The 72,089-nt window shown below is 36.5% G+C and overlaps 7 protein-coding genes across 7 annotated transcripts; 5 read left to right on the top strand and 2 right to left on the bottom strand.

Annotated features, from left to right (window-relative positions):
- Positions 1–1,152: 1,152 nt before the first annotated feature.
- Positions 1,153–7,737, bottom strand: LOC308641578 (olfactory receptor 10S1-like; the record flags this gene model as incomplete). Its single annotated transcript, XM_081280253.1, has 2 exons — positions 1,153–2,149; positions 6,812–7,737. The coding sequence occupies 2 exons, from the start codon at positions 7,735–7,737 to the stop codon at positions 1,153–1,155; spliced, it is 1,923 nt and encodes a 640-aa protein (XP_081136379.1).
- Positions 7,738–20,793: 13,056 nt separating this feature from the next.
- Positions 20,794–21,729, top strand: LOC308631729 (olfactory receptor 10G9-like; the record flags this gene model as incomplete). Its single annotated transcript, XM_081263191.1, has 1 exon — positions 20,794–21,729. One exon carries the CDS (start codon positions 20,794–20,796, stop codon positions 21,727–21,729), a length of 936 nt encoding a protein of 311 aa, XP_081119317.1.
- A 5,308-nt stretch (positions 21,730–27,037) lies between these two features.
- Positions 27,038–27,970, top strand: LOC308631732 (olfactory receptor 10G9-like; the record flags this gene model as incomplete). Its single annotated transcript, XM_081263201.1, has 1 exon — positions 27,038–27,970. The coding sequence occupies one exon, from the start codon at positions 27,038–27,040 to the stop codon at positions 27,968–27,970; it is 933 nt and encodes a 310-aa protein (XP_081119327.1).
- A 7,903-nt stretch (positions 27,971–35,873) lies between these two features.
- On the bottom strand, positions 35,874–36,809 carry LOC308641577 (olfactory receptor 10G7; the record flags this gene model as incomplete). The annotated part of the gene is made up of 1 exon (XM_081280252.1): positions 35,874–36,809. The coding sequence occupies one exon, from the start codon at positions 36,807–36,809 to the stop codon at positions 35,874–35,876; it is 936 nt and encodes a 311-aa protein (XP_081136378.1).
- Positions 36,810–48,598: 11,789 nt separating this feature from the next.
- Positions 48,599–49,531, top strand: LOC308641576 (olfactory receptor 10D3-like; the record flags this gene model as incomplete). Its single annotated transcript, XM_081280251.1, has 1 exon — positions 48,599–49,531. The coding sequence occupies one exon, from the start codon at positions 48,599–48,601 to the stop codon at positions 49,529–49,531; it is 933 nt and encodes a 310-aa protein (XP_081136377.1).
- Positions 49,532–56,935: 7,404 nt separating this feature from the next.
- Positions 56,936–57,868, top strand: LOC308641575 (olfactory receptor 10D3-like; the record flags this gene model as incomplete). The annotated part of the gene is made up of 1 exon (XM_081280250.1): positions 56,936–57,868. The coding sequence occupies one exon, from the start codon at positions 56,936–56,938 to the stop codon at positions 57,866–57,868; it is 933 nt and encodes a 310-aa protein (XP_081136376.1).
- Positions 57,869–65,272: 7,404 nt separating this feature from the next.
- LOC308641574 (olfactory receptor 10D3-like) lies at positions 65,273–66,205 on the top strand (the record flags this gene model as incomplete). The annotated part of the gene is made up of 1 exon (XM_081280249.1): positions 65,273–66,205. One exon carries the CDS (start codon positions 65,273–65,275, stop codon positions 66,203–66,205), a length of 933 nt encoding a protein of 310 aa, XP_081136375.1.
- Positions 66,206–72,089: the final 5,884 nt, after the last annotated feature.

Genomic DNA, 72,089 nt, shown 5'->3' with positions numbered 1-72,089 from the left:
ACTGGGCAAACAATAGGTGCAGGATTTACCTCTAAGGTCCTATCTTATAACTGAAATATGTGGTCTTTGCAGTCATATGGATTTGAATTGAAACTCTGGCTTCAAATACTATCATTTGCATGACCTTGTAAAAGATATTTAACCATTCTAGGTCTTGATGGCCACATCTGGAAAATGTAAATAAAAGCAAAAAGGTTATGCATGTCAAGGATGATTGTAGTTTCTATTTCCATTCCTGTAGTTCTGTATTTCTTCCTTAGACACCATCCATTTGAAATGGATGCCTGTCCATCTCCAGTGTCATCACTGAATGTAACCATGATTTTTTTCTTAAGTCTAGGATATTATCATAGCTTATACTAGTTGTTCTATAGAATGGCCTCTCCTTTCCCCCATCTTCTTTCATTTTCCCCATGATTTAGCATTTAAAAAGTGGCTTTTCAGGATAAGAACATTTCTACAGATAAAGAAGAAATGCATTAAAAAAAAAAAAGGCATGCTGCCTGGTGAATAATAAATTCTTCAGGTTGGCAGTCAAGGTTCCTTTTATCCCAGAGTAATTGAAGGACTCATTTTCAGAAAACAGCTTCTGTTACTTATATGGCAAATTGCTTTAATTAGAACTTTGCATTAAACTTGTCATCTCCAAGTCCATAGTATTTCTACTAATCAGTATGATCTTAGTTATCTTAATACCTGGAGTAGGAGAAATAAGATAATGGCACTTTCTAAGTGACCTTGGGCAAGTCATTTTTCTCTTTGCAGTTATATATATTTTTTTTCATTCTAAAACAATGTGGTCTCTTAAGCTGCATGGTATTTTATTTTCAGAATTCTTTAATGTGTATTCTACATCAAACAAAATAATTTTCAAAAACGTATAAAAAATTCTAAAATAGGATTTGAACAGCATATTCACGTACCTTTGAGTCATGGAGCTTAGATTTCTGGAAGAGTCTAAACACCAACTAATTCAGTTCTTTCATTTAATGGGTGATAAGTTTATGATAGAGACATTGAGGCCAAAGCAGGGAAAACGTGGCTGACCGAAACTCAGTTATTCTGGTTTTGGCTCCAATGAGTTTCCCTGCTCATTTTGACACTTGAATAACTGTTTTCCTGGCAAGCAAGTCCGGGGCAAGACAGCTCCGCTTACTGGGGTGGGCCCCTTGCTGGAGACTCCGGGGAACCAGGCCACAGCAGTCTCCGGAGAGCCCGCTTCACTTCCTTGTTCCGCAGAGTGTAAATGAAAGGGTTGAGCATGGGAGTGACTATTGTGTAGAAGACTGCAGGCGCCCCAGCTCCTACCCCACTGGAGCTTGGCTGCAGGTAGATACAGACAGGCGGCACATAGTACAGGAGCACCACGGTGAGGTGGGCGGTGCACGTGGAGCAGGCCCGCTGCCGGCCCTCGGCTGTGCGCATGCGCAGCACAGCTGCCGCGATGAAGACATAGGATATGAGGATGAGGATCAGGCAGCCTGCAGCCACAATGCCAATGTTGGCAAGCATGACAAGCTCATTAGTGGTGGTGTCTGCACAGGCCAGCTTCAGCACAGGGGGAATGTCACAGAAGAAATAGGCTATGTGGTGAGGCCCACAGTATGGCAGGTGGAAGGTGAGAGAGGTATGGATTGCAGAGTGCACAGCACCTGTTGCCCAAGTGATCCCAGCCAGCCCTGCGCACATCTGCCTGTTCATGGCCACTGGGTAGTGCAGGGGTTGACAGATAGCCAGGTAACGGTCATAGGCCATGACTGTGTACAGGAAGCACTCAGTGCTGGCTAGGAAATGGAAGCAGTAAAGCTGTATAGTGCAGCCCTCAAAGGAGATCAGCTTCCCATCCAGAGTCAGCAGGCCAGCCATGACCTTGGGCACCGTCACGGTAGACAAACACGCATCCAGGAAGGACAGGTGGCCTAGGAAGTGATACATAGGGGAACGGAGTTGAGGATCACAGCCCACAGTTATGAGAATGAGGAGATTTCCCATCATGGTGATGCTGTAGATGAGGAGGAAGAGGAGGAAGAAGAGGCTAGGATGTTCAGCTGTGAACCTCAGACCCTCCAGGAAGAAGTGGCTCACCACAGTCTGGTTAGGGTACTCTGTCTTCACTTTCATCTTCTCACATACAGAGTAGGTACTTAACCTCTGCAACAAAACTGAGTTAATAGAGTAAATAGTTGTTTACCTTTCCCCTAATATCATTATCTGTCTAGTGATGCCATGGTGGTTTTTCCCATAAGTTAGAAAAAGTTAGAATTCAGTTGAAGTTTTGCCTTATTCTTCTGTTTTCTTGTTGCCTGTTCTTTCAGAATAAATCTTTCAAAGAATAATCTGCACTCCTTGTGAAACACATAATGGACTGAAAGGATTATTTTCAGAAAGATAATCCCTAAATTATGGCTATAAGAAAAAGTATTATAAGTCCTGCTTTCATTGAGTATATCCTTTTTTTTTGTATATATTCTAGAATTGTGATGCCTCTGCCCTCCTAATTTATTCAGTCATGCTTTTGATGTGCACAAGCAGGTTCTTATCATTGTTTGTCATCTGGGAGTTTCATCTCACCCTGGGAGAGCTTTGGCTAGATGTTGAGTGCTATTGCATCAGCCAGGAACATAGCATCCCCACCTAACCCTCACACAGAGGGAGTTCTCTGGAATTTCAGTTGCCCACAACCCTCAAGTGTATGACAGTGAAGCCCTGGAGAGTAGGCTGAATAATTACCAGAACAATTTGTTCAGTACATTTCATGCTCTTCCTGTAAAGCTTTGTCTGAAATTTTTTGGGAATTGTTTTCCTATTTCTTTCTTGTTGTTCCTTTCTTTTAGGCCACAAGATTTCTCTTTGATTCATTCCGTCCTTTACCTCCTAAGCCTAATTAGATGTTGTATTATGTGAACATTTTCTTTAAACTTCCCCCCCCTCTCCCCACTCCCAGTTGTGTCTTCAATGCCCATGAATTTTACCTAGCACAGCCTATGTTTGTTTATTTATTTGGTGCTGGGGATTGAACCTAGGGGTGCTATAACACTGAGCTACATCCCTACTTCTTTTTATATTTTTATTTTGGAACAAGGCCTTACTAAGTTGCCCATATTATCCTTGAAAAATCTTTCGGCCTCAGCCTTTCAAGTATCTGGGATTATGTGTGGGCCACCATGCCTAGCTGCCTTTGTTTATTTTATGCCTAGATTTTCACAATGACATTTTATGTGCATTCTCTTACTTACTCCCTAATATAGCAAATAATTCTATAGTCTACTTCTTAGTCAGTTTTCTGATAACAACATGCTTAATACAGCTTTCATCTTTACTGATCTGCACTGCCTATTGTAAGCAAAAGTAACCAACATGGTTTCAGCACCATAATGAAAATACAAATAACCGTGACTGAATCAGATCTCAAGGGGATCAGCAAGCTTTTCTTTTATTCTGCAGCAGAGTCAATCAGGCATGGGAGGGCTCATTTCTGGGTACGGAAATGGTCCTTGGGTTACGAAGGAGTCCGAGTTTTATAGTTTACCATGAGGGTGAATTAATCATAGGAGACTGTGGACATATAGTTTGGACAGTCCGGGACCTAGTTGTGCAGGTTAAAATTTTAACCAGGAAGGCAGTTGTAAAAAGTTTGAGACTCATTGTCACTGGGAAAAGCTCAGAACTCTGTGTTCACTGCTTGTCTTCCTTCCTCTGGGACCCATTGATATCCAGAGCTTCACTATTTGCTTTCGCCTTCCAGGATTCATGGGCAATGGGAAAGGATAAAAGTCCAGGGCCCAGTGTTTCAGTATCCACCTCCTCCCTTCAAGACCCATTGTGGTTGGGAAGGGGTGAATGTTTGCTTTTGGTGGAGATGCTGGTGGTGAACCCAGGAAAGAATGAGAGTTTGCCCAGTGTTACTGGAAAGGATATACTGGGAGAGGTTTAATGTTTGTCTAATTTCCCTCCCTTCTCTGGAACCATACTGTTCCTCCGTTTCTCTCAGGGGGATATCTTGTAGGAATATTATTTTCTATAACTCTGCACCTATAACACAGAGTGCATCTTTTTGTAATATTTTGAAAATACCTATAAACTATTTCTTTTATCATAAAAATCTTTCTCCTGAAGTCCCCTAAAGAAACTTTTCTTAGCCAAGAATGCTACTATTTGTTCATTCATTTTCTCCTCTATGTGCCACAATCTCTCTCTGATCCCATCATAGCATTCCACGATAAACATAAATGGAATGCTTTAATATCTACCTCCCCAAATGTATTCTCTAGGTTTCATTTTGAAACTTAATTCCTAAGGGAGCCCTTATAAATATTTTCCCTCACACTAATTTATTAATTCCTGAAGCCTAATAGAAATCTTGATAGTTATTAATAATTACCTAATCATGTTCTGCTTTGGAATTTTTTTGTGATCTATGTGTCCTGTCTCCCCATGGGGAACACAGGGAAAGAAACACATTTCTCTATTTTCTCATTAGCACTTTTGAGATAGAACAGTATAAGTAGAGGAAGCTATGTTCATTTGAGTAGCTGAAAGATAAGGATAACGATTGATTTCTCTGTTCCTACTGTCCTTAAGTTTAAAATGTGGATATTGTGATTGGTGGTCCAATAATGTAGCCTCCTGGGTTTCAAGGATTATGAGTGTGTGCTACCACGCCTGGCTCATTTCTCTCATTTTTTTACTTGAAATATTTCCACTTCATCAGAACATATAACATTTGCAAATTAATCTTTAATTTTCTTCCTATGGTTGTTTTAGTCTTGGGTGTATATTTTTGGTAAATTAAACTATTCTTTATCTTTTTGCTGAAGTTCTCCCAGTTATCGCTTGGTTGACTGAGGTTCATTCTTTAATAGATTGCACCAGAGGGCTGATAAATACAAAATTCCTTAAGTTTTCATGTGTTGAACATTGCTATCATGTGGCCTTCTTCTCTGAAGGATTCCTTGACAGAATATAAAATTATTAAATTACATTTTGTTTCACTGAATTTTGTGAAACATATTGTTCCATGGATGGTTTGCTTTGTGTGTTGGCCACTTTGTATGCTCCGTTGAAGATCTGTTGACAACTCTGATTCTTTTGCCTTTATAAAAGATTTTATCTTGCCAGAGGCCTGACAAATTTATATTTATATTTAAAACAAAAAAGTTTTACTAATATCTATCTCAGAATTGACTTTGTAAAATACTTCAAAGATTGCATTTTTAAAAAAAATTTGTCCATCAAATTAACATAAACTTTTACATTAATTCCAAAAAAGACAGTAAATGATAGAACATTATATATCATAGTCTTGTTATCATATGAAGAATTCTATGTGCTTGTTTCCTGTGAAGGTCTTATAAGACTTACAAACCTCACATTTTCTTATATTTACAATCTTACATTTTTCCAAGTAACTAGCTTGATAAATTCCAGGCCTAGTGATATCTTTCTCTGTCTTCTTTTCCAGAGTAATATTTACTGGACACTTAATTATATCAACAGCTAGCTTCTTATTAATTTTTTGGTCATGTATTTTATCTCTTTGCATCATATGTAAATGCATTTTTCTCAAGATTAGAAATGTATTTGGAATGGACAACAATGTCACTATTTTGGATTTAAACTGAATTCATTTGTGCTAAGTTGAATTGAATTGACTGTTCTTGCATATTTTTATGTTTAAACTTGCATTTCTGTTGTTAAAACAGATAGAGAGGGAACTTCCTAATAACACACATTTCTTCTTAGAAAGTTTCTGGTGCATAGTAATCAATAATTCTCTATTATATTTTTTTAAAAATGAAACTGAGTCTGTAGAAGATAGTGATTCTTTTGGGCTGAATTTGCCCATGAACTTTTGCAACATCAACAGAAGCATCTCTAGCACTTAGGGTGTCCTAAGAGTGAAGGACTACCACTAAGATGCTGACAACATTCTTAGAAGAAATATATCTAGGTGTACTTCAGATGAGTTTGATTATTATTATTTTGATTATCTTGTAACCAGATACATGGCCTGTGGCACCCTACCCTACACTCATACCCCAAAATTATGTAACAAATGCAGGAGTATGCCAGCATGTATACTAGCCTACCATCTTAGATGATCTGCTTCATTAATATCCCTGGAAGTTCAGGGAGACCTGGTTTATATTTGCAGAGCAAGGAATGTTACTCTTGATATATCTATATCATTTTTATCAAAGTGAAGCTTTGTTCAAGCTTAGAAGATTAGATATATTCAGGTTATGGCATATTGCACATGTAAAGACTCCCTCATATTAAGGTGAAATTGCTCCCTCAAGTTGAAGTACAAGTTTATCTCCTATGTTAAGCTAAAAGGAAGAGAGAAGAAAATATGGAAAATCAACTTACTTCCTTGAATTTCAATTTATCCACAGTTTCATGAGAATAATGATACCTATGTCACAGAATTGTTGTCAAGTTCAAATCAAATGATTTGCATGGAGATTATTAGGATCAACACAGGGATTAGAAGCTATCATGTACATGTAGATGAATGCCACAGAGATGGAACTTTTGTGTTGAAGTTTTCTTATCTTGGATCTTTCCTTCAAGCTGATACCTTTGTTAACAAAGTTTTCAGTGGTAATGAAGGGAGACATAGAAAGTCCTATTTGAGAACAGTTACAATGTGGAACTTTCCAACTTTTGACTCCCTACCTAGGAGTCCTTTACTCTCTGTGTGAATCCTTCTTTCTCATTCTGTCTTACATCTTCCCAATTACTTGGTGTCCAATCCTTGCCTTGAACTTCTGTATCCCCCCATGTCTATGCTGGGTGAGGTCAGTGAGGCTGCACTTCCTTGAGGCCTCCCAGCCTCCGTAAAGCTGCTTTCATCTCTTTGTTGCGGAGGGTGTAGATGATGGGGTTGAGCAGGGGTGTGATGACTGTGTAAAAGACAGCTACCACCCCATCCAGGGGTTCCTGTGAGCCAGGCCGCAAGTAAATGAAGGTGCAGGGCACATAGTAAACAATGACCACAGTGAGGTGGGCTGCGCAGGTGGAGAAGGCATTGCGACGCCCATCTGCTGATCGGATTCGCAGGATGGCAGCCACAATGTAGCCATAGGATGTGAGAATGAGCATAAAGCATGTGAGGGCCAGGAAGCCAATGTCCACAAAGGTGACCAGCTCATTGATGGTGGTGTCAGCACAGGCTAGACGCAGCATGGCAGGGATGTCACAGAAGAAATAGTCAACTCGGTTTGGGCCACAGAAGGGCAGCCGGAATATGAAACTTGTTTGGAAAAGTGAATGGATGGTTCCTCCCAGCCAAGTGCCAAAAGCCAGGTAGTTGCAGACACTCCGGGTCATTATGGTAGCATAGTGTAAAGGTTTGCAAATGGCCAGGAACCTGTCATAAGCCATGAGTGTGTAAAGGAAGCATTCAGTGCAGCCCAGGAAATGGAAAGAAAAGAGTTGGATTACACAGCCCCCAAAGGAGATTGCCCTACTATCCAAGAGAAAGCCAGCCAGCATCTTGGGGACAATAGCAGAGGAAATGGTCATGTCCAAGAAGGAGAGGTGACATAGAAACCAGTACATGGGGCGGTGGAGCCGGACATCCACCAAGACAGTGAGGATGATGAGCCCATTGCCAGACACGGTGAGGAGGTAGATGACAAGGAAAGCAAGGAAGAGCGGTAGCCCCAGCTGCGGTGGGTGGTGCAGGCCCACCAAAATGAAGTGCAGCACAGAGGTCTGGTTTCCACTTTGCATTTCTTTGCTGTTCACATCTGCCAAAGTAGTAGCAGAAAGAAAGATTTTATTCCTGTAAAATCTCTTAGCACTGCACATCTACACTGTGTCATTTTCAAATAGTCACAAGAGAATCAATCTCTCTTCTCTCTCTTTCTCTCTCTCTCTCTCTCTCTCTCTCTCTCTCTCTCTCTCTCTGGCTCTTGTTCTTCCTTTTGCTTTCTTGCTCTTTTATCATTTTTTTCTCCTCTCATTCCCCCAGCTCTTGATTCTGGGACTTTACTTGATTCCAGAGAATGGTCTTTGAAGTTAAAGCTAGCTGACTATATGTACAGTGGTACCTCATTATTCACAATTTTACTTTTCAAATTTTCTGTTATGGCCCCCAAATTTTGTTTGTTTTTTGACTCTTTTGAGAGAGAGGGTAGGGGGAGAGAGAACAAAAGAGAGAGACAGGAAGAAAGGGGACCATCTTTCATGTTTTATTAAAGCATATTATTATCATGCAAAGAATGATAACCATTTGGGGAAAAGAAAAGTAAAACTTTACTGAGCAGGCAACAGCTGAGTGGCATCTGAATGATTAATAGATACTTTTTAGACTTCAGAGGAGCAGGCCATTCCTGATTAAAGAGGCTGATGTATAGGGAAATAGGAAATGCATGTCTTGTTATAGCCTGGTTTGTGGAATAGAGTTCTGAGAGACTGCAGAAGTAGGTCACACTGGATTTGAAGACTTTGTTCCCACAGGGTATGCCAGTAAGTTTGGACTTCTACTTGGGCAATGCCATACCATTGTAAGTTGATAATCAAGGAAGCATCTAGGAAATCACTAAACATTGCCTCCTGTTTCAAAATGGATTTTATAGCTACATTTTGAGATATTTTTTTAAGTTTCTATTAAGTTTTAACACTTATTTAGGATTATCAAAAAGTGCTGAGTCCCAGAAATTACTCAGAACCTACCAGTCAACTTGTCACTGGGAAAAGTAGGCTCTGTGATGGTAAATGACAGATCCATGGGCATCTATGGTGCAGGTAGAAGATAAAGAGTAGCTAGATGGTAGACATGGCTGCCATCACGCTTCCACTGGCCACTAGGAGTCCAGCTGGAAGCCCTGTTTCATGTCACACCTCTGAAGCCTGTGATTCTGAGTTGCCTCTGAGCCTCTGTGAAAGGAACATGCCATTTGGATGTTTGCCTCCAATTTGTAAAGTGACCATGAGAAGGAGAGAAGATGGCACTAGGAAGAATACCCCACATGACACCTCACTGTGCAGGGCTCTGACACTCTTCAGACACTTCCCTGATTTTTTGCTGTCACTGAGGTTGATGCTGTTCACTACTAGTCCTAGGAGAAGAGGATCTTTGTGGTAGAGCTTCAAATTTAAGGGCTTTGATCTATCATGGCGCAACTCACTGGAAGACCCAGGTTCATTTCAGAACTGAGGCACCCATGTGAAGACTAAATTTGCCTGACAGTATAGGACCGCAACACATATTTGATAGAAAATTGTATTTAATGTTTATTGAGTGCTACTGTGAATTATGGAAATAAATTTATTCAATCCTTATAACAATCCTATGAAATAGAGGCCGCTATCAGGGTTCCACATACAATTGTAGATACAAATCAAAAAGGGAATTGGCATTTTCAAGTATAAGTAGGAGGGTTTTTATTTTTAGCCCAGTAAGACTTTAGAAGCTATGGTATTAAGATACAATCTATTCTTCTCTACTGTATGGATAGACAGGCAGATGGACAGATGGATAGTGGATGGAGAGATGGACTAAAGCAATTCAGAAATAATGAAAATACAATCAGGTGCTTTGGGGCTGGAATTTTATACTGCTTCACTATCCTAAAGGATTTTAAATAGGATGAACATTTTAAATTATATAGAACTTTTGAAAATAGATTTATTTTAGCTAAAACTTAAGAAATTGTGAATATATTAATTTCAATGTATATTCTACATTTTTACATTGGGCACATTTAGATTAGGAAATTTAATTTGAACTCTTGTGTTCTTAGGAAATAAATAATATATAAGCTAGCTCTCTGGTATGCAAATCATAAATCGAACCGAAGGAAAATAACAGAACAGACATTTCTCCATTAACTGATTTTAAGTGTGTGAGATTTTACTTTCTGGTTTGGGAAGCTCTGTGTGTGGCCTTTCCTTCATTCTCCCAAATTAAATACAATATTCTGCCCCTGTCCATGGGGCATGGGTTCCAAAACCTCCATGTACTTTTTTTCTGTCTGAAAAGTACATGGAACCAATCCCTACATTGATTATGTTCTTTTCTACATGTTTGTACATGATAAAATGTAATTTTTCCATGGTACTGAGGATTTGTGTTTGTGACAGGCTTATCATAAGCATGTTTCAACTTACACATGTGTGCTATTTACTTGTGTGTGCCTACTTTTCCCATTAGGGTGTGAGTTCCTTAAGGACTATTTTCTTTTTCTTTTTATTCCAATTTTATGGCATTATTTTCACATAAAGATCCTCAAATAGTATTGAACAAATGAGTTTCCCTCTGTGTGGATATCCCTATGACCTAGGCAGACAATATCAAAGATATATTAATTAGATATTATAATCTGAGTTCTAAAATCTTATGAATTATAGTACTAGTACATCACTACTTACTTGCTATATTATTTTGTACAACTCTCTCAAAATTTATGCTTTCAATTTTTTATTTAAAAGTGAGTGGAGGGATAGGCGTAGACTCACCAATAAAGAAATACCAATCTCTTCTCGATCTATACCAATTCATATAAAAAATTTTGTTCTTCTACAATGAAAATCAATTTTCCTTTTATCCCAAATTCTGTTTCATACCACAATTTCTTTTTTTCTTATTTATCTGCTGCCTTGAATTCTCAGTTTTTATTTACGTTTATAATTTATTGTTCTGTATACAGAGAAATAATATCTTTACCCCTGGGAAGACAGAAAAATACCCCAATTTATCTACTATCAACTAAAACAGCTTCAGCAATTTGGTGCATACATTTTAGCCAGTATCACATTATATTATCCACATATCATATATACTGATCTATGTAATGGGAAAAGAAGCAATTTGCACATATGGCCTTTTCAAACCCAATAGGCTTGAGGTTGACCTTGAAACCCATCTGGTCCAGGCAACTCCAAGATATATATTGGCCTTTTGAAAGCAGACTTCAGACTTCTTTCCTGTCAAACACAATGCCATTAGGAGATCTCAGCTGCATTCTTTGCTCTCAACATCTCTAACATTTAATAAATATATACCTCAGAAAATCTCCATTACTATACCTCTACATTTCTTTTGTAGCCTTCTCTCCCAGTGACAACTCTCTGGGTGTGAATCTGCACTGAGGCCATTGCCTGCTTCCTCGTCTTGCTCTTTGCTGTTCCTTATGGAGGCCCAGTTTTGAGCTCAGCAGGTTGCTGGTGTTCTCCTAATGTGCCTCTTCTTGCTGTGTCACTGTGTTATTTCTGTGTTCTTTTAGGCTCACCCCTCCCTTTTATAGCCTTGTGAAACTATTGACAGTGGGGTCCCTAGGCTTTGACCTCCAGATTCTTGTTTTCTGGCAAGTAGCATCTTCTTTCCTGTAGACCCCATGGGGTGGGAGACTAGGGGGCTGACACTACTTCTGCTTTACCCTTTGGGGGCAATTAACTTACTGCACGGTATTAAGTCGCATTGGGCTTTGTTAGCAGCAAACCCTGCACTATGGCTGCTGCAGGAAGTTTGCTTAGTTGCTAGCAGTGTCCTTATAGCATCCGATCCTTCCAAGCGCAAATACTCAATTAAGAATCAGGATGCTCCCTCTGTTTCTTGGGAATTAAGTTTTCTTACCTATAAATCAGTGATAATTATACTTTACTCATTTATCCCATTAAGGTACAGTTTGTATCTGAAAGAACTTTAAAGCTAGAGATACTTCATGAATACATATTTTTACTTAAAAATGTACCTTCTCATTTAACTTGAAGCAAATTACCAGAGCATCGCTTTAGAATAGATACACTATTTTTGGCAGAAACATCAGATCATCCATGTACAAATAGGAAGTGAAAGTAGGAACATTATAGCTGTGGCAATCCCTTAAAAGTCAAACATACTTAGATTAGAGCTGGATGGACCTTTATAGAAATGACCCAGAGCATACCCTCATTTTACACTGGAAACAATGGAGTTCTAAAGAGAATAAGGATTTTGCAAATGCTGAAAGTTATTCTACTTAGTTCGTGGGTAAAATGTCACTTAAATCATGTAGGTAAATGGTATGGATTCATCCAGCTTCTGGAATAGAGGAACTTAATATTCCTAAACTAGTGCTGGGCAAATTATTGCTCAATAAATCTTTGCTAAAACAGTTCTTATCAATCAACATTGCACAATATTTTAAAGAAGCATAATTTTAAGGATTGTATTGTGAAATATGGTCTGTTCTTTTTTTTTGCATTTTAATTGATGATATCTTTATTTCTTCTTTAGGCTGTAGGCCATATGTTACAACACAAAGAATTTTGATTTGAGACAAAAAGATCTGGAATTGAATTTCTATTCATCTACCCACCATTTGTATGATATTAATCAAGCTTCCATGGTAGACCTCTGTAATGGTCAATCAGCAATTTCATAGACTTTCTTAATCGCTACTTATTGCCAGATTCCTCTGAGCTTTGCCTGGCTGCCAAGATCTCTTCTCATCTTCTGTGCTTGATCCATTACCAATTTTCTCCTCTGGATCTGTGAGTGTTCATAATCCTGAATTCCATGGCCTTTCTCAGCCAGACTAAGTATCAAGTGGCAATGCTGCAGGGTTAGGAATTCTGGACTCTCATCATCAGAATGGGCACCTTGACCATTATTCTGCCAATACCTTCTACCAGAACTTGGACATCATACTTCTTTATTTATTTATTAGTTCAAATCAGTTATATATGACAGTGGAAAGCTCTTCAATTCATTGTACACAAACGGAGCAGAATCTCTCACTTCTTTGGTTGTGCATGAAGTAGAGTCACACCATTTGTGTAATCATACATGTACCTAGGGTAATGATGTCCATTTCATTCCATCATCTTTCCTACCTGTTTGCCCCCCCTCCCCTTTGCCCTATTCAAAGTTTCTCCACTTATTCAATGTCCCCCCTGCCACCCCCCCACTGCCATATGGATTAGCGTCCACTTATCAGAGAAAACATTCAGCTCCTGATTTTTGAGATTGTCTTATTTTGCTTAGCATGATATTCTCCAACTCCATCCATTTACCTGCAAATGCCATAATTTTATTCTCTTTTAATGCTGAGTAATACTCCATTGTGTATATGTACCACAGTTTCTTTATCCATTTATCTGTTGAAGGGCATCTAGGTTGCTTCCAGAAATATGATCTATTTTTTGAATGAGACATTTTTCATTGATAGAATCATGTAAAGTCAGTAAGAAGTATTTTTGATTTGTACTTATTAGTACATTTTCCTATTGCATGGCCATAATTTCCAAGCTTTTTTGTATTTCCTAATGGTAGTGAGTAAATCAGATTTAGGGTTTTGCTAGTGAATAATTCTACATACACAAAGGGAACAAAAGGAATTTAAGACTGTATATACTTACTCCTCCCATTATAGAGTATTTTTGTTTTGTGATATCCCTGATGGGAACATATATTTCTGAATAATAATATGAGGCAAAGGAATTCTTGGTTAAAACAGGACTTTGCTTCTAAATTCCAGTTTGGATCCTTGGCCTTAGGAATTTAAGAAAGAACTATAATCTATGTTAGGGACACTAAGTGGTTGTTTTTCACCCTAGACCTTCCTTTGCTCTCAATTTGATTTTCTATGTGGATGGGTACATGGAAGGGGGTGGGAAAATTTCTCCCAAAGTGATGCTATCTTATCTTCCACATTTGAAGCAGAAGGGTGAAGGGTAGAGGGTGTGTTATGAGGAAAAGCAGAAGAAAAAAAATTAAAGCAGCAAACGCCAAGTCTTGGGGAGGGCAGATCCAGTTTACCAGCTCTCTCAACACTTGAGTGGGAGGAGCAGATTAGAAGAGACCAACCTCAACTGATATCCAACATTCAATTAATTCCTTTGCTTATAACAGTGGACTTTTTAATTCCTGTGAAGGGTCGTAACATTCTCTGCAACCTGACGAAAACATTTGTTAGTTTCTCCTTTGGGGAGAGGCATGGGGATTCTGTAGGAGAGGTAATTCTATTCTCTTTTAATGTTGAGTAATATTCTAGTGTGTGTGTGTGTGTGTGTGTGTGTGTGTGTGTGTGTGTGTAACAGTTTCTTTATCCATTCATCTATTGAAAGGCATCTAAGTTGGTTCTACAGTTAAGCTACTGTGAATTGAGCTGCTATAAATATTGATGTGGCTGCATCACTATAGTACACTGATTTTAAATCCTTTGGGTATAGACCAAGGAGGGGTGTAGCTGGGTCAAGTGGTGATTCCATTCCAAGTTTTCTGAGGAAACGCTATACTCCTTTTCTTAATGGTCACACCAATTTGTAGTGCCACCAACAATAGATGAGTATGCCTTTTCCCCCACACCCTTGCCAACAGTTATTGTTGCTTGTATTCTTGATAATTACTGTTCTGACTGGAGTGAGATAAAATCTGAGTAGTTTTTATTTTCATTTATCTAATTGCTAGAAATGTTGAACATTTTTTTCATATATTTGTTGATTTATTGTGTGCCTTCTTCTGAGAGGTATCTGTTCAGTTCCTTAGTCCATTTATTGACTGATTTATTTGTGTTTTTTTGGTGTTAAGTTTTTTTGAGTACTTTATATATCCTGGAAATTAGTGCTTTATCTGATGTGCATGTAGAAAAGAGAGTTAAACAGGTGGAGGTGGAGAATATCATGCTAAGCCAAGTAAGCCAATCTCCAAAAATCTCAGGCCCAGTGTTCTCTCTGGTAAGTGATGCTGATCCATAATAGGGTGAGGAAGCATAGGAAGAATGGAGGAACTTTGGATTGGGCAAAGGGGAGGGGGCATGAGGGTAGGCAAGATGGTGGAATGAGATGGGCATCATTATCATTACTCTAGGTACATGTATGATTGCACAAATTGTGTGACTGCATCATGTACATCCAGAGAAATGAAAAGTTGTGCTTCATTTGTGTACAATGAAATGAAATTCATTCTGCTGTCATGTATAACTAGAGAGAAAAAAAGAAAGAAACAGGGAGGTTGAGGCTTAATCTGTTTTTCTCAGGCTGGGGAGATAATGGTGCATAGTATTTAAGAGCATTTATGTGGGACTTCACACAGCATGACAATACATTTACAAGAACTTTCTCTTTAAAAATAAAAAGGCAATTCTATAGCCTGCTCTAGCACCAGAGACCTTGGGGCTTCAGCACAAACACTGGTAGGTGAAGTGAAATTGGTACACAGCATACCTAGTGCAGTGTCTAGCATATAATAATAAGCAAGTAGTAAATGTGTTTGAAGTAGAATAATTGAAGAGAAAAAAGAAGGAAGAAAAAAGGATGAAAGGAAAGAAGGAAGGAAGTGAAACAGACTACCTTTGAAATTAAAAAGCAAATTCCTGATAGTTGCTTTTCTGCATCCCAAAGTTCTTCATCCTGAGAACAGAACCAAGGAAATTAAGACTGATGTATTTTCTGCTTAAGCATAACTGAATTTGTATATGTATAAACCTGCCTTTAGTTTGTGTTAATTATATCCATTTCTTGGGACTAGCAAATAAGCAATCTCATTTTGTTTCTCCCCAGTTTAATTGAACTACATAAAATTCAGTTTTACTTTGTTTACTTTTTTCTCATGTGGGAAGGCATCTGGTTATCAGGATTCCAAGCAGGCTCCCTAGTTGGGCTACCAATAATGGAAGGAAAGAAAAATGAAAAAAAAAAATCAGAAGGGGGAGTAAGGGGAAGGATATGTAAGATTTATGAGATTGAAAGGAATCTCAGAATTTGAAGGAGGATGATACAGTGAAGAGGACCAGAGGGTAAAATATTCTGGGAGATGAAAGGGGTTTGGCTGGGTTTGTGGAAATGGATGAAGGCACTGTCAAGGGATCAGAATTGTGGAAGGAGATTCAAGATCTCCAGAAACTTGCCAGAAGAGAAATGTAATAGAAGGTAATGGCAGTAGGATTGTTCTGAAGTTGAGGTCATATCAGGTGAAAAGGTGATTGCAGGTATCTGCTTAATGATGCTTATCATATAGAAATTCCACTCCTGGGGGTATGTGTGTCCATATGTATCTGACAGAATTGTGTGTGTGTACAAATCCAAATGTGCATCCAAAAGAAAATATAAATAATATACAGTATATGCTTGCCAAGTGAAATTTCATAAATATACAGTGTTTATATCTGCACCTATATTCAAAAACATGTATTCCAGAAATTTTTTGCAACACTAATTTTAATAGACAAAAGTTGAAAAATTTTAAATATCTAACCACTGAGTGAAAATAAATTGTTGCAAATTCACACAATGAAATGCTGTATAGAAATTATAACAGAAGCTCTACAACTACATGTAAAATGATTTAGGTTATCATTTGTACCCACTGATTTATGTTTGTTAAGGTTTTATAGAAGAAGTAAAGCATCTATTAATTTTATAGACCAGAGGATTTTGATTAGGAACAATTTTGCCTTATAGGGGTAATTTGGCAATATCTGGAGATATAGTTGAGGTCACAGGAATTGGTATCTACTGGCTAGAGGTCAGGGATACTGAGGAACTCCCACAATGCACAGAACTGACCTTTATGACAAGGCCTATTTTGGTCCAAAAGGTTAATAGTGCTGAGGTGGAAAACTCCTTTCCTAGATATGTGGACTCAATAGTGCATACAGTCTTGATTTGGAATAGGTCCCCCAAATGGTCAAAGTAATTCTTGAAGAAATATAACAAAACTGGAAGACTCTTAACATCAGATGTGAAAATTGACTTTGGAGCTATAGTCATTTAGAGTGTAGTATTTGTATTATGCTAAACAAATAGAAAAATGGAAGAGAATAAAGCATAAATAAACTGAAACACAGTCATACAACAAAGATGACCTACAGTAAAGAAAGAGAGTTTTCTTCAATAAATTATTTTCATTTATTTGAATACTCAGAAGAAAAAATAATCCTGATGCTATTTCACAAGTATACATCAAAAAATTAAATATAGATGGATTGAGGATATAAACGTGGCAGTCTTTATAATAAGTAAACAAAAATTCATGAGAACCAAACAACACAAGAGTCTAAACATAGACATGATACATTGGGTTGAAATTATTATATTTTAAAAGATAAAATTTGTAGCTAATATTCTTTGATCATGAAGTAATAGAGTACAAAAGCAAATTATTATAAAGAAATTATAGGGCTGGGGATGTGGCTCAAGTGGTAGTGCACTCACCTGGCATACGTGCGGTCCGGGTTCAATCCTCAGTACCACATACAAACAAAGATGTTGTGTCTGCCAAAAACTAAAAAAATAAATAAATAAATATTAAAAATTCTCTCTCTCTCTCTCTCTCTCTCTCTCTCTCTCTCTCTAAAAAAAGAAATTATAATAGTTGTAAACTTATACCAAATTTCTACAAAAATATTTAATAAATGAGGCAAAAAAATCCTGATGTCATATCTAAAATATCCGTAGGTCATATCTAAAGTAAAATTAATTCCAAATGAAGTAAAGGAAAAATACTCAAAAAACTAGATATTATTTGAATGAAGACTAATAAATATTTGGTGTAAGAAAAAACTTAAGCAAAATACCAATGTCAAAAACAGTACAGGAATAGGTTGATAAAATTTCCTAGATCATAAAAAAGCAACAGAAGCAAAGAAATTTAAATTTGAAAACATATTTTACCTTACAGAACAAATGAATTAATAATTTAAGTTGTAAATGTTCAGACAAAGCAATAAAAGGCTATTAGCTCAACAGAAAAAAATAAATAAAATTCCTAAAAGTTAATTCACAAAAGAAGATACAGTTTTGTAATATAAGTGTTCATTAACATTTGAAAAAAGCAATAAAAATTATGAGAGCACTAAAATATAATTATTTTTATACAGTTGGGAAATCATTATTTATATATATATAGATGCTTCTTTGGGAAAAGGGAGTGTGAGACTCTAAACAACAACAAAGTTGGAAATTTGCATCTTGTAGCTCTGTATAGAAAGATGATGAGAAAGAGTGACATCCACCAGGAGAGTGCCAACAAGTGATGCTCATAGGGATTCTGAACAATTTTAATTGAGAGGAAGCCATTGTGAGTATCTCTTCATCACTGGTGAGGGGCAGGTAAGTCCCACTTCCCTCCTCTGAGGTTTAAAATTAGTTCCAGGAAGACTTGAACTATCCCAGGAGAGTGCAAATAAGAAACAGGTAGGGAGATGTGCAGCCTATGAAAAAACCTTCATTGGGCTCTTCCTGTTTTGTGCTCATCAAGGGAACCTGGAAACCCACAATTAATCTTGTCCCCTGAGACTCCAGGTCAAGTTAATTCTTTGACATTTAGCCTGGTTGGTTTGCATTCTCTGTACTTCAGTGGTTTGATTTGGTTAGAAATGGACCCATCTTTCTCAACACAGTGCATGTGTTTTTGGAGTGACAGCTTGCAAAGTAGAGGCTGTGCATGTGGAGAGGGGAGCGTAGAGAGGGGAAAATCATAGGAGAAACTAAGGCAAGTTTGACAACTACAATGAGCCATGTCCTATGGGGTGAGTTCTTACAAATGGAGCTTTCACTTATTTCCCCTGATTTCCATCCCTTGTTTACCTCCATATTTCACTCACTGAGATGTTACTTGGACATTGCTAGACTTCACCCTCATTTTAGTGATCTAGTCTTTCTTGATAGAAGATGGAAAGATGAATGGATCGGCACAGCAATTGGGTGGCTCCAAGTAGCTATTGCGTTGTTACAGAAGACAAGAAAGTCAAACTTTGGTCCCTCCTCCCCCATAGCCCAGGCTGAGACTGCTTTCTTGTGTTTTGCCCCTCAGCCTACCTTGGACTTCATCTGATGAACATTTGCATGTTTCATCAGATCTGAAAATAAAGTTATTCTGTTGGTTAAGTCATGTTGATTCAGTAAATATTTCAGAGTTACACGTTTTTCTTCACTGTTGAAGTCCTGACATTCATGTTGGTGGTTATAATAGTTCTGTTTCCACTATTTTTATCCATATTTAAAAAATACAGCTTTCATGTTGCTTAAGCTATGTTCCTTAGAGACAGAATACATTTTATCTCATCTCTGCTAAGAGCAGATCCTGGTTTCTACATAACGGAAACTTTACTTTATTAGGTTTGACTCAAAAGAATTAGTAACTATCATAAACTCTAGACAATGTTTTGTATTAAACAAAAAAATACAATTTATGTATTAGTTGTAAAAAAATAACATGTTTTCTTGACATCCAGCTGATGTAGACTCCCTCTGCTCACATAGATTTTGCTTTTTCTGTCTCAGGTGTTAAATACAAAAAGTAGACTTGGTAGAGTTGTCTTCTTGTATTACAGCATTGTTTGGGTTTATTAGTATGAGAGGTATAGAAGCGGTCAATATGTGATTTCTAACAAAGTCAATATTAGAAAATTTAGATATCTAAAATGGAAGCATGCATAAAGTATAACTGTCCTTGACCCCACAGATGGTGGCTGGTATAGTACATGTGAAATTCTATTTTTAAAATCCTATAAGGGATGATGAAATGGAGAATAAGCAGGGGATTGGCCATGTATTTTCTGTGAAATGTGGGAGGCTGTGGGAAACTCTACTATGGAGGGTAACTGATATTCTTACTTGCTATGAGATACCAGAAAAAAATCTTTATATAAGGAGGTGGTTGTGGTGACTGCAGAAACTCAACCAAAGAGGAACACTTCCCCAAGATCTAGCTTTGAAATTGAGAAGTTGCTTCAGGAAGCACATAAAATTTACTTATTCTCTTGCTATCTAACATCAAAAAGTCAACCGTGTAGTAAAGCTGCACAAGGTGACATGATCACTACTACAGTTTGTTGAACAGTTATGACATGCCAAGCCATGCAGTAAGTACTTTACATGTATCATCTTATTTAGTGTCTGTAATTTTGCAGTGAACTAGGTGATGTTGGTGATGTCAGATAACATATGAGGAACCTAGAAAATTATTTAAGTATACTGTGAATTTAAGAAACATTCATTGCTAATGAGAATTAAGTCTGTCTCTATTTCCTCGTGAAACTTGGAGAGAAAACAGAACCTGCTAGTTAGAATCCAAACCACTTGCAAGACATTCTGCCTGGGGTACTCTCTCTGTTTAATCACCTATCTTTGAATGAGCCATAAGCTTCTGAATATGATGGCATGTCTAACATAGGAACATTGTCTATTGCTACTACAGTGTGTCATGTGATGGACTGTGATCAATAAATGACACAATGACAGCAAAAGGAGAGTGATTCTCCTTCTGGCTTTGAAGAAGGTGCTGCAATAATTTGAGAAGGCCAGGTGGCTAAGACCTCTTAGAACCTGGTGTGGCTTTTAGAAGCCTAAATTGCTGTGCCCTGCCGAAACCATCAAAAAAATCTAGACAACATACTAAACTGCAAAGACTTAAATTATGACAATTACTTTAAAAAGCTGGGAATAGGATCCTGAGCCTCACAGGAGATTGCATCCTAGAGATGCAATGAGATCCATCACCAAATGACATGACTAGCAAACAGGGTAAAAAAAAAATAAATTTATATGATTTATGTCATTAAGTGGGCTGTAATTAATTTATAATTCATCAAAAGAAATCTAATAGAATGATTTTTCTCTTTTCTTCCTCTTATGTATTTGTGTGTATCTGTATGTGTGCACATGGATGTGACACAGAGATGGTAGACCATCCCAACACATTACCAAAGATTTACAACAAGCAAAATTGAGTACAACTCTGGAATTTCTCATAATGGATGATGCAAGTGCCACATGGAGAATGGATTCTCAGTTCTCAGTGAAATGCTAAAGGCTGGATTCTCTTCATATGTCCACAGGGAGAGTGACTATGAGTAGGAAATGTCAAACGGGAGCCTTGTGACAACGTTCTTCCTCACAGGCCTTCCCCATGCTCCAGCGCTGGACACCATGCTCTTTGGCATCTTCCTGGTCATTTACATTCTCACTGTGCTGGGGAATCTCCTCATCCTGCTGGTGATCAGGGTGGATTCCCACCTCCACACCCCCATGTACTACTTCCTCACCAACCTGTCCTTCATTGACATGTGGTTCTCCACTGTCACAGTGCCCAAAATGCTGATGACCCTGGCCACCCCAGGCGGTGGGGCCATCTCCTTCCATAGCTGTGTGGCCCAGCTCTATTCCTTCCACTTCCTGGGGAGCACCGAGTGTTTCCTCTACACTGTCATGTCCTATGATCGCTACCTGGCCATCAGTTACCCTCTCAGGTACTCCAGCATGATGAGTGGGAGAGTGTGTGCCCTCCTGGCCGCGGGCACCTGGCTCAGTGGCTCCTTGCACTCTGCGGTCCAGACCACCCTGACATTCCGCCTGCCCTACTGTGGGCCCAACCAGGTCCAGCATTACTTCTGTGATGCTCCACCCATCCTCAAGCTGGCCTGTGCAGACACCTCGGCCATTGAAATGGTCATCTTTGTGAACATTGGGGTGGTGGCCTCGGGCTGCTTTCTGCTGATAGTGCTGTCCTATGTGTCCATTGTCTGCTCCATCCTGAGGATCCGCACCTCAGAGGGCAGACACAGAGCCTTTCAGACCTGCGCCTCCCACTGCATCGTGGTCCTTTGTTTCTTTGTGCCTTGTGTTTTCATCTACCTGAGACCTGGCTCCAGGGACGTCATGGACGGGGTTGTTGCTGTTTTCTACACTGTGCTGACACCTCTTCTTAACCCTGTTGTGTACACCCTGAGGAACAAGGAAGTGAAGAAAGCTTTGTTGAAGTTGAAGGACAAATTGGCCTATTCTCAGAGCCAGTAAATGCTACAAAGTTGATATGTTCACTTTTTTAAAATCACTACTCTACTTTAGTTGTAAAAGATCATGTTTTTCTGTGGCTATACCTGTTCAAATATTTTTAAGTCTTCCCTGCTTTGTGTATGTCTCTTTTTATAAGACTCCAAATATACACTCAAAATGAAGGCTTACAATATGTTAAATTATGTTTGCTAAGGATAATTCCGTATTGCTATGTATGTATGTGTATATTTACATCTTTATCAAAAATATGATTTATGGAAATAATATATTTAGTAGGCAAAAATAGGAAGCTAAGGGGTTGGTGTTGTAGCTCAGTGGTAGAGTGCTTGACTAGTGCGGGTGAGGCACTGGGTTCAATCCTCGGCAACACATAAGAATTAATAAATAAAAATAAAGTCATTATGTCCACCCAGAACTAAATTTAAAAAAATAGGAAACTAAGTGCTCATCCAAAATTGAATTAAAACTAAGATGTTGAATATTCACATATGGATTTATATACAGCAACAATAATGTATGATCTGTAACTTTAAAATGATGTAAGAAATTATCATTTCTGGCAGTTTGCTAAGACTAAAGATAGTTAGATATCTATTCTACATCTAGAGCCATGGCTTCCAAGACAGGCAATATTGCCTCACCGGGATCATTTGGCAAGTCATGGAGGTATTTATGAATGTCACAGGTATTGGCACCTGGTATTTAGAAGTCAGGGAATTAGTTTATTTCGAAGTGCACAAGGTTACTCCAGAAAAACACTTTTCTTTCCTGAAAGATAAACAATACTGAGGTTAAGAAACCTTTATCAGGATATAAATGTAAGTAAGACTCTGACAATAGAATTAACAAAACACTTTTGAGAAAAATACAAAAACTGCTGAAGAAGTGGAGAAGTATAATGTGCTAATAGATTTGGGACTCAGTATTTTAAAATTTCAGTTCTCCTCAAACTGTTCTATCCACTAAAATTCCACATAAAATTCCACATAAAATCCCAGCATTTTATTCTACTGATACAGATGTGTGTATCCTAAAGTATGTGTAGACAAGGTTTGGTCATGATAATCTTGAAGAAACAACACAAAATGGAGTGATTCATAAACTAGATATAAAAACTCACTATGGCTCTATAGTTATTCAGAGACAATTGCATTTTCATGATTCTAGACCAGTAAAAATGTGACAGAAGAGAGAATAAAGATATAGACAGATAAATATTCATATGAGGAAGCTATCTTGTGCACAGTAGAGAAAGGCAGACTTATTCAATAAGTTATTTTAAGATATTTGGGTTTTGAGATGTTATGCAAAGAAAAAATGAATCTTGGCCCAATATTGCATTACAAGTTTTAGAGGTTTTTTTTTTGTTGTTGTTGCTCACCATATAAAAACTAGTACATACAGAGAAAATATGAAAAAAGAAAACAATTGGGAATATCATTTGAGAATTTAAATTAAATTTCTAAAAACATGACAATAATTAAGCAACTACAGCTATTATCTCAAGTTATATATACAATTAAAATCTTATATCACACCAGAAGTAAAACTAACTCCAAGGGTACTGAAGATTTAAATGAGGGGGGAAATTATCTAAACCATTAAAATATTACATAGCTGAAAATTAATAGACCTTTTATGTAAGAAAATACCTTTTTAAAGTGAAATATCAAGATCAGAAACCATATTAGAAACAATTGAAAAAATTTCCTGCATTAAAAATATATATGCATGTATATAAACAAACAAAAAGGACTTCAGCAAAGAAATATTAAAGCCATATTTTACATTGCAATAAAACATGAATTAATATCCTAAATTTATAAGAGATCAGACAAATAAATAAAACTATTATCTCAAAAGAAAGATAGTAAATAAAATTCCTGAAGTGTTAATTCATAAAAGAGGATATAGTTTTGTAATATAAGTGTTCATTATCGCTTGTAAAAGCAATGAAGGACACCAATAAAATCTATTACCTACACAATTGGAAATCATTCTGTATTTTAGGTATTCCTTTGGGAAAAGGGAGTGCGAGACTCTAAACAACAACAAATTTGGGAATTTGCATCTTGTAGCTCTGTGTAGAAAGATGGTGGGAAAGAGTAACATCCACCAGGAGAATGCCACAAGTGATGCTCATAGGGATTCTGAACAATTTTAATTGAGAGGAAGCCATTGTGAGTATCTCTTCATCACTGGTGAGGGACAGGTAAGTCCCATTTCCCTCCTCTGAGGTATAAAAATTAGTTCCAGGTAGACTTGAACTATCCCAGGAGAGTGCAAATAAGAAACAGGTAGGGAGATGTGCAGCCTATGAAAAAACTTTCATTGGGCTCTTCCTGTTGTTTTTTGCTCATCAAGGGAACCTGGAAACCCACAAGTAATCCTGTCCCCTGAGACTCCAGGTCAAGTTCATGTTTGCCATTTAGCCTGGTTGGTTTGCATTCTCTGCACTTCAGTGGTTTGGTTTGGTTAAAAATGGACCCATCTTTCTCAACATAGTGCATGTGTTCTTGGAATGACAGTTTGCAAAGTAGAGGCTGTGCATGTGGAGAGGGGAATGTAGAGAGGGGAAAACTGTAGGAGAAACTCAGGCAAGTTTGACAACTGCAATGAGCCATGTCCTATGGGGTGAGTTCTTACAAATGGAGCTTTCACTTATTTCCCCTGATTTCCATCCCTTGTTTACCTCCATGTTTCATGCACTGAGATGTTACTTGGACATTGCTAGACTTCACCCTCATTTTAGTGATCTAGTCTTTCTTGATAAAAGATAGAAAGATAGATGAATAGATTGACACAGCAATTGGGTGGCTCCAAGTAGCTATTGCGTTGTTACAGAAGACAAGAAAGTCAAACTTTGGTCCCTCCTCCCCCATAGCCCAGGCTGAGATTGCTTCCTTGTGTCTTGGCCCTCAGCCTACCTTGGATTTCATCTGATGAACACTTTCATGTTTCATCAAATCTGAAAATGAAGTTATCCTGGTGATTAAGTCATGTTGGTTCAGTAGAAATTTCCTCATCGTTGAGTTTGGTTTTGGTGATTACAATAATTCTGTCTCTGCTACTTATTTTTATATTTGAAAAAAAAACCAGTTTGCACATTGTTTAAGCTATGTTTCCTGCTGAGTGAAAACATTTTTGCTAAGAGCACATTATATATTCTCTGCAATGGTGAACTGTTTTTATGGTTCTCTACTACAGAATAATTAGTAACTATCTTTATTTTAATGATATTAGTATTATACTATTATAAATACAATTTGTTATGAATTAGTAATAAGAAATAATATTTTAATAATTGATAGGAGGCCATAATTTGTATTAAGTGTAAACCACCTCTGCCTAAATTTCAGTTGTACAGAATCCCAACTTTTCTTGACATCAAACTGATGTGTTAGGTGTCCTCTGCTTCTATTGATTCTTTTTTTCCTGTCTCACATGGTAAATGTTGAAGAGGAAATAGACTGGGTAGAATTGTCTTCTCCTATGACAGCCTTGCCTGTTTCTGTAAATGGATATGGAGCAAAATTTTTTCTCTAACAAAATTGATATAAGAAAATATTTAGATATTGAGGATAAAAGGTTACATGACAGAAATTTCTTCTACACTCATTTATTGTGGCTGGGAGGGCACATATGAGGTTTATGTTATTAGATCCTCATAAGGGATGCTTAAGTGGAGGAGAGGCAAGGGGTCAGTCAACTACAGGGCTTTGTATTTTCTGAATCTTATGGAACATTGTGGCAGATCCCACTACAGTGGTTGACTGACTTTTTTGTTTCCTCTGAGAGACAAACGAAAATCCCTGGTATAAGCAGGTAGTATTAAGGCTCCAGTAACAGTACCAAGTATAAAAACTTCCTCAAGAGCTATCTTTAAAACTGAGAAGACTCTGGAAACACACAGATAATTAACTTATTCTAAACTCAGAAACAATTCTGCAATATTTTCAGAGGGCCCACGCTCTATGACACATATTCACTTATTAAGCAATTATGACATGCCAAGCACTATACTGAGTACTTTTTAATGTATCATATTATTTAATAACTTCTTAGTAAGTAATGTCAGATAACATGTGAAGATACTTGTTTTGAATTTATTGTAGACATATGAAACATTCAATGTTACCCATAATTAAATTCTTGGTTCTCCAATTTTACTCATGAATTCTGGATAAAAAAAATAGAATGTAGTAGGTAGAATTCCAAATATTCTCCAAGATATATGCCAGTTAGTACATATTGTTTTTTTTATAGTAGCCTTTCTTTGAGTGTGTGTGACACTTATGAATGTGATTATATTCTATCACATAACACTTTGTCATATTAAAGCAGAGATAGGGTCTCCTGCTGGCTTTAAAGAAGTCCCTGCCATGCCGTGAGTAGGGCAAATGGCTGGGCCATCCTAGAACAAAGTGGCCTCTGAATGTCTAACATGATATACTCTGTCAACAACCATCAAGGGAAGTGTGACATTATTCATAAAGTGTAAGGAAGTAAATTCTGCCAACAACCTCAATAAGCTTGTAATAGAATCCCATGCCTCATATAAGATTACATCTCCAGTTCAAACTTTGATTCAAGCTTGTTGAGAACTTGAGCCCTAGTTGATGTCACCCACGTAAAGAGTGGGAAATAAATTTGTATATTTCAACTCACTAAATTTGTGGTAACTTATAACATATTAATTGCTATAGTTGGGATAAGTATCCCACAAAGGAGACTGTATTAAAGGCTTGATCCCATCCTGGGGCACTATTGGGAAGTGGTGGGAGCTTAAAGGGGTAGGGCCTAATAGGAGGCCACTGTCCTTTCTATTTTGTGTCCTGGCCATGAGGTGAATGATCTTGCCAAAGGCTGGTTCTATGATGGGCTGTCTTGCCACAGGGTCAAAAACAATTGGACCAATGAATCATACACTGAAACCTCCAAATGTGAGAAAAATAACCCTTTTCTCTTTTTAAGATTTAGAGTAATAGAAATTTACAGTAATAGAGCTCAGACTAGCATACCAATACAAAGGCAATATAATGACTTTCTCTTTCTTTTTTATGCATATGTGTGCACACACACACACACACACACACACACACACACACACTTCTGTGTGACAGAGAGATGGTAGACCATCCCAACACATTACCAAAGATTTACAACAAGCAAAATTGAGTACAACTCTGGTATTTCTCATAATGGATGATGCAAGTGCCACATGGAGAATGGATTCTCAGTTCTCAGTGAAATGCTAAAGGCTGGATTCTCTTCATACGTCCACAGGGAGAGTGACTATGAGTAAGAAATGTCAAACGGGAGCCTTGTGACAACGTTCTTCCTCACAGGCCTTCCCCATGCTCCAGCGCTGGACACCATGCTCTTTGGCATCTTCCTGGCCATTTACATTCTCACTGTGCTGGGGAATCTCCTCATCCTGCTGGTGATCAGGGTGGATTCCCACCTCCACACTCCCATGTACTACTTCCTCACCAACCTGTCCTTCATTGACATGTGGTTCTCCACTGTCACAGTGCCCAAAATGCTGATGACCCTGGCCACCCCAGGCGGTGGGGCCATCTCCTTCCATAGCTGTGTGGCCCAGCTCTATTCCTTCCACTTCCTGGGGAGCACCGAGTGTTTCCTCTACACTGTCATGTCCTATGATCGCTACCTGGCCATCAGTTACCCTCTCAGGTACTCCAGCATGATGAGTGGGAGAGTGTGTGCCCTCCTGGCCGCGGGCACCTGGCTCAGTGGCTCCTTGCACTCTGCGGTCCAGACCACCCTGACATTCCGCCTGCCCTACTGTGGGCCCAACCAGGTCCAGCATTACTTCTGTGATGCTCCACCCATCCTCAAGCTGGCCTGTGCAGACACCTCGGCCAATGAGATGGTCATCTTTGTGAACATTGGGGTGGTGGCCTTGGGCTGCTTTCTGCTGATAGTGCTGTCCTATGTGTCCATTGTCTGCTCCATCCTGAGGATCCGCACCTCAGAGGGCAGACACAGAGCCTTTCAGACCTGCGCCTCCCACTGCATCGTGGTCCTTTGTTTCTTTGTGCCCTGTGTTTTCATCTACCTGAGACCTGGCTCCAGGGACGTCATGGATGGGGTTGTGGCTGTTTTCTACACAGTGCTGACACCTCTTCTTAACCCTGTTGTTTATACCCTGAGGAACAAGGAGGTAAAGAGAGCTCTGTTGAAGCTGAAGGACAAATTGGCCTATTCTCAGAGCTAATAAATGCTATGAAGTAGACATTTCATATTTTCAAAATTAGCAATATATAATTTATTTTTCCACATGTGTAGGTCTCAGTTTTAAACAATGTTGACAACCAGCTACTCAGGAATATTTTTTTTCATAGATTTTTAGAGGAATTCTAAACATCAGAATTAGATTTTTTAAAAATTATTAATACTGGATATTCTGAAGTCTAGATTCATTTGTTTGCTATTACTCTTTCAAAAGTAAATTTTCTAATTGCATCTCAGATCCTAACCAGTGAATTATTCATGTATCTTAATTGATAGTATGCACTTTTTGTGGGGTTATTTTTTTGCATACAAACTTTGGATTTTTACAGTTATTGGGCTAATGCTCAAGACTGAAATAAATAGCAGAGGTCATTTATTTTTGGCTGAAATTATGCAAATGTCTTCTGAACTCTTTTAGCCACTGTATGTTTGTGTAAGTGTGTAAAATATGAGGTCCTAAAGTGGCTAATCTTCTTTACTAGCACTTTTTGGTCAAGTTGATTGTTTTCACATAGGAAAGTATCTATCTTCTTCTTAGCAGCCTCTATAACCAGTGCCACCTGGATGAACTGAGAATAAGTTTTCACCTTTAAAAAGAGACCTGCAGAAATTTTAGGTTGGTGATGGGATCAGGATGAATAAAACAGCAGATCTTTTAGCCTCCCTCATATAATCTGACCACTAATATCCTATTCTACCTTATAAGATGTTCACATTTTGCATAGGTAAGGATCCTTTTGCTTTAGATTGTGGTGACTGATCATGTAGTCATGTTTCCTTCTGTTGCCACTTAAGGGTCTTGGAAATTTGGTAAAGTTCTGCCTGCTCTGCAATAGGGATGACCCTCATTACACGGAGCAGTCAAGGGTGATTTTTTTATTTAAAAAATAGAAAAGAGAAAATATAATCAGATGATTGTTCTTGTATCATTTCAACATATTTCTATTATGTGAGAAACACATTCATCTGTCCAAATGCAAAGAATGGACTAAGAGACACAAGATATAGCAAGAAGCAAGGTTTTGCTTTAATGATGGTCTTGCAAGATCAGGTGTCTTGCAAGATCAGGTGTATAGGGGAAGCAGGCATACCCTGATCAGGTCCAATCAGCATTTTATGTCCTAGAGTGCAAGGTCCCTCCTCGAGTTCCTCATTGGCTGAGTACTATGGGTTCACAGTCTTTCCAAATGTCGCCTAGATTTTACTGTCTCCTATTCAGTTAGAGAAATATTCCTCTCTTTGTTCATGCTTCCCTTTGTTCTCCTATGTCTAGAAAGTCTTCTTGTGGTGAATACATTCTGGCAAGTACACAGCTCTTGCTTCTTTATCAAGTTACTATTTTTTTTAACAGAGAGATTTCTGTCCCTGTTGGTCAGGCTGACCCCTTCCTCCACTTCCTGTTTGTCAAGAAGCTGTTGGGGTGCATGGACTTTGGGCCACATTCATAGGCTATGGTGCTATTGTGTGAAGTCACTGCTTGTAACTTTCTCTTCTGTTCTATAGCCTCCTCCAGCTCTGCCTGCTTCAGTTGCCTTCTTGGTTTCACATGTAAGGCTAAATACTGTATTTCTCACATATTACAGTTAGAAAAATAAGACCTGGAACCAATACATTACCCCAAAAACATAATGCATAGTTACATAACCAGCATACACAAAGTCCATACTTGTGGACTTCTCTATGTTATGGACTAGACTTTAGACTTTTTATCATAGACACCATTATAGCTATGAGATGATATTTCAGTATAGTTTTGATTTTCACTTCCCTGATGATCAGTGGTATTGGAACAGTTTTTCATATGCCTGCTGGCAATTTTCATGTCTTGTGTGGAAAAATGTCTGTTTAAAATATTGCCCACTTATTTTATTTTATTGCTACTGATTTATATGAGTTCCTTATATATTTTGGATCTTAACCTTTTATAGGGTATATAATTTGTAAAGATTTTTCTCCCATTTCGTAGATTGCTTTTTCATTTTTGGTGTTTCCTTTGCTCTGCAGAAATTTGTTTAACATACATAATTTATTTATTTTTACTTTTGTTGCCAGTGTTACATAGTATTTTTTTAAATTTATTTTTTAAAATAAATTACTTTAGCAATTATCACCATCGTTGACAAGGTAGTCTTTCCTCTGGCCAATAAGTTACTTTGGTAAATTTGATATTCTCATGTTTATTATTTTTTTCAAGAATTTATCTATAATAAAATACATAAAACAATAAAATCACACTAAGTTAAATTATTCAGAAACAAAACAATAAACATTACTGAGTTTGCAATTAGTCACACACTTTACAAATATCATCTTAATCTACTCTTATGAAGTAGAAATGCTATGAAACTGGTGTTGTTATATAAATTCATGTAACTCTTGAGGAATATAGTCAAGTTCTAATCCCAGACTATCTGGCAACAAAGCACATAATGTTAAACTTCAAGTTATTTTCATATAATTATGGGAACTTTCTGTGTTTGTGGGTCAGGCTTATATTAATGGATCTGAATAACCACTAAATTAACAAAGCACATATTTTTGTTCAGTTACCTGCATTTTACATATCAATGTAGGATTCTTAAAAAAACTGTTTTTTATTTTCTTGGTTTGAGCCCATAATTTTACATTTTTAGAGACTTGCCTTTGGATATAAGTCTATTCCATCAAACTCTGTCTGATCTTACAGATTAACAGTAGTTTTCCTCTTCTTCAGCTCTGCTACTTCCCATAAGCACCACGACTACATGACTAGCCTACTAAAAGTCACATGAAAGTCTAAGGCTCTGCCTGTGTTCCTTCCTCAGCCATGTCTTCTTTATGCGGTTGGCTCCCTCAAGCTGTGATTAATGAGTGGTTGAGAAGAGATAAGCAGAAAAAGATGAGGCAGGTAGGATGACACAAAACATTAACAAAAGCTCTGGAGAATAAAGAAAATAAGCTATGATTTTATTGGTTCAGCAAGGAATCCTTTCATTATCAAATAATAATTAGGACAACCTCATTGTAAATACTTCATTGTGTCATTATTATGCTCTCAGAACTACCAATACTATTTTCAAAAGGGAAAAATAAAAAAAGGGATTTAAATTATAAGGAGTGAAGAATCTGGTTCAAATCCTGAAGGAACAGGGTGATGTTTATAGTGATCCCAAGGATGATACTTTGTCAGATCAGTCCTATTGTCGATAATTAATCAATGCAATAGCTCTACCATTTTAATAAATTGATTACCAAACTTCATGCATGGAAGACATAGAACTTTAAGACAATATTTATGTTTCAGAGGTGTAGAGAAATAAATAGATGGATTTTAAAGTGTTATAAAGTATATGTGAGGTACCATGCTAAACCCTACAACATCCAATACAGACTAGGTGAAGTGAATCAACAATTGAAAGTGAATAGAATTACACATAAAAAAAAAAAACAAAGGCAAGCTCCAATGATAACTTACAATATTTCACATGAAGAATATGAATTCTATATAGTTCATGTGTTTTAGGATATATTGGAAGTTTATAGAGCTAGTTTCCCAGGGCAAATAGTACTATATTTTGAATTTTTTAAACTCGTATGAGAGAAATTCAGGCATAAGAAAACAAAAACCAAGCATTTTACTTTTGTTTTTATTTCTTAATAATCTCAGGGTTCATATTGGTCAGGATCTTTACCCAACCAGCTACAAAAGAAGGTGACTTTCTACTTTGTCCCTGTTGCTGGGGGAAGAGAGCATTAAGTGAACTGCTTAAAACAACATTAAAATGTTGATTCAAACATATACAGTGGGACTCAGCTTTCCTTACAATGGGAAAAATTGTTGAAACAAAGTATATCTTGTCCTTATCCTTTTTAGAATAGGACCTTTCAAAATGAGTGTTACTATTCCCCTTTTTTAAAGTTATCTTTGGAAAACATTTTTATATTATGGTACTTATTTTCTGATTTTCGATAACCATACTACCAAAAGCAACCTGGTTGCATGACTATTAGACCAAAAAGAACATCTGTGAGGCCCTAAAGGTTCACTGTCATCTTATCTGTCCAATTCATTCACAATTGTCAGAAGCAGTGGAAAGCCAAAATGAAATTTTGGAAATATGATTGAGATTTGTGCAACTACCGTCTGGTGTGGCCAGACATCCTGATGATAGCATCTAAAGAGAAGACAGAGAGTCTTCTGAAGTGAAATATTAATGAGCAAAACTTGAGGCTTTGTTATTCATCTAACATGGTCTAGAGTATTCCAAAGTATTAGTGAAGTGTGCCCAGACATTCACAGCGGGCAAAACTTCAAGAGTCAACACAGAAGAATACCACCATAACAGGAAGGCTGATGCATTGTCATCAGACTTTACTGACAGAGCCCATACAGAGTTCACTCAGTATTAAGAGTGTGATGCAGGCTTATTTAGCTTAGCATAATAGTCTCCAGATCCATCCATTTTTCTAGCAATCATTCTTTTTATGGCTGAGTAATATTCCATTGTATATATGTACCACATTTCTTTACCTGTTCATCTGTTGAAGGGTACCTAGGTTAGTTCTACAGCTTAGCTATTGTGAATTGTGGCTGAGTCACTGTATCATGCTGTTTCAAATATGCTCCACTGTCATAGAGCATAAAGAATAAAAAATAAATAAAAACTTCTAAAGAACATATTTTTTTTCAAGGAAGATAATAAATTTCTGAGTATTTGTTCCTTTGTTGGCCATGAAGTGTGTTATGAATTATTTGGTTTTCATTCTGCATTTGTATATATTTGTTTAAGAAATATAGGGCTGGGGATGTGGCTCAGGCGGTAGCGTGCTCGCCTGGCATGCGTGCGGCCCAGGTTTGATCCTCAGCACCACATACAAACAAAGATGTTGTGTCCGCCAAAAGCGGAAAAATAAATATTAAAATTCTCTCTCTCTTTTTAAAAAAAAATAAAAAAATTGTTATGGGTAAATGTTCAAATGTTTTGGTAATTTTGTGTTCTTATACATTTTATGAAGCTAAAATTCCATTTATGTTTTAAGAACAAAGGAGTTCTATTTGTGTTGAAAAAATAAAGTTTGCGATGCTGGGATGGCTGGTGTGCTTTCTCTTGTGTTCAAAAATGTTCCTGGTAGACTGCAAGGATTCTGTACTATTATAGGTCTACTCCTACCCAGCTACCATGACTTTAAATTTATCTAAGAATTAGTTGTTGAGGAATCGGACAGATTTCAAGTCTGTGAGGCCACTCTTCTTTTTCATTATAGTGAGTTGTTTGTTTTGCTTTGTTTTCAGTACTAGGGACTGAAAACAGGTGTACTCTATGACTAAGCCACATCCCCAGCATTTTTTTTATTTTTGAATAAAAATATATAACTTGCTAAGTTACCAAGGTTCATCTTGAACTTGTGATCCTCCTGCTCTGTCTCCTGAGAAGCTGGAATTACAGGTGTATGACACTACACTTGGTTTTGTATGTTTTTTTTATTGTACCATCTCCTTTTGATTATAATATCAAGTTTCCATCTATGTTAATACTCATCTATTCTTTCATGTTGCCTTATTTTTTTTCTATTAGAGTTCTTAACATTAATCATAGTTATTTTAAATTCCCTCTCTGAATAAGATCTGTGGATTATGTTAATATCAATAAATAAATAAAGTTGTGATTTTACAATTTTTTACCATTGGAGGAAACTGGGTAAAGTAGGCAAGAACTCTATAGTAATTTTTATAAACTTATGTATTCCTACCATTGTCTTCGTAAGCTTTTCAATGAAAAAAACATGGATATTTATATTAGATATTATCATTAAAAATTTAAATTAACTTCAACATGGCATTGTGCAATACATGTTATTATAATATGTGAAACTGCCAGCATAATTTCAATGTAAAAACTATCATGATTCTCTTTGGGCACTTATTACAATGTACCTTGCACTGGCCTTGGAGAATACAGACTTTGCTGCTCTTTTGTGTATCTAATGCTTATCACGTGCCTTACTACTCAATAAATGTCCCAGAATACTTTGTTAATTATAATTACATAAAACAGTGTGTTGTTTCCAGGGATTAGAAGAAAAACAAGGTGAATCCAATGCCTAAGTGATTTTGACTTAGCTGCATATCAGTTTTCTCCTTTGCAAAACGAATTGGATTATATACTAGGTCCTTGCCAATCTGTTTTACTGGAATAAAAACCACTTATTAGCCTTGTACATATATAAATGTTTCATAGTATGTAAGTCAAGCTACTACAGTCAGTATTATTTTTTTCATCACAACTTCACAGCTTATGTAGATGCAGTTATGGAAAGCTGGCACAGTGGGTGTGTTCTTGCTCAAGCATCTCTGAGATGCACCTGGTATAAATCCAAGGAATGTGAGAGATGCTCTTCAGTACTAGCTTACCAAGTTTCTCTTCTTGGTCTGCTAGGGAAAGTTGGAGTGTATTGCATTAATAGGGTACGTGTGACATTTAAATAAAGCATTTATTTGTAGACAAATTGATTTACATTTTCAATATATGCATATGTTTGAAGAACTGTGAGGTTCATTACACAAATGTTATCTCCCAAAATAGTATCTAAAGTCCATTTTATACTTAAAGTCAAGCAAACATGATTTATAAACATAGTATAATTACACGGGGAGTATTGCCTTGTAATTTCATATAAATTGAGGTATGCTCTCAATATTTTTGACTGTATAGTTTTTAGTATTTATTTACTCACTTTTAGTATATTTGATATTTGTTCCTTATTTTTTTCAAAAATAATTTTAAGATTATTGAAATAGACACATTTCATTTAAGATAAAAGATCAGGAGTTATATAAATATTAAAGAAAAATCTCAATAGTTGTCGTCTATGACTAGTACAATATATGCAATGCAAATGGTGCATAAATGGATGAATGTTCACTCTCAAAAATCTTGGAAGCCAAAGTAAAACATTAAACAGTTTTCATTAGCTCAAAAAAGTGAATAAAGACATTCTTTGTGGGAATCAAACATTATTTGTCCAGTATATTTTTTTCTTTTAGTACCAGGAATTGAACCCAGGGACAATCAACCACTGACCTACATCCTCAGCTTTTTTTTTTTAATGTATATTTTATTTAGAGACAGGGTCTTGCTGAGTTGCTTAGTGTCTCACTAAGTTGCTAAGGCTGGCTTTGAACTTGCAATTCTCCTGCCCCAACCTCCTGAGCTGCAAGGATTACACATATGTGCCTCTAGGCTCCACTTGTCTGGTATTTGCTTTTTTGGGAAGTACCAGGGATTGAAGTCATGGGCACTCAACTACTGAGCAAAATCCCCAGTCCTATTTTGTATTTTATTTAGACACAGGGTCTTACTGAGTTGCTTAGTGCCTTGCTGTTGCTGGGTCTGGCTTTGAACTCCTGATCCTCCAGACTCAGCCTCCTGAGAGCTGCTGGGATTACAGACGTGTGACACTGCACCTCTTGTCTAGTATTTTCTAAAGCAAAAATTACATTATATGTACACTATTGTATATGGTGAATTATAGATATTAAGAATGATTTTTTTCAATATAGGAAGTTTAAAATATGAATAGAAAGACTTTAAAGCATTTGCTTAAATGAGATAAAATGAACTATAAGAATATTATACTACATAGCAATTCTACAAAATAATTACATGGTAAAAATAAACTCCATTTCTGATGATTTACTTTATGGAAAATTAAGTAATGATTTAATGATTTACTTCATGGTAAATTTATCCTTCTTAGATTATCATCATTTGCTGGGTGTTTTAACTGGGACTCAAATACATCACACAAGAAAAAATAGAAAATTTATTAGCATTCCTAAAAATTAAGATTAGATATCAGAAATTCTTCTTCCAAGTGTTATGTTCATGCATTTGGGCCTTACTTGATTATTGATTATGAATAAACACTGATCCATTTTTCAGCTTTGACAGAGCTTTCTTTACCTCCTTGTTCCTCAAGGTGTACACAACAGGGTTGAGAAGAGGTGTCAACACGGTGTAGAAAATAGCCACAATTCCGTCCAAAGCATCTTTGGAGCCAGGTCTCAGGTAGATGAAAAGACCAGGGCCGAAAAAACAAAGGACCACGATGCAGTGGGAGGCGCAGGTCTGAAAGGCTCTGTGTCTGCCCTCTGAGGTGCGGATCCTCAGAATGGAGCAGACAATGGACACATAGGACAGCACTATCAGCAGAAAGCAGCCCAAGGCCACCACCCCAATGTTCACAAAGATGACCATCTCATTGGCCGAGGTGTCTGCACAGGCCAGCTTGAGGATGGGTGGAGCATCACAGAAGTAATGCTGGACCTGGTTGGGCCCACAGTAGGGCAGGCGGAATGTCAGGGTGGTCTGGACCGCAGAGTGCAAGGAGCCACTGAGCCAGGTGCCCGCGGCCAGGAGGGCACACACTCTCCCACTCATCATGCTGGAGTACCTGAGAGGGTAACTGATGGCCAGGTAGCGATCATAGGACATGACAGTGTAGAGGAAACACTCGGTGCTCCCCAGGAAGTGGAAGGAATAGAGCTGGGCCACACAGCTATGGAAGGAGATGGCCCCACCGCCTGGGGTGGCCAGGGTCATCAGCATTTTGGGCACTGTGACAGTGGAGAACCACATGTCAATGAAGGACAGGTTGGTGAGGAAGTAGTACATGGGGGTGTGGAGGTGGGAATCCACCCTGATCACCAGCAGGATGAGGAGATTCCCCAGCACAGTGAGAATGTAAATGGCCAGGAAGATGCCAAAGAGCATGGTGTCCAGTGCTGGAGCATGGGGAAGGCCTGTGAGGAAGAACATTGTCACAAGGCTCGCGTTTGACATTTCTTCTCATATGTAGGACTGTGACCTTGTACATAGGAAGGCAAACCTAGTATTCATGGAGAACATATTTTGTGTGAAATATGGGAGCTCCTTTCTCTGTGGTTCAATTGTCATCTATATTTTATGCAGCCCCTTCACTTTGAAGGCAGCTTCTCAGGAGAAATGGATTCAACCTTATTTCAATACCAAACTCAGCCATATATGGGAAAAAAAAAGTGTGAATTCATAAGAAATCAATTAAATTTCAAAAAGTTGAGCAAATATTTTTATTCTCTGTAGAATTTGAAAAGATATATTCAGGGTAATTTCTATCTGATGTATTCAAATATTTCTGTCTATCTTTTTCTAAGACATAGGCAGACACACAATTGCATATGCATATACACACACTCATATGCACATATACACCTTCAAACATTCAGTTCTCTGATCATCAGGGAATTTCTATTTTAGTACAATCTATAAAGTAATGAACATCCTGGATAGCGAGGGAAAACCATCTTTCTACATCTGCTCAGCAGCAGTTGGAATGAGGAGGCAGGGTAACAGCAGTGGCCCAGCATTTCTGGTAACCTCCTTCCATTCCTTTGTCCCATCTAGACCATGTCACCCTGGTCATATGAAAAATGTGAAACTAAACTAATGCAATGATAGACAGAGTATCATTTCTTTTCTCAACTCTTCTTACCTTTTAACCATTCCTATTTTTATTTTTTTTCCATTTGTATTTTTTATTACTTCTCCCTTTAGGATATCAAATAATTGCCCACACTTCTGCTAATGCATGATCAAATCATCATATAAGTTATTTTGACATATGCAAGAAAAATTAGATCTAATTAAGTAGTAAAGTGATACTAAACTGTGTCCCTGGTGTTGGAGTTTTCAGGACTGAATTAAATATAATAATATACTTTTTATGAAACAAAAATTGTGCCTCTAAAGTAGTGATTAAGTATACAGTCTGAAATTACTCTTACTGTTTCTAAAATTTCTATTACTCCAGATCTCAGACTCCCTTAAGTGAGAAGACTGGAAGTCCTTGGAATTATTTTTTAAGGAGAAAAGTAAGAAAAAACTGTGAAGAAATATAAGAAAATCTGGTTGAAGGAACACTGCTTCACTAAATTCCAAGATGCTTCTGTCATATAGATTCATATCTGTAACAATTTTCATTTTGGGGTCTCTGAAAGAAACTCACTTTTCTATTGCAAAACTCGCTGGAATTGAGTTGGATGCTTCGTCATAATATCAAGGTTTATGGAGAAAGCATTTCATTCATTTATGGTTTTAAAGCATTTTGAGTCCTTTATAAGACCATGCAATGTTAACTAGCTCATGACTAAGGCAATCTAACCCAAAGCTACAGAAGAATGAAGCAAATAAAAACTGTGAGCACAAATACAATGTAATCACCCCTAAAATGCTCAGCAGTGAAAAATACTGAGATTTTGCATTTTTTGCTACTTACCAATTTTATGACTAAGCTTTGTATCAAAAGGCAGAATCCAAAGCTTAAAGAATTCTTAGTCTTTGATGAGCAGTATTATTTTTTTCCTCGCATAGTTGAAAACAGAAGAAAACATTACAGAAACAGTTAATAGAGCTTAAATATGTTTGATATCTCAGGAGGTACTGCCTTGGCCCTAGATTCCTCATTGATGGAGATAGTGTTTCTACATTGTGATAAATACTCAGAATTTTATCCAAGTGTGCCTTTTAAAGTTGGTTTCGCTTTGATGGGGCATTGTTACTTAAGTCATTCTATTTAGCCAAAAATTAATTTCCAAAGCATGACACTCTAGGTTGAAGACTTCTTCTGCAGGGAATGATTAACTTTTTTCCCTGATGTCTCCATTGATTTCAAGAGTAGAAAATACCCCTGTGTTTCCTAAAGGGACAATTCTCTGGTGAGGTTCATAGGCTCTTGGATGCATCTTTATCTTTCTGGGGATTATAGGCCATCACAAAAAAGATGCTGTGGATCTGCTGTGCTCCAGGGATAATCAGAGCACTATTCCTTCTTAGATAAACATCTTACTAATTAAACTTCCTCCCTGTGGAGCTTGGCAGGCTTGCACTCTGCAAGTTCCAGGCTAAGAAGGGATGTTGTCATCTTGTCTGGTCAGAGCTTTCCTTTTCTCTATGACTCCAGTCTTAATACCTTCAATCCACTCACCTTAGAGCATGCTTACATTTTCTTTGTAAGTTTTTTTTTTAAATCTTGCTTTATACTGACTAATTATTCTGACTAAAAAGAGAGAAGGTATATATCTCTTCATATCTTCTTCTGAAGTAATGTGTGTTTTTGCTATCGTAAAAGGATTTGTGAAAACAAGAAAAACTGATCTGATGTGTCAGAAGCACAAAGAACTGTCAGTTTTAGAAAAGGAAAATTGCAGTTTTGTGTGCCTTTCATACTAACATATATGCTTTCACATGTATATGGAGAATAAAGCTCATTATAGAACAGATTTTGAAGAAATGAGGTCCTCTTAATTAATATTTCTGCCAGTTTCAAATTAACATATCACAACATCCCATTTTCTAACATTGAGTGTCCATTTAAATTAAAACATTTGATCCATGTAATATCAACATATTTCCTTTAAATGCTATTTTAATAATTATTTGAAATTTAGCTCTGGTTGATGTTTTAAAATCTCTTTATGAATACATGCTATTAATTTTGGTTAATTTAAATTAATTTTGGTTAATCTATCTTCTATTAAATACATTTGTGAATGCTATTAACTTCCATTTTACTGTCTTGGATTATAAGGTATGAAATTATGTGTTACCTTTATGAAATGTTAATTTTGTATTTTTCAAATTAAATACCCATTAATTTTTTCTCTTATTGCTGTGGAAGAAAATACTATTGCTGCCCAAATATTGTTGTTCAAAGATTAACTGGATCTCTTATGAATGTTGAATAACTTGTGGCTTTTTCTAGCAAGAAGTCAATAGTGACTATTAAGTTTTACCTTCTTCAAGAATAAGAAAGAAATGATTTTCATTCCCACACAAATGGAAGGGAGAATAATAGAATATAGGAAAGGAATTAGGAGGGAGGGAGGAGGAGAGGGCTTGGGAAAGTACTGAAGAATAAAATCTACCAATCTATGTTGTGTCCATGTATGAATACACCACAATGAATACCTCTTGTATATAATTATAATGCACTAATAAAATAATAATAATGATAAAATCATAATCATAATAATAGAAAGGATATTAATAGAGTAGAGTAAGCAGGTTAGGAGAATGAGGAGAGGAGGAAAAAGTGCTGGGGAATGAGATTTATCATATTATGTGTGTGTACAAATATGACAATAATGAATCCCACTATTATGTATAATTATACTATACCAATAAAAATATATGTAAGAAATGAATCACTTTTGGCTCTGCATTGCTAAAACCCAGTGAGATTCTATGTGATGGACAAACCAAAACTTTCTCTTTTTTTTTCTAGTTTTATTGAGTTTTAGCTGACAAAGTCACACACAGTTGAAGTGTACAACATGATAATTTTGATACATGTACACATTGTGAAATGATTGATACAATCAAGTTAATTAATACAGCCATCAACTCACATTGTTACCATTAATCTGTGATGAGAATACTAACGAGCTTCTCTCAGCAAATTTCAAGCATATGACACAAGATTTTTATTTATTTTTTCAAAGAATCAATGTTTTGTTCTGTCAATTTTTTGAATTGTTTCTTTTGTTTTAATTTCATTGATTTCAATTATTTCCCATATTCTACTGCTTTTGGTATTGATTTGTTATTTTTCTAGAGCTTTGAGATGTAATGTTAGGTCATTTAATTTGTTGACTTTTTATTCTTGCGATAAATGAGCTCAGTGCAATGAACTTTCCTCTTAGTACTGCCTGCATAGTGTCCCAGAGATTTTGATATGTTTTCTAGGTATTCTCATTTGTCTCTAAGTATAATTTTTTATTTCGTCCTTGATTTCTTCTGCTATCCATTTGTCATTCAATAGTATATTACTTGGTCTCCAGGTGTTACAGTAGCTTCTATTTCTTATTTTATCATTGATTTCTAATTTCATTCCATTATGATCTGATAGAATGCAGGATATTATCTCCATTTTTTTTGTATTTACTAAGAGTTGGTTTGTGGTCTATTTCAGAGAAGAATCTGTGTGCCACCAAGAAGAATGTGTATTTATTTGTTGATGGATGAAATATTCTATATATATGTCTGTTATGTCTAAATTATTGGTTGTATTATTTAGTTCTATAATTTCTTTGGAAGATCTGTTCAGTAGTGAGAGCACTATGTTAAAGTCACCAGCAGCTGACTAAAAAGTTCCCAGAAGGTTGCCCAGCATGGTGGACAGTATGAAAACAAGTCTAACAGGAAAATTTATAGCACTGGGTGCTTACATTAAAAAAAGAACAGAGAAATCCCAAATAAATAACCTTATGCTCCACCTCCTTAGAAAAAGAAAAGAAAAAAAATTCCAACATCAGTGGAAGATAGAAAATAATCAAGATTAGAGTTGAAAGCAGTGAAATTGAGAATTCAGAAACAATATTCAAATGAAGATGTGGTTCTTTGAAGAGATAAATAAGATTGAAAAACCTTTTGCAAATTAACCAATAAATAGAGAGAAAAGACCAAATAAATAAAATTAGAGATAAAAAAGGAGATATCATCACAAACCCTCTGAAATCCAGAGGATCATCAGAAAGTATTTTGAAAGTTTATACTCTGATGAGCTGAAAAATCTAGAAGACACTGAAAAAAATTTCTCGATTTTGTGATAGTGGGAGCAAATGTGACTCCATTTTGTTTTATGACTTCATCCTGTAAAACAACCATGCCAAGTAGAAGAGTCATGACTGGAGCAAGATGTTCTTTTCCTTTTGCTATAGAAACCTTAAAGAACACGGAACTACCTAATGGGGCATTGTTTCTGTAAGTAGGGTAACGGGGCTCTGTTTCTGTAACTGGGATGACTGGGCTAACTGTGATTGGTTAGGCTTCCCTCCGCTTGACTGCACTGTCCCGCTTCTGTAACCTGGCTTGCTTGCATTGGCTAGACCCCCGAACATCCCTTTTGCGGGTTTCAGGCTTATAAGGAGTGCCCTTGCAATTGTTCGGGGCTGATCAGGGGAACAGCTTTATGTTCTGGTCAGCCTGCCACTGGTGTGCTTCAATAAAGGCTTGATTCGATTATACATGAGTGGTCTGGAAGTCAGTTTATGAAACCCTGGGACGCAGCTTTAACTATAACAATTTGAACCAGGAAGAAATAGAAAATCTAAACAAACCAATATCAAGTAATAAAATTAAAAGAGTAATTAAAATCCTTCCAAAAAAAGAAAAGCCCATAACCAGATGTATTCTCAACAGAGTTCTACTGGATCTTTACCGAAGAACTAACAGCAGTCTTTCTCAAATAATTCCATGAAATTGGAAGGAACACTTTCAAATGCATTCTATGAAGTCAATGTAACCCAGAAACCAAAACTAGACAGAGATCCATATAAGAAGGAAAACTATAGACTAATATCCCTGATGAACATAGGGGCAAAAATTCTTAATAAAATATTGTCAGACCACATTCAAAAGCACATCAAGAAGATAATACACAATGATTCATTGGGTTTCATTCAAGGGAAGCAAGGTTGATTCAACATATGCAAATCAATAAATATAATTCAACACTTAAATGGAATTAAGGGCAAGAATCACATGATTATCTCAACAGATACAGAAAAAGCCTTTGATGAAATCCAACACATATTCATGTTAAAAATACTGGAGAAGCTAGGGATGGAAGACATTTACCTCAACATCATAAATGTTATTTATGACAAAGCAAAAGCCAAAATCATACTGAGAAGAGAAAAAGCATTTCCTTTGCAGTCAGGAATAAGATAGGCAGTTCATTGTATCATATTACATATAGTCCTGAAAACATTAACCAGAATGATTAGGTGGGAGAAAAGAATCAAGGGAATACAAATAGGAAAAGAAGTCATCAAACGATCTCTGTTTGCAGATGACATGAACCTATATGTAGAAGACCCCCAAAACTCCAAGAACACCATCAAAAGACTTCTAGAGCTTAAAATAAGTTCAGCAAAGTAGCATTAACAAGATCAACATCCATAAATTAATGGCTTTCCTATATTCCCACAGTGGTTCAGTTGAGGAAGAAATCAGGAAAACTATATCTCATTCAAAATAACCGAAACAAACAAACAAACAAAAAAGAAAAACCACCACTACTACCATCACCAAAAATACCATTTAGGAGTTAATATGACCAAGGATGTAAAAAGAGCTCCATAATGAAAATAATATAATACTGAAGAAAGAAATTGAAGAAGACCTTAGAAGATGGAAAGACCTCCCATGTTCTTTGATAGGTAGAATTAATATTCTCAAAATGACTATACTACCAAAAATTCTATACAGATTCAATGCATTTCCCATCAAAAATATCAATTGTCAGTACCATTCTTTTTTCTTTTCTTTTTTTTTAATTTTTTTTTTTTGGTACTGGGGATTGAACCCAGGGGTGTTTAACCACTGGACCACATCACCGGCCCTATTTATTTATTTATTTGTTTATTTAGAGACAGGGTCTTGCTAAGTTGATTACAGCCTCACTAATTTGCTGAAAGTGGCTTGAACTTGTGATCTTTCTCCCTCAGTCTCCTTGCTGGAATTATAGTAGTATGTCATCATGCCCAGCTCCAATATTATTCTTTACAGAGTTAGAAAAAGCAATCCTTCAATTCATTTGGAAGCATAAGAGACCCAGAATAGCCAAAACAATACTGAACATGAAAAGTGATGCAGGGGGCAAAACAGTACCTGATCTGAAATCATACTAGGGCTGTAGTATCAAAAACAGCATAGTATTGACATCAAAATAGACCTGAAGACCAGGGTAACTGAATAGAAGACAGGCACACACCCACATACCAAAAACCATCTGATACTTGACAAAAGGGCCAAAAATATTTTTTTTGGAGAAAAGACAGTCTTTAGTGAATGGTACTGGGGAAACTGCACAGCTATATGTAGAAGAATGAAACTAGATTCTTGTTTTTCATCCTGCACAAAAATCAAATCAGAATGGATCAAAGACTTAGGAATTAGACCAGAAACATTGCAACTGCTCTAAGAAAACAGGGTCAGCATTCCATCATCTTGGTGTGACCACCAATATCCTTAAAAGTCCCTCAAATTATAATAAAGAAAACCAACAATCAATAAGTGGGTGCCATCAAATTTAAAAGCTTCTGTACAGCAAAAGAAACAACTAAGGGCACAGCTAAAGAGACTCTAGAATGGGTGAAAATCTTTGCCAGCTACTCTGCTGACAAGGGATTAATAGTCAAAGTGCTTTAAAAAAATTGAAAAACTTAACACCAAAATAACAACTAATCCAATAAATAAATGGATAAAAGAACTAAACAGAAACTTCCCCAAAGAAAAAACACAAGTGGCCAATGACATATAAAAATGTTTAACATTTATTGAGATCAGGGAAATGCAAATCAAAGCTGCTTTAAAATTTCATCTTACTTTAGTCAGAATGATAATGGTCAAGAATACAAATCTTAATAAATGCAGGCAAGGATATAGGGAAAATGGTACACTTGTATATTGTTGTGGGACTGTAGACTAGTATAACTACTCTGAAAAAAGTATGGAGATTCCTCATAAGACTAGATATGGAGCCATCATATGACACAGCTATCCTGCTCCTTGATATTTTCCTAAATGAATGAAAATCAACATATTATAGCAATACAGCTACCACAATGTTTATAGCAGCATAATTCAAATAGCTAATTCATAGGGTCAACCCAAATGCCCATCAAGAAATGGATCAAGAAAATCTGGTATATACATACCTGGCGTACTACTCAGTCATAAAGAAGAATGAAATTATGGCATTTAATTGTAAATGAACAGGAATGGAGAACATTGATTGCGCTAAGTGAAATAAGCCAGACTCAGAAACTCAAAAGTTGATTTTTTTTCTTTCATGTGGAAACTAGAGTAAAATAAAGGAAAGGAGGAGGGAAGGACAGGATATCATCAAGATATAGGGAAGATCAGTAGAAGAAGGAGATCAAGAGGCAGAGTAGAGAGATGGGAAAAGTTAGGTAGGCAATGAATTCTAAAAAAAATGTTATGTGCATATATAGATATACCACAGGGAATTTCACCTTTATGTATAAGTAAAATGAACCAATCAAGTATAAATAAATAGATGAGTGAAAGTAAGTCAAGCAAAGTAGAGGAAGGAGAACGGGAAAGGAGAGGGATGAAGAAGAGAAAAAGGGGAGATCATGAACTGAAATTGAATTTTATGTTTGTATGATTTTGTCAAGAGGAACCCAGCTATCATCTTTAATTATAAAACTCTAATAAAAAATGCTAAATTGTTTTTCTTACAGATTCAAATTTATAATACCCTTCAAATTGATTTTAAACCTATGTATGATATTTGGTAAGATATTAGTTTTATTTTTTTCCTTGTTGATACAGCTGTCCAGTGAAATTTATTGAAAAAAAAATTTCTATGGCTGTTCATTCCAACTTTGACTTAATCAGTTTTTCATATATCCAACAGCTGTGTTTTAGTGCTGTCTATTCTCTTCCATTTGTCTATTTGTCTTACCTTACAATCAGTACCAGTGGTTTTAGTTGTTATAAGGAAAAATAATAAATAGAAATTTGTAATTATATTTAACCTGAGGAGTAACCAAAAATGCATATTAAAAATGATTGGTTGTCAATTTTTTTGGTGAAAAAAACCTGTGTTATTTCAAAATATGGTAATAAATACTACCAGTAAAATCTATCCTTATAAGTATTGCTGATAGCAAAGTTATTATTCAAAAATCTTCAAAACTATAGTAATCATAAATGTTATGGTATTTCTAGAGGTAGAAGAAATATGGTATTTCTGTTCCTTTTTTTGACTGTTAATCAAAGATGTTATACGTTTTCAAGCTACTTCCTTAATTAATACATCAAATTATAAAATAATGAGGTAGAGTGAACCAGAGATAAGGAAATAAGTGAAACCAGAGATGAAAGTCTCTAATTACTCCCTTTGCTCCTTCGTGTTTCCTGCTTTGGAAGACTGAGCCATTGGGGATATTGTTTCAGAAGAATCTAGGTCCATTATTATTCAAAGTCATTATAAATTCAGAATTTAAGAACCAAATTAATACTAGGACTGAGCGCAGAATGTACATCTTGGATTCAAGAGGATAAAGCACAAAATCTTGGCTCTACACCATGGCATTTTAAGCAAAATGGAGTTCAGCCTTTAGGAACACATTTTTCTGACCTATAAACTTTAGGAAAAATCCTCTCTACCCACATCACACTGTTTTCCATCAGCTGGTAGGTGTCTGAAGCTCCACCTGCTTCTATTCGTTTTTTTCTGTTTACACTGCTCTTGTTGTTCTCCTCCATCCTCCTGAGGTTCTGTGAGTCCTGGTCATTTCACCTGCTCAACCCAGGCAAAGAGGAGACTCGTGGGCCTCAGGAGACTCTTACCTGTTGTGGAGTTCAGTGAACCAGTAGTGAGCCAGCACAGAGGAAGCCATGGAGCGGGAAGTGTGTGTGTGTGTGTGTGTGTGTGTGTGTGTGTGTGTGTGAAGAATGGTTGGTAGGGGAAGGTGGGTGACATGGAAGGACGTAGGTTCTCTGTTCAGGAATCCTATTTTGCAGTTAAGATAAACATTAATAATCATTCTCACTTGACATCTATTCATTTTATCATTATGACAACTTTCTTTAACAGACAGTATATATTTTCATTTCATAATGACAAAAGGATAATGCAAAAATCAATGAGTGTAGTGATGGTAAAGAATTCAAAATTTTTTTCAAAATATAAAATATTAGAGACAAAATCTAGTTCGCCCTCTCTGCAGAAGGATGACTCCATCAGTTTCCCTGAGAGGTGATCCTGTACATTTTACTTAAAATCTTTTGTGGCAGAAATTGAGTGTTTTCAAATTATTCTTCATGATGAGGTGAAGACTGTGCTTAGATATTTTTCTCTTGGCTAATGTGAGATTCTTTCTTGAGGACAGGTATGTACGGAGGTGTGGTATGAAATACTCCCTATAGAGGACATGTAAGGAGAATTTTGAGTGTATCAAGGCAATTTGGGATGTTTGCAGTTTCCCTGGTGCAGGTTTGAACCAGACACCTGTGCCATTTATCAGAGCGAATCTGGTAGCTGAACTTGGAAATAGAGAGGATCTGATTAAAGGGAGAGTACACACATGTCTAAACTACAATATCTTCATTTAATTCTGTCAATTTATTTATAAAACACATTTTTAGATTCTGAAGAACAACATTTTCTTCTTTTTAAAATCCTATAAATCCTCCAGAGTCCATTTCTAATTATATACAACTGTAATGATTTTGTTATTACTACATTATCACACTTTTCTCAGTCTTATGCACAAGGATTACTTGGTTGCAGTTTTATTAAGTGTTTGCAACTAAGTGCCAAATTCTATGCAAAGTATTCATTGTTTTATTGATGTCTCACAAAGACACTATGAGACAGAAAATATTGTATTTTTCTTTTGAGTGGATAAGGGTCAGAGAGGTTGTTATTTGCTCAAGGCATAGAAGTAAAGTAGTAAATGGTAAAATCGGGTTAGGTTAGAAATCATTTTATATAACTCCAGAGTGAGATTTTCATTATTTTATTCATCTATATACTTCTGCTAGGCAAATAGAAAATGAATGTGTGTGAGATTATATTGAGATATTATTCACAGTGTAAGCCTTTATCCTTGCCAAAATTAAAGTAATGCAGGACAGGGTAACAGAGAAGCAATATGAATAGATTTATAAGATTATTTTGTGTTCACAAACCTTGCTCAGAGTAAAGGAAAATTAAGCATATCTTGTAGTGATACATGGGAGTTAAGATGCAAATGAGATGTAAAAAAGAGAATGAGAAATTTGGGTTTCAGAAAAGGTAATTAAGATTGTATCTTAGGTTTATTTAGTTCTGATATTAGTTAATGAAGTTAAATATTATTAATACTATTGAAATTTGCATTCCTAAGTTCTGTAGTGCAGAAATAAAAGTGAGCTGAGAACAGAATTTCCGGTGGGATGCTGTAGTTATTTATATCACCTATGCAGCACCTTCTAGGATCTACCTAGTTTTGTATGTGTGAGTAGGTTTTGGATATGCATCATATTCTTATCAGTTGAATATAAATGAAAGAGAAAGTAGAGTATTATTGAAGTAAAAATAAGCAAATCATTATATGCAATTTCTACTCATTTTTTTCTGTGTATATATTTAGGTAGTTGGTCTATTTACAAACAAGCTATGACTTGGCTGATACTAAAATGATATTGTACCTGTAATAAACTTTTCTTGAAGATGGTAGAGGATAAGGATCCTCTTTAAAATATGCAAGTGTGTTTGATGATGAACCAGACAATTTAAATTCAATTGGCAGTAAGTCTTTATTAGATTACTATAAGTCATTTGCCAAGTATAAATCATTTTCTTATCTCACTTAACTTGGAAAAAAATCACTCCAAGACCAATTTAACATATTACTTAATTTAAGTCCAGATTAATTACTGATCTCTTTCCCTCCTCAGCCCTGCTGGCAGCCAACGCCTGGGGGAGAAATCGCTCTCTGGGAAGGTGTTCTCAGATCCTCCAGGTCTTAGGTCATGATTATTGCTTCTCTTCCAGGCCTGCCTGGTGCCCAAGCATGAACAACTACACCTCTGTGAAGGAGTTCATCCTTTTGGGACTTCCTCACACTGAAGGGCTGGAGAACATGACCTTTGTCCTGTTTCTGGCCTTCTATCTGTTTGCCTTGCTGGGGAACCTGCTCATCTTTGTCACCATTCTGGCTTCATCCAGCCTGCACACCCCCATGTACTTCTTCCTGGGAAACCTGTCAGTGTTTGACATCTTCTTCCCTTCTGTGAACTCCCCCAAGATGATGGTCTCCCTGGCGGGGCAAAGCCGCACCATCTCTTACCAGGGCTGTGCCTCCCAGGTCTTCTTCTACCACACCCTGGGTGGCATTGAGTGTTTCCTGTACACAGTGATGGCCTATGACCGCTTTGTGGCCATTTGTCACCCCATGCGCTACACTGTCATCATGAACCAGAGGGTGTGCACCAGCCTGACAGTGTGCACATGGCTGGGGGGCTGTGTGCATGGGAGCATCCTCACGTTTCTCATCTTTAAGTTGCCCTACTGTGGGCCCAATGAGGTGGACAGCTTTTTCTGTGATATTCCAGTGGTGCTGTCCCTGGCCTGTGCAGACACTTCTCTAGCACAGATGGTGAGTTTCACCAACATAGGTGTGGTTGCCCTGGTGTGTTTTCTTCTTATCCTCCTTTCTTACACCCGCATTGTTCTCTCTATATTGAAAATCCGTTCCTCTGAAGGCAGGCGCAGAGCCTTCTCCACCTGCAGTGCCCACCTGACGTCCATCCTCTTGTTCTATGGACCTGTGTTTCTTGTCTATCTCAGACCTGCTTCCAGCCTCTGGCTGGATTCTGCTGTTCAGGTGTTAAACAGTATTGTCACCCCTTCCCTCAATCCTTTGATTTATTCTTTGAGAAACAAGGATGTGAAAATGGCCCTGAGGAAAGTGTTATTTCATGTGATCCACCCTTCTGTGTTATAAGGTAACAGAATAGTTCTCTGAAACTCTTTGGGGATTTTCTTCTGGTTCACTTCCCTTATATCAGAATCATTGCCAAAAATAGTGAGCTGAGAAAAGGTATTCCTCATTTATTAGGAATCAAAAATACCATGCAGTAGAGAATTGGTGGCAGAGATATAGATTTCCCCTTTCAAAGAAAATTTTCTGATTAACTCAGGATTTTCTCATTTTTTAATTTGCCAAAACAACATATATTTTCTGTTCCACCAGGTCTGTGCTCATTGGAACTCTTTTCAGACCATTTATCCTATGGCTATAATAATTTTATGGATCATAGACTGTCTTATTCTAGCATTGCCCTCTTCTTCCTTTCTTCTTTCCTTTCAAAATCTGTTCCTTATTTTATTTTACTATAGCATCACTCTGGCCTTTCTTTTTATTTCTTAGTGATTGTTTTTATTAGAGCTTTATAATTATATATAGTCGTTGGATTCATCCCAACATCCTTATACATGCATGGAAATCATTTTCACTCTGGCTATCAATAAAGGTATATTTTAGAGTCTATAGGAATGAATTAAAAGTATGATTGCACAGTTTGGTAAATATGGTAAATATCAGTTTGTAATAAAAACCACCTAGTCAAGAAAAACAAGAGTTATATCTTTGGTGGCTCTTATGATTTAAATAGAAAGATACCAAATCAAGCATCATTGAATATGGGGCATTGGGAGTCTCAAGAAGCAAGGTGAATGATTCACACAGTGTCAGGACATGTATTTCATTTCAGGAGTTACAGTTTACCCTGCTCTCCAGGTCAGCATGAACCCAGGTGGTTCATACAGACAGCTCTGTTCAAAAGTTCAGCCATGGATTCATCTGGGAGTTGATTTAACAAGTTCCCTTGACTCTATTTTACATGCTCTAAGCTGTTTAACTTTTCTCCCCTGACAACACTCAGTTTGCAACCTTTTTGGCTTTAGTCATATCTTCTGGCTACAATATAATTCAATTTGGAGCATTATTATTGTTACTTTTGGCTATAAGTCTGATGTTGGATATGGTTCATCATTTCTTAGAAAAAAATCTGATCAATCAGTATGTATGTTCTTCAAAAGACTAGTCATGGAACTACCATATGACCAGATAAACCACTTCTTGGTATTTATACCTAAGACCTGAAATCAGCATACTGTAGAGATACATGCATACCCATGTTTACAGCAGCACAATTCACAAAAGCCAAACTATGGAATCAGCCTAGGTATCCATCAACAGATGAATAAATAAAGAAAATATGTTATATATACACAATGAAGTTTTATTCAGCCATAAAGAAAAATGAAATTGTGTCATTTGTATAATAATGGATGAAACTTAAAGACTATTATGTTAAGTGAAATAAACCAAATTCAGAGAGTTAAGGGTCATATGTTTTCTCTCATATGTGGAAGCTAGAGAAGAAAAAGGAAAGAAAGGATAGAGGATGATCACATTCAAAAAAAGGGAAATCAGTAGAATAGAGGTAAGGTACCAGGGAGTGGGGAGAAGAAAGGAGGGGGAAATTGCTGGCAAGACCATTGGCCAATTATATTGTGTGTATATACAAATATGTAACAACAAACCTCATTATTATTTGTACAACTATAATGCACCAATAAAAATGTGAAGAAAAACTAAGAAAAGAAGCTGGTCCATCATTCTATTTTATAAAATGGAAAAATGGATTTTATAAATTTGTAGAGGAAAGACTTTCACAAAGAGATCTCTATATTTGTAGGTACTCTATTTCTCAAAAAATCTTATGTGTGTGCAGTTAATTGAAATTAAACACTAAAAAACTTATTGCTTATTTTTGGATTAATTCAACAGCTATATTTCTTTTTTAATGCAAGGTATTTTTTAATATTTATTTTTTAGTTGTAGTTGTACACAACACCTTTATTTATTTATTTATTTTTATGTGGTGCTGAGGATCAAACCCAGGGCCTCACACGTGCTAGGCAGCTGTATTTCTAAATTGAATCAAATTCATTTCAAGGCAGAGACCCATTGATTTAGATTTATCTAAACACTTAGAATATTCTAAGACTGAACATTGAAAACTATTAACAAGTATATGACAGTGTTCAAGTACTTTCCTTTTATTGATTAAATCACATAGTTCCAAGAGGTAGATTTAAAAATATATACTTATTGCTACATATTAATTATGCAGAACAGTGGGTTTTATTGTGGCATATTTGTACATGCATATAACATAACACCTCTCTTTACCATCCACTCTTCCCTCCCCCTGCTTCTTTCACTCTAATCATTTCATTCTACTCTCTAAGAGGCAGATTCTATGAATATGGAAAGCAGTATGAAGAATCCTTCGAAAAGTAGGGATGGAAACATCATTTTACAACGTGTGATTTATATGTCAATAAAGTTGTTCAAAACCATTGTTGCTGGTCAAAAAAAAATTAAAGCTGTTCTAATAACCTATTTTTTCCTTTTTTTTTTTTTTGGTATTGGGCTTCAAACACAGGGGTGCCTAACCACTGAGCAACATCTCCAGTCTTTTTTATTTTGAGACAGAGTCTCACAAGGTTGCTTAGGGCCTCACTAAGTCTCTGAGGGTGGCCTCAAACTTGCAATCCTCCTTTTGCCTTAGCCTCTTGAATCCCTGAGACTATACGCATGTGCCATCACGCCTGGCGACTCTCTGCCTTTTGAAAACACAGTTAAAGAACAGGAAAATGAATATAAACATATGACTCAAGATGTTTTTCTTTTTTCAAAATTGGGACTCAAAATATATATTCCATTTAGTTAGAATCAAGTACTTGTAAGTGTAGACAGACTGAAATTCAAGTCCAAGTTCTACGATTAACTATTGGAGTAAACTTTGGCAATTATTGGAGCTTTCTAAACCCTATATTTTTATTTTAAAGAAAAGTCACATCTAATGAGGATGCAGAGATAAAATAAAAGAGCCTTGAACACCGTGCATAATATTTTAGAGGAAGAAAGATTCTTGTTATGCAGCAGTTATTAATTCAAAACCATGGAGAGGGAATATGTATTCCTTCTGGCATGACAAACGGGATTCTACAACATGTACAATCAGAAAAATGAAAAAGCATAGCCCATCTATGTATGATATACCAAGGTGCAAAAATACATTCTACTGTCATGTATAACTAACTAAAATAAATTTTAAAAATTTTAAAAATGAATCACTTCTAAGAATATCTTTAATTTTACTTAAACCTCATTAAAAGGCTACTTTTTTGCTTTTGCATTATTTTGAAAGGGGGGTTAGCCACAACATTTTTAATAGGTCTATGCTTGTTTTGGGGGCAGCCAGTAAAAATAGTTTGCTCACAGACCTCTTCATATACTCTTGTGCACTCTGACTAAATTTTATTTTTAATTTTTTTCAACTTGTTTTTAAACTTCTGCATAAAAGCATAATGAATTGTACATATTAACGGGTACCAGAAAATGTTTAGTATATTTTGTATAAAGTTTAATCAGGTTAAACATACCTATCTTCTCATTTATCATTTCTTTATGGTGAAAACTTTTAAATTTTTTCTTCTAGCTTTAGGAAATGGACAGCATGGAATTATAATCTAAAATCAATCACCCAATAGGACAAAAGAACAACAGAACTTCTTATTCCTGTATAACTGTAACTTAATACCCACTGATTAGCATTTTACCTCCTGTCTACTCTTCCTGTCCTCTGGTAACCATCATTCTACTTTCAACTTCCATGAGATAGACTATTTTAGGTCCCAAATAGGAGTGAGATTATATGGTACTTGTCTTTCTGTGTCTGGCTTATTTCAGTAACATAGTGATCTCCTGTTCCAATCATGTTGTTGCAAATGATAGATCTTCATTCCATTTTTTTGTGTGTGGATACATCATGTAAGACATTTTCTTTATGCTTTCATCAGTTAATGAACATTTAGATTGTTTCTGTTTCTTGTCTACTGGGAATAATGCTGCAATGGCAGATATCTCTTTGACTCACTAACTTCATTTCTTTGAATATATTTCAAGTGGCAGGATTTCTCAATCCTATGGTAATTCTATTTTCAATTATTTTGGAAAAAAATCCATGCTATTTTTCACAGTGATTGAACTAACTCACACTCCTTCCAATAGTATGAAAAGGTTCCCTTTACTCCAAATCCTTGTCAGCATTAATTACTTTTACTCTTTTTAATAACAACCATTTTTACTAGGGGAAGTTTAAAAGTCCTAAATCATAGATAGGCTCAAGAAGTTCTGATGTCCTATTGCACTATAGGGTGACAGATAACATTTCACAAAACTAGAAGGTTACAGACAGACATCTCTAATACTTCAATAATCAACATGTCAGATTATAAAATATTGAGGAAGAGAATGGGACAAGGAAGAAACAAAAGCTTATGATTATTCCCTTTGCTCATTAATGATTCTTGAGTCTGGGGATTGGGCCACTGGGGATATTGTTTCAAAAGAATCCAAGTCTATTAATATTTTTGAGTTCAAAGTCATTATGAATTCAGAAATTAAGGGCCACACTAATACCAGCTGAGTATAAAATGCATGCTTTGCTTTCAAGTGGATAAAGTACAAAATCTTGGCTCTATACCATGCAATATGCAAAATAGAGTTCAGGCTTTAGGAACTCATTCTTCTTGCTTAGAAAGTTTAGGACAAACCTTCTCTACCCACATCATAAGTGCTTTCCATCAGCTGGTAGGTATGAAGCTCTGCCTGCTTCTATCCATCTTATTCTTACACTGCTCTCTTTGCTCACCCTCATCTTCCTGACGTGCTGTGTGTCCTGGTCCCTTCACCTGCTCAGCCCATGCAAGGAAGAGACTCCTGGGCCTAAAGAGGGTCTTACTTGTCACAGGGTTCAGTGATCTAGTAGTGAGCCAACACTGAGGAAGCCACGGAGGGGAAGGGGTATGTCTGCGTGTGTTTGTACACCTGCACGTGTGTGCACAGAATGGCTTGTAGGGGGAAGTAGGTGACATGGAAGGAAATAGTTTCTTTGCTCAGAAATTCTAACTTTCAGTAAAATTAGAAATTATTGCCACTCTACTACACATCTAATTTACATGAGGGCTTCCTTTAATAGTTGGGCATATTTCCATTGTCTTATTAAGGACTAGGTGATAGAATGCAAAACTCAGTAAGTGTGGTGATGGGAAAACTTGAAAAATTGATGAAATCTAATCATATAAATTTTAATACTTAGAGTTGAAGAAGACATATAGTTAACTCTTTTTGCAGGAAAACGATTATGTCTTCTATTTCTCTGAGAAATAATCCTGTGAGTTCTACTTTAAATCTTTTGTGGTAGAAATTCAGTTTCTAAATGACTCTCTGCACGATGAGGTGAAGCCTGTTCTTAGTAATTTTTTCCTTGGACCGTTATGAGATCCATTCTTGAAGACAGTTGTGCATGGAGGTGTGGTGTTGAATACTGACTGCACAGGACATGTGGGGAGAATTTGAGTGTATCTAAGATAATTTGTGATACTTGCACTTTGTCTGAGTCAGGTATGGACCAGACACCTGTACCACTTAGCAGTATGAGTTATTGAGCCAGAAACATAGGGGTTTAGATTAAAGGAAATATTTACACATTTTTAGGTCACAAAATGTTCTTTTGATTCTGCCAATTTATTTACATAGCACAATGTTTTGAATCTCAAGAAAATAACATTTTCTTGCCCTGTGTGTCTTTCTCTGCTTTGGAAAACATTAGAATCTAATAAGGATATACTATTTTTAGGTGTTAGTTTTAAAAATAAATAAATGAATAAAATATTTTTAAAAACTCTAAGGACCCTTCAAAATCCATTTGTAATTATATCTTAATGGCACCAGCAATGCATTTACTATTACATTATCACTTTTACCTCAGTCCTACATGCACAAATCTTAATTATTAAAGTACGTTTATTATACATTTACTACTTAGTGCAAATGACTAAGTGAAGCATTACATCTTCCTTATCTCAATTCTCACAAATATTCTCTGAGACAGAAAATAATCATTTTTTTCTTTTGAACAAATGAGGCTCAGGGAGGCTAATTTGCTCAAGTCTCCTGATGCAGGGGGGTAATCAGATTAGGGTGAGGCATCAATTTTCTGTAACTCTAAAGTGGGCTTTCCAAAGAATGGCTCTTTCTTTTATTCATTCTTAATTTTTATCAGAAATATAGAAAACAAAGTGTATGAAACTGAATAGCTTGCCAAGTCCCACAGTTGAATTTTGAATAGCATTTGGGCTGGAAAAGAGTCTTTTCACATCCAGTTGTTATCTTTGATAGGATCTCAGTCTATTCCAACAGGTAGATCAGGACCAGCCTGCACAGGACCTGGCTGTTAGACTGAGCACAGCAGTGGTCTGCGGAGCTTCAGCTTCCTCCACATCTTCATCCTTGCCATTCATTGGATTTACTGAGAATTTTATTTGTGACATAAAACTTTACCCTTATCAAAATGAAATGATGCCGGAAAGGTACAGAGTTGTAGTCTGTAAAATAATATGCACATATTTATCTTTTTATTTTTATTTTTGGTGAACAAGTATTGTCACAGCAGAGAAAAATTAGTTTTATTTTGTGGCAACATATTGATGCTTTGAATAAAATGGAATCTAAAAAAATGAAGAAATTGTAACTTGAGAATAACATTCAACTTGTTTCTTAGGAGTATCTGGTACAGATATTAATTAACAAAGCTAAATAGTACTAAGAGTATTAAAATTTGCAATTGTTTGTATTACAGAGAAAAATCTCACTGAGGACCTAGAATGTCTACTGTGGTGCTGTGGTTATTTATATGACATATGGAATGCCTTCCTCCAGATTCCATCCTCTTTCAGTATATGTGTGAACAGAATATAAATGTGATCTGTATGTGCTTCTCTTGAATACAAATGATGAAGACAATCAAGAGTACTGTTGAGAGTAAACATGAGTAGCAAGGTGTATATAATTTCTGTTTAGGTTCAGATTTTTCTATTTGGGTAGTTGACCTGTTTACAACAATTTGATACTAAAAGGCTCCCTCTTTTGGGGGGGAAGGTAGGTGACTCTGAAATGTGTGTGTTTGATGACAAAGCAGATTGGAAGAACCTAAATTAAACTGGTGATAAGACTTGATTACTATAATATAATTGCTGATTATGAAGATTAATATTATTTTTTCATTTAACATGTGAAAAAGCTGTGGTCAAATTTGACACATACTTTAAATATAAGTCAAGATTTATTGCTGGTCTCTTTTCCTCCTCAGCCTTCTTGCTGGCAGCCTCTGCCTGAAGGAGAAATCGCTCTCTGGGAAGGTGTTCTCAGATCCTCCAGGTCTTAGGTCATGATTATTGCTTCTCTTCCAGGCCTGCCTGGTGCCCAAGCATGAACAACTACACCTCTGTGAAGGAGTTCATCCTGTTGGGACTTCCTCACACTGAAGGGCTGGAGAACATGACCTTTGTCCTGTTTCTGGCCTTCTATCTGTTTGCCTTGCTGGGGAACCTGCTCATCTTTGTCACCATTCTGGCTTCATCCAGCCTGCACACCCCCATGTACTTCTTCCTGGGAAACCTGTCAGTGTTTGACATCTTCTTCCCTTCTGTGAACTCCCCCAAGATGATGGTCTCCCTGGCGGGGCAAAGCCGCACCATCTCTTACCAGGGCTGTGCCTCCCAGGTCTTCTTCTACCACACCCTGGGTGGCATTGAGTGTTTCCTGTACACAGTGATGGCCTATGACCGCTTTGTGGCCATTTGTCACCCCATGCGCTACACTGTCATCATGAACCAGAGGGTGTGCACCAGCCTGACAGTGTGCACATGGCTGGGGGGCTGTGTGCATGGGAGCATCCTCACGTTTCTCATCTTTAAGTTGCCCTACTGTGGGCCCAATGAGGTGGACAGCTTTTTCTGTGATATTCCAGTGGTGCTGTCCCTGGCCTGTGCAGACACTTCTCTAGCACAGATGGTGAGTTTCACCAACATAGGTGTGGTTGCCCTGGTGTGTTTTCTTCTTATCCTCCTTTCTTACACCCGCATTGTTCTCTCTATATTGAAAATCCGTTCCTCTGAAGGCAGGCGCAGAGCCTTCTCCACCTGCAGTGCCCACCTGACGTCCATCCTCTTGTTCTATGGACCTGTGTTTCTTGTCTATCTCAGACCTGCTTCCAGCCTCTGGCTGGATTCTGCTGTTCAGGTGTTAAACAGTATTGTCACCCCTTCCCTCAATCCTTTGATTTATTCTTTGAGAAACAAGGATGTGAAAATGGCCCTGAGGAAAGTGTTATTTCATGTGATCCACCCTTCTGTGTTATAAGGTAACAGAATAGTTCTCTGAAACTCTTTGGGGATTTTCTTCTGGTTCACTTCCCTTATATCAGAATCATTGCCAAAAATAGTGAGCTGAGAAAAGGTATTCCTCATTTATTAGGAATCAAAAATACCATGCAGTAGAGAATTGGTGGCAGAGATATAGATTTCCCCTTTCAAAGAAAATTTTCTGATTAACTCAGGATTTTCTCATTTTTTAATTTGCCAAAACAACATATATTTTCTGTTCCACCAGGTCTGTGCTCATTGGAACTCTTTTCAGACCATTTATCCTATGGCTATAATAATTTTATGGATCATAGACTGTCTTATTCTAGCATTGCCCTCTTCTTCCTTTCTTCTTTCCTTTCAAAATCTGTTCCTTATTTTATTTTACTATAGCATCACTCTGGCCTTTCTTTTTATTTCTTAGTGATTGTTTTTATTAGAGCTTTATAATTATATATAGTCGTTGGATTCATCCCAACATCCTTATACATGCATGGAAATCATTTTCACTCTGGCTATCAATAAAGGTATATTTTAGAGTCTATAGGAATGAATTAAAAGTATGATTGCACAGTTTGGTAAATATGGTAAATATCAGTTTGTAATAAAAACCACCTAGTCAAGAAAAACAAGAGTTATATCTTTGGTGGCTCTTATGATTTAAATAGAAAGATACCAAATCAAGCATCATTGAATATGGGGCATTGGGAGTCTCAAGAAGCAAGGTGAATGATTCACACAGTGTCAGGACATGTATTTCATTTCAGGAGTTACAGTTTACCCTGCTCTCCAGGTCAGCATGAACCCAGGTGGTTCATACAGACAGCTCTGTTCAAAAGTTCAGCCATGGATTCATCTGGGAGTTGATTTAACAAGTTCCCTTGACTCTATTTTACATGCTCTAAGCTGTTTAACTTTTCTCCCCTGACAACACTCAGTTTGCAACCTTTTTGGCTTTAGTCATATCTTCTGGCTACAATATAATTCAATTTGGAGCATTATTATTGTTACTTTTGGCTATAAGTCTGATGTTGGATATGGTTCATCATTTCTTAGAAAAAAATCTGATCAATCAGTATGTATGTTCTTCAAAAGACTAGTCATGGAACTACCATATGACCAGATAAACCACTTCTTGGTATTTATACCTAAGACCTGAAATCAGCATACTGTAGAGATACATGCATACCCATGTTTACAGCAGCACAATTCACAAAAGCCAAACTATGGAATCAGCCTAGGTATCCATCAACAGATGAATAAATAAAGAAAATATGTTATATATACACAATGAAGTTTTATTCAGCCATAAAGAAAAATGAAATTGTGTCATTTGTATAATAATGGATGAAACTTAAAGACTATTATGTTAAGTGAAATAAACCAAATTCAGAGAGTTAAGGGTCATATGTTTTCTCTCATATGTGGAAGCTAGAGAAGAAAAAGGAAAGAAAGGATAGAGGATGATCACATTCAAAAAAAGGGAAATCAGTAGAATAGAGGTAAGGTACCAGGGAGTGGGGAGAAGAAAGGAGGGGGAAATTGCTGGCAAGACCATTGGCCAATTATATTGTGTGTATATACAAATATGTAACAACAAACCTCATTATTATTTGTACAACTATAATGCACCAATAAAAATGTGAAGAAAAACTAAGAAAAGAAGCTGGTCCATCATTCTATTTTATAAAATGGAAAAATGGATTTTATAAATTTGTAGAGGAAAGACTTTCACAAAGAGATCTCTATATTTGTAGGTACTCTATTTCTCAAAAAATCTTATGTGTGTGCAGTTAATTGAAATTAAACACTAAAAAACTTATTGCTTATTTTTGGATTAATTCAACAGCTATATTTCTTTTTTAATGCAAGGTATTTTTTAATATTTATTTTTTAGTTGTAGTTGTACACAACACCTTTATTTATTTATTTATTTTTATGTGGTGCTGAGGATCAAACCCAGGGCCTCACACGTGCTAGGCAGCTGTATTTCTAAATTGAATCAAATTCATTTCAAGGCAGAGACCCATTGATTTAGATTTATCTAAACACTTAGAATATTCTAAGACTGAACATTGAAAACTATTAACAAGTATATGACAGTGTTCAAGTACTTTCCTTTTATTGATTAAATCACATAGTTCCAAGAGGTAGATTTAAAAATATATACTTATTGCTACATATTAATTATGCAGAACAGTGGGTTTTATTGTGGCATATTTGTACATGCATATAACATAACACCTCTCTTTACCATCCACTCTTCCCTCCCCCTGCTTCTTTCACTCTAATCATTTCATTCTACTCTCTAAGAGGCAGATTCTATGAATATGGAAAGCAGTATGAAGAATCCTTCGAAAAGTAGGGATGGAAACATCATTTTACAACGTGTGATTTATATGTCAATAAAGTTGTTCAAAACCATTGTTGCTGGTCAAAAAAAAATTAAAGCTGTTCTAATAACCTATTTTTTCCTTTTTTTTTTTTTTGGTATTGGGCTTCAAACACAGGGGTGCCTAACCACTGAGCAACATCTCCAGTCTTTTTTATTTTGAGACAGAGTCTCACAAGGTTGCTTAGGGCCTCACTAAGTCTCTGAGGGTGGCCTCAAACTTGCAATCCTCCTTTTGCCTTAGCCTCTTGAATCCCTGAGACTATACGCATGTGCCATCACGCCTGGCGACTCTCTGCCTTTTGAAAACACAGTTAAAGAACAGGAAAATGAATATAAACATATGACTCAAGATGTTTTTCTTTTTTCAAAATTGGGACTCAAAATATATATTCCATTTAGTTAGAATCAAGTACTTGTAAGTGTAGACAGACTGAAATTCAAGTCCAAGTTCTACGATTAACTATTGGAGTAAACTTTGGCAATTATTGGAGCTTTCTAAACCCTATATTTTTATTTTAAAGAAAAGTCACATCTAATGAGGATGCAGAGATAAAATAAAAGAGCCTTGAACACCGTGCATAATATTTTAGAGGAAGAAAGATTCTTGTTATGCAGCAGTTATTAATTCAAAACCATGGAGAGGGAATATGTATTCCTTCTGGCATGACAAACGGGATTCTACAACATGTACAATCAGAAAAATGAAAAAGCATAGCCCATCTATGTATGATATACCAAGGTGCAAAAATACATTCTACTGTCATGTATAACTAACTAAAATAAATTTTAAAAATTTTAAAAATGAATCACTTCTAAGAATATCTTTAATTTTACTTAAACCTCATTAAAAGGCTACTTTTTTGCTTTTGCATTATTTTGAAAGGGGGGTTAGCCACAACATTTTTAATAGGTCTATGCTTGTTTTGGGGGCAGCCAGTAAAAATAGTTTGCTCACAGACCTCTTCATATACTCTTGTGCACTCTGACTAAATTTTATTTTTAATTTTTTTCAACTTGTTTTTAAACTTCTGCATAAAAGCATAATGAATTGTACATATTAACGGGTACCAGAAAATGTTTAGTATATTTTGTATAAAGTTTAATCAGGTTAAACATACCTATCTTCTCATTTATCATTTCTTTATGGTGAAAACTTTTAAATTTTTTCTTCTAGCTTTAGGAAATGGACAGCATGGAATTATAATCTAAAATCAATCACCCAATAGGACAAAAGAACAACAGAACTTCTTATTCCTGTATAACTGTAACTTAATACCCACTGATTAGCATTTTACCTCCTGTCTACTCTTCCTGTCCTCTGGTAACCATCATTCTACTTTCAACTTCCATGAGATAGACTATTTTAGGTCCCAAATAGGAGTGAGATTATATGGTACTTGTCTTTCTGTGTCTGGCTTATTTCAGTAACATAGTGATCTCCTGTTCCAATCATGTTGTTGCAAATGATAGATCTTCATTCCATTTTTTTGTGTGTGGATACATCATGTAAGACATTTTCTTTATGCTTTCATCAGTTAATGAACATTTAGATTGTTTCTGTTTCTTGTCTACTGGGAATAATGCTGCAATGGCAGATATCTCTTTGACTCACTAACTTCATTTCTTTGAATATATTTCAAGTGGCAGGATTTCTCAATCCTATGGTAATTCTATTTTCAATTATTTTGGAAAAAAATCCATGCTATTTTTCACAGTGATTGAACTAACTCACACTCCTTCCAATAGTATGAAAAGGTTCCCTTTACTCCAAATCCTTGTCAGCATTAATTACTTTTACTCTTTTTAATAACAACCATTTTTACTAGGGGAAGTTTAAAAGTCCTAAATCATAGATAGGCTCAAGAAGTTCTGATGTCCTATTGCACTATAGGGTGACAGATAACATTTCACAAAACTAGAAGGTTACAGACAGACATCTCTAATACTTCAATAATCAACATGTCAGATTATAAAATATTGAGGAAGAGAATGGGACAAGGAAGAAACAAAAGCTTATGATTATTCCCTTTGCTCATTAATGATTCTTGAGTCTGGGGATTGGGCCACTGGGGATATTGTTTCAAAAGAATCCAAGTCTATTAATATTTTTGAGTTCAAAGTCATTATGAATTCAGAAATTAAGGGCCACACTAATACCAGCTGAGTATAAAATGCATGCTTTGCTTTCAAGTGGATAAAGTACAAAATCTTGGCTCTATACCATGCAATATGCAAAATAGAGTTCAGGCTTTAGGAACTCATTCTTCTTGCTTAGAAAGTTTAGGACAAACCTTCTCTACCCACATCATAAGTGCTTTCCATCAGCTGGTAGGTATGAAGCTCTGCCTGCTTCTATCCATCTTATTCTTACACTGCTCTCTTTGCTCACCCTCATCTTCCTGACGTGCTGTGTGTCCTGGTCCCTTCACCTGCTCAGCCCATGCAAGGAAGAGACTCCTGGGCCTAAAGAGGGTCTTACTTGTCACAGGGTTCAGTGATCTAGTAGTGAGCCAACACTGAGGAAGCCACGGAGGGGAAGGGGTATGTCTGCGTGTGTTTGTACACCTGCACGTGTGTGCACAGAATGGCTTGTAGGGGGAAGTAGGTGACATGGAAGGAAATAGTTTCTTTGCTCAGAAATTCTAACTTTCAGTAAAATTAGAAATTATTGCCACTCTACTACACATCTAATTTACATGAGGGCTTCCTTTAATAGTTGGGCATATTTCCATTGTCTTATTAAGGACTAGGTGATAGAATGCAAAACTCAGTAAGTGTGGTGATGGGAAAACTTGAAAAATTGATGAAATCTAATCATATAAATTTTAATACTTAGAGTTGAAGAAGACATATAGTTAACTCTTTTTGCAGGAAAACGATTATGTCTTCTATTTCTCTGAGAAATAATCCTGTGAGTTCTACTTTAAATCTTTTGTGGTAGAAATTCAGTTTCTAAATGACTCTCTGCACGATGAGGTGAAGCCTGTTCTTAGTAATTTTTTCCTTGGACCGTTATGAGATCCATTCTTGAAGACAGTTGTGCATGGAGGTGTGGTGTTGAATACTGACTGCACAGGACATGTGGGGAGAATTTGAGTGTATCTAAGATAATTTGTGATACTTGCACTTTGTCTGAGTCAGGTATGGACCAGACACCTGTACCACTTAGCAGTATGAGTTATTGAGCCAGAAACATAGGGGTTTAGATTAAAGGAAATATTTACACATTTTTAGGTCACAAAATGTTCTTTTGATTCTGCCAATTTATTTACATAGCACAATGTTTTGAATCTCAAGAAAATAACATTTTCTTGCCCTGTGTGTCTTTCTCTGCTTTGGAAAACATTAGAATCTAATAAGGATATACTATTTTTAGGTGTTAGTTTTAAAAATAAATAAATGAATAAAATATTTTTAAAAACTCTAAGGACCCTTCAAAATCCATTTGTAATTATATCTTAATGGCACCAGCAATGCATTTACTATTACATTATCACTTTTACCTCAGTCCTACATGCACAAATCTTAATTATTAAAGTACGTTTATTATACATTTACTACTTAGTGCAAATGACTAAGTGAAGCATTACATCTTCCTTATCTCAATTCTCACAAATATTCTCTGAGACAGAAAATAATCATTTTTTTCTTTTGAACAAATGAGGCTCAGGGAGGCTAATTTGCTCAAGTCTCCTGATGCAGGGGGGTAATCAGATTAGGGTGAGGCATCAATTTTCTGTAACTCTAAAGTGGGCTTTCCAAAGAATGGCTCTTTCTTTTATTCATTCTTAATTTTTATCAGAAATATAGAAAACAAAGTGTATGAAACTGAATAGCTTGCCAAGTCCCACAGTTGAATTTTGAATAGCATTTGGGCTGGAAAAGAGTCTTTTCACATCCAGTTGTTATCTTTGATAGGATCTCAGTCTATTCCAACAGGTAGATCAGGACCAGCCTGCACAGGACCTGGCTGTTAGACTGAGCACAGCAGTGGTCTGCGGAGCTTCAGCTTCCTCCACATCTTCATCCTTGCCATTCATTGGATTTACTGAGAATTTTATTTGTGACATAAAACTTTACCCTTATCAAAATGAAATGATGCCGGAAAGGTACAGAGTTGTAGTCTGTAAAATAATATGCACATATTTATCTTTTTATTTTTATTTTTGGTGAACAAGTATTGTCACAGCAGAGAAAAATTAGTTTTATTTTGTGGCAACATATTGATGCTTTGAATAAAATGGAATCTAAAAAAATGAAGAAATTGTAACTTGAGAATAACATTCAACTTGTTTCTTAGGAGTATCTGGTACAGATATTAATTAACAAAGCTAAATAGTACTAAGAGTATTAAAATTTGCAATTGTTTGTATTACAGAGAAAAATCTCACTGAGGACCTAGAATGTCTACTGTGGTGCTGTGGTTATTTATATGACATATGGAATGCCTTCCTCCAGATTCCATCCTCTTTCAGTATATGTGTGAACAGAATATAAATGTGATCTGTATGTGCTTCTCTTGAATACAAATGATGAAGACAATCAAGAGTACTGTTGAGAGTAAACATGAGTAGCAAGGTGTATATAATTTCTGTTTAGGTTCAGATTTTTCTATTTGGGTAGTTGACCTGTTTACAACAATTTGATACTAAAAGGCTCCCTCTTTTGGGGGGGAAGGTAGGTGACTCTGAAATGTGTGTGTTTGATGACAAAGCAGATTGGAAGAACCTAAATTAAACTGGTGATAAGACTTGATTACTATAATATAATTGCTGATTATGAAGATTAATATTATTTTTTCATTTAACATGTGAAAAAGCTGTGGTCAAATTTGACACATACTTTAAATATAAGTCAAGATTTATTGCTGGTCTCTTTTCCTCCTCAGCCTTCTTGCTGGCAGCCTCTGCCTGAAGGAGAAATCGCTCTCTGGGAAGGTGTTCTCAGATCCTCCAGGTCTTAGGTCATGATTATTGCTTCTCTTCCAGGCCTGCCTGGTGCCCAAGCATGAACAACTACACCTCTGTGAAGGAGTTCATCCTGTTGGGACTTCCTCACACTGAAGGGCTGGAGAACATGACCTTTGTCCTGTTTCTGGCCTTCTATCTGTTTGCCTTGCTGGGGAACCTGCTCATCTTTGTCACCATTCTGGCTTCATCCAGCCTGCACACCCCCATGTACTTCTTCCTGGGAAACCTGTCAGTGTTTGACATCTTCTTCCCTTCTGTGAACTCCCCCAAGATGATGGTCTCCCTGGCGGGGCAAAGCCGCACCATCTCTTACCAGGGCTGTGCCTCCCAGGTCTTCTTCTACCACACCCTGGGTGGCATTGAGTGTTTCCTGTACACAGTGATGGCCTATGACCGCTTTGTGGCCATTTGTCACCCCATGCGCTACACTGTCATCATGAACCAGAGGGTGTGCACCAGCCTGACAGTGTGCACATGGCTGGGGGGCTGTGTGCATGGGAGCATCCTCACGTTTCTCATCTTTAAGTTGCCCTACTGTGGGCCCAATGAGGTGGACAGCTTTTTCTGTGATATTCCAGTGGTGCTGTCCCTGGCCTGTGCAGACACTTCTCTAGCACAGATGGTGAGTTTCACCAACATAGGTGTGGTTGCCCTGGTGTGTTTTCTTCTTATCCTCCTTTCTTACACCCGCATTGTTCTCTCTATATTGAAAATCCGTTCCTCTGAAGGCAGGCGCAGAGCCTTCTCCACCTGCAGTGCCCACCTGACCTCTATCCTCTTGGTCTATGGACCTGTGTTTCTTGTCTATCTCAGACCTGCTTCCAGCCTCTGGCTGGATTCTGCTGTTCAGGTGTTAAACAGTATTGTCACCCCTTCCCTCAATCCTTTGATTTATTCTTTGAGAAACAAGGATGTGAAAGTGGCCCTGAGGAAGATGGTAACTCAAATGGCTCACCCTTCTCTGCTGTAAGGTCCGCGAATAGTTTTTTTTTTTTGAATTTTTTTTTGAAAAACCTCAAAGAGCCACTCCTTTTGTATCTGGCTTGTTACCAAACAGTGAGTTGGGCAAAGTCACGTTCTCCTTTTTCTTGGGAGTCTTAGGAGTCATTTAGGAGAAGTTGTTTATACAACTTTTACAAAATATTTTGAGATTAAACCAGCATTTCCCCTTTTCCACTTGCCATAAAAGTATATTTTCTAGTTCATATATTTTGTATAGTAAAACTAAAAATTGGAGTTGACATTTAAGAGTGAAATTTAAGAGTAGTATTGTGCAGTTTGGTAATTATAGTTGATATTCATATTGTAACTTCTTTGGGCTTTTACTATGCCTTTCTTTTACAAAATAATTTAATTGATAGCCTTTTATCTTCAGCTCTGGAGAAATCTCAATTGAGAAGGTGATCATTGAACTGTGGTTTAGAATGGGAGAATGAATTATGAATGTGAGAATGAAGTTTGTAAAATAGAAGACTTTTTCAGCCAGTGATTTATATCCACTGAGGTACTTTTTCTTTCCTAAACATTGAATATATCTAAAATTAATTAAAATAAATAAATTAATTTAATCAATAAAATTAATTGAAATAATTTAATCAATAAAATTAATTAAAATAAATATTAATATTATTTATAATGTATTTATTTTTGGAATATTTCAACACTTATATTTTTACATTTAATCAAATTCTTTTCAAGATATAAACCCATCTATTTGGAGTCATCCACTCAAACACCTAGAAAATGTACTAAAATTTTAGTTCTGTTTGTTATGTATGTGATAATGGTCAATACACTTTGCATGTATTGTCTATGTTAATTCACTGAATCCTAACAGGTAGCATGTTTCTTTTACGTATGAAGAATGTGAAAATAGGCTGTCTGAACCTTTATCTAACTCCTACCCTTTCCTGTAGTATACTGCTTTATAAGAAGAATTGAAAAAATCAAGAATTCTATATAATGACAGCTGCCTATATGTGACTTACAGTTCTGAATATTTTGTATATGTTAAGTAATGCAGACTGAACCACATTTGTGTTATTACCTATTATTATCATCCTCATTTTCATATGTGAGAAAAGGAAGGCGCATGTGAAGGCACAAATTGGTTTAGCATTGCATATCAATAGTAGTAATGTTCTGGGGGAAAGTAGGGAAGCAGTCTGAGTAACATTCACAGAAATAGACAATTACTGGAAAATTATACCTCCTACTTTTTCACTCCGTGGTAATATTCATTCATTTTGTGAGTCATTGATTCATGATTTAACTTAAAACTATCCAAGTGGTATCAGATGGGATCTGGGTAGAATGTCTCTCTAATGGACCAAATAAAGACTAAAGGGGAAAGGTATGTAGGGGAGTACTGCCTATCTGTCTGTGAAATAAATCAAACTTGTATATGCAGTCACTTGATTTACTACCACAGTTGCTAATGTCACCATATTATCTTTTAAGGTCAATGCTATATACCTTATTTGAAAGTTCTTGGATCCTCTACATCATTGACATTGGGTGCTGATATTAGATATCTATTGTAATGCAATGAATTCCTCTAATATATGGTAGCTCAGAAAAAAATAATATATTTTCTTATACTGTATCTGATGGTCAATAGTACAGGAGTAGCCTAGTTGGGTGGCCTTTACAGGGGATTTCTCTTGGTTTTGCAGTCACTCTGTCATCCATGGAAGTAGTCATCTGACACAGGATCTCCTTGAAAGGCAGCTGTTTTGTACCCGGATATTAGTAAGAGGCCTCAGTTCCTCCCCACTGTGGGGACCTCTCTGTATCCTCACACAATGGGGCTGCTTCCCTCACAGTGAGTGAGCTGAGGGAGGGTCTCAGCGGGAGCCTCTAGAGACTGTTATGATCTTGTCTCCAAAGATATGTACCAGCACCCTTGCTTTTATTTTTCTTTGTTAGAAGGTATTGACTACTTATAGTCCGCATTTGGTCGAGGGAGAAATTAGGCTCCAGTCTTTTAAGGGAGTGCCCCCAAATCCATAGACCCATTTTCAAGCACCACAGATGTAGTTCTGCCTTATTTAAAAGTGCTCCTTAATGGAACTGTCCTTTCTCCTTTGGAATATTTCTTATTCTAATGAATGTTCTGCATGGCTTTCTTGATTTGAAAAGTTACGCTCTAATCCACTCTTCCTTTGTGAAAATCATGTCTTTTCTGTTATATTTTTGTTCATCCTCTACCATCTCAGTAATATCTTCTCTGAACATCCCATTCCACAATGATTTTTTTATCAGTTAGTGATTTGTATTGCTGAAATTAATCATTTTGGCAGTAAAGAATAAAGAAATTGTGACAATTCTCACATCATCATTTTGGATTGTTACATAATTCATAAATAATTTTATTGAACCATTTAATCAATGACTAGCCTAGAACACAAGTCAAAAGGGCAGCCTTTAGAGCAACATAAAATATTCATTGTTAGTTTACTATGTATAAAGCACAACACTAGCCAAAGAGAATATAATATTGAATAAGATCCTTATGATCTCTGCATTTGTGAAGTATAAGACATAGTGGAGATGACTGACCTGGAACAAATAATTGCTATGTGATGGAGATAGAGTCTTTCAATAAAGGTAGAAGAAGGGACTGTAAAAACCTGTGTTTAAAGTGCCAAGGACAAGGAAGGAAGAATCCTAGAAAACTGATCAAAAAAGTAATCCGAAGTGTCTGCCTGGAAATGAGAAATAACACAAAGATTATTCCATTTCAGCTCTTGTAATGTCAAACTTGGCTAACTTGAGCACTGGAAATGAATGAAATGGCACCTTCAGAAATAAAGCCTGATGGAAATATTGTTAAAATACTTTGAACAGCTTAGTCTATCACAATGACCCATTGCTGAATGTTTTTGCTTTCTAGGAAAGGAGGATTCTCTACAGACAGGGACGTCATTGTGATGAATTTATTATTTTAGCAAGTAATATGGCAGTACTTTAATGAATAACCTATCTTTTCAACTCTCCCACAATCTTTCTGACATAAACTTATGCAGAATATCTCTTCATTGCTCTAATGCACTTTATACAATGTTCTTTGCTTTGTAAGTACCTCCCCAAATCTGCTCTGAACTTCAGAAATGTTATCACTATTTAACCCAGTGAATGAGCTAGCAGCAACTGTCTGTGGATCAAGACTAAGGAAAGGATTTCCATTATCTTTACTAAAACTTTGCTGTAATAAAGCTCTAAAGGAATGGGCTGACCTCAGCTGCCTCTGTTGAGCTGGAGACTCCCTTCAGCTCTGACCACCTCAGCTATGATCCTTAATGGTATTCCAAATGCAGTCACACATGTGGCCCATTAAGTTGACTCACTCTTACTCAAAAGTACTCACAAATTCTACTATAAACTCACTCATTTTTTCCTAAAATGTTCACAACTTGATCTTTTCCATCTGTGATTACTATTCTTGACTTCCCAATGTTTGAGAAGATCAAACATTTCCCTCCCATGTCAAACATTTCCCTCAGAAATGACTGAGATAAACCAAAAGGGGTCAGACTACATCAAAATAGCATTTTAATTACTAATAAACAAGTTACATAATTACTAAATTGAAGCTTGTGTTTTACTTTGAAGCCAAAGCTTTTTAAAATCTGTCCCTTAGTGAATGCATTTGGTTTCATTTTATTCCAGTGTCTGGAATCCTTCTCAGAGATTTCAGTTTAGATTTCCCTTTTCCTTGTATCACAATGTGGGTGTGTAGCTCAATGGTGGCTGTAACAGACAGATCAGTTACAACCCAGTAACATGATAGTCCTACTGTTAGTTAGCAAGGTGGGCATCAGGGATCCATCTATATCTATGGATATTACATATCAACACACCAAAGATATGGAGGACCCCAAATTTCAACTCAGTGATCGTTAAAATTGAAGTACTTCTTTCTATTCCCATTGAAACAACTAATGTCTGGAATAAAACTAGACATGGCTGTCTATGTGCACTGATATGAAGGTCTACATTAATCTGACAAAATGGACCAGGGGGAAACAACACCCTTTAGGACAGTGAGTAGTGAGAATAGATAGGTGGTGAGATTACACGTCTAAAGAAGTCATTCTACAACATAGTTTGGTCTTACGAGGCTTATCATTGATGCCAGAAACAAGATATAATCACTTAATCTGAGTCATAAGAAATAACTTACAATCTTTGGCTATAGACAAAAAAAACGTAGATATAAATAAAGATTCATATGTGAATATTCACAGGAACATTATTGGTAATATCAAAAAACAGGAAACATCCCAAATGTCTGTCATCAGACGAAGAAATAAACAAGATGCAGTATTGTCATACATTGGCATATTATTTACAATAAAAGGACAAATTATTTTTACATATCATGGTATGGAAGAATCTCAGAAAAATTGTGGTAATTGTAAAATTCAGATTTAACTGGTTATATATTATACAATTCCATTTAAGTAAAATGCATAGAAAAGACAAGTGTATACTGATCAAAAGTCAATCAATGCTCTGTTGGGGAGTTGGAGTGAGAACTGATCACAAGTGGGCTACAGGAAATTTGGAGGACGATGGAAATGGTTTGGATTTGGGGAATGTTTCATAATTCTAAATATGTACTAAATGATTAAGTTTATATTTAGAGCAAGTGAATTTTATGGTCTATGAATTTTATCTTGATAAAACTCTTGAAACGCAAAAATGAATTTTATCTTGTGTGTGCAGGGGAGAGAAAATACCAATTTTCAAGGATATTTCAAGCTATCAGCAGGTAAACTAACATGGCAAAGAAAGTCTAAATTATTGCAGAAGGAGAGTTCTTGATTACAATCATCCAGCTCACTCTGCATTAGCTGTACATTCACTAAGCAGCCTCCCAAGAAAGTATGTTGCTTTGAAGGTAAAATTTTTCTATTTATGAAAGTATATGCTGGTCCACTAATGCATGCATTCTAGTTGTTATGATTTATATGAAGTGTCTTCCAAAAAGTCAGGCATGAGACAAAACAATAATATCCAGGGTGAAATGATTAAAGTATGAGAGATATAACCTAACCAGTGGGTTAATCCACTGGTATGGACTACCTGGGTAGTAACTGAAAGCAGGTAGGTGTGAGTGGAGGACCTAGGTCACTGGGGGCAAGCCTTTGGAGTTTATATTTTGCCCTTGTGAGTGGAGGAGTTCTTTTTCTGCTTTCTTGTTGCCACATCTTGAGTGGCTTTCCTCTGCCATGTCCTTCTGCTCTAATGTTCTGTCTCATCACTGATATGCATGCAGCAAAGGAGTTGGCTGAACATGGACTGAACCTCTGAATCCTTGAATCAAAATGAACCTTTCCTCCTTTTTTAAGTTGTTCTTGTCAGATCTATGGCCATAGTGATGAAAAAGCTGACTAAAATAGTAGTGACTATGGTATTCCAATTCCTCTTGTGAATTTATGTATTAGTTTCAATATTTGTGTTACACAAATGACATATACATCAATTCTTTTTTTTTTTGGGGGGGGGACTGGGGATTGAACCCAGGGCCTCGTGCATGCAAGGCAAGCCCTCTACCAACTGAGCTATATCCTCAGCCCCCTCATTGATTCTTTTTTTTTTAAATTTTTTTATTGGTTGTTCACAACATTACAAAGCTCTTGACATATCATATTTCATACATTAGATTGAAGTGGGTTATGAACCCCCAATTTTACCCCAAATGCAGATTGCAGAATCATGTCGGTTACACATCCACAATTTTACATAATGCCCTATTAGTAATTGTTGTATTCTGCTACCTTTCCTATCCCCTACTCTCCCCCCTCCCCTCCCCTCCCAACTTCTCTCTCTACCCCATCTACTGTATT

The sequence above is a fragment of the Spermophilus citellus genome, assembly GCF_964194105.1.
Source record: "Spermophilus citellus genome assembly, chromosome: 2".
NCBI classification, from domain to species: domain Eukaryota; kingdom Metazoa; phylum Chordata; class Mammalia; order Rodentia; family Sciuridae; genus Spermophilus; species Spermophilus citellus.
Note: the sequence above shows the minus strand (reverse complement) of the source record. Positions and strands in the feature narration are given on the sequence as shown.